The sequence below is a fragment of the Leptidea sinapis genome, chromosome 36 (assembly GCF_905404315.1).
Source record: "Leptidea sinapis chromosome 36, ilLepSina1.1, whole genome shotgun sequence".
In the NCBI taxonomy this organism is placed as follows: Eukaryota; Metazoa; Arthropoda; class Insecta; order Lepidoptera; family Pieridae; genus Leptidea; species Leptidea sinapis.
Window position 1 is genome coordinate 190,187 of NC_066300.1, and position 60,393 is coordinate 250,579.

General features: G+C 34.5%; 1 protein-coding gene and 1 long non-coding RNA gene across 3 annotated transcripts; one reads left to right on the top strand and one right to left on the bottom strand.

Moving 5' to 3' along the window:
- Positions 1–7,185: 7,185 nt before the first annotated feature.
- On the bottom strand, positions 7,186–58,028 carry LOC126975494 (neuroendocrine convertase 1-like). Of its 2 annotated transcripts, XM_050823419.1 has the most exons (15): positions 57,755–58,028; positions 26,837–26,938; positions 26,145–26,321; positions 25,560–25,706; positions 23,622–23,723; positions 23,222–23,339; positions 12,831–12,949; positions 11,843–11,922; positions 11,219–11,351; positions 10,360–10,460; positions 10,064–10,156; positions 9,862–9,981; positions 9,428–9,582; positions 8,034–8,167; positions 7,186–7,962 (listed from the first exon to the last, which is right to left on the bottom strand). In XM_050823419.1, the coding sequence occupies exons 1-15, from the start codon at positions 57,971–57,973 to the stop codon at positions 7,693–7,695; spliced, it is 2,070 nt and encodes a 689-aa protein (XP_050679376.1). In that variant the 5' UTR covers positions 57,974–58,028; the 3' UTR covers positions 7,186–7,692. The 2 variants fall into 2 exon arrangements, with proteins under 2 accessions (XP_050679376.1, XP_050679377.1); XM_050823420.1 differs by lacking the exons at positions 26,837–26,938; positions 57,755–58,028 and having other exon boundaries at positions 26,113–26,160.
- Positions 36,283–37,766, top strand: LOC126975532 (uncharacterized). The gene is made up of 3 exons (XR_007731744.1): positions 36,283–36,479; positions 37,029–37,296; positions 37,380–37,766. It is a non-coding gene; the product is annotated as an uncharacterized LOC126975532 (long non-coding RNA).
- Positions 58,029–60,393: the final 2,365 nt, after the last annotated feature.

The window sequence follows — 60,393 nt, forward strand, 5'->3', positions numbered from 1 at the left end:
CGGATGAAGACGCGCTATGATCGAAGAGCTAATCTTCCTAGTTTTGAAGAAGGAACCCTGATTTGGTTACACAATCCCATAAGGCGAAAGGTGAAGTCTCCGAAGCTTCAACCAAGTTGGGAGGGACCATACAAAGTAATCACAAGGATAAATGATGTGACTCTCAGAATCCAGCGTACCCCTCGGAGTACCCCGAAAATCGAACATGTTGATCGGGTGGCTAAGTACTACGGAAGCAACGATGATCGGGACAATCATGTCTTGGGAGTGGGCAGTCTTGCGTAGCAACGCCTCGACGTATATGACAAGAGTTGTCAAACGTACACACACGTGCAGCAACGTACATGACGAGAGTTGTCAAACTTCAAGACATTGATAATTTCAACAGCTCCGCCAGAAATACTCGTAGCACTAGCGTAAAAGTGTTTACTTGAGACGCTGTAGAACCGGGTTCGATGCACCTACCAGTGTATGGAATTTTTTGGATTTTGTAAAGTTAATGGAAATTTCTAGTAAATTCAGGATCAAATCGAACAGAAAAAAAGGGGTGGAAAATGTGTTAGCAGGATAAAAATAGTTCAAAGAATTTCCTAGTATAATTTATACTTAAAGATGTAATCGGAGAATCATTATGAAAATAGAACAGATCCGGGGGTATATTAGCCGTACTAAGCGTGGCCTACGGCAGTTCTAGTTGTGACCCGAAAGTGTAAAGCAGAAGAAGAAGAAAAGAACAAGAAGTGAAAAGTGAAAGTGTTCCAAGAAGAGACTTAGTGTTCGGTGCGGTGTGGCGCGTTGAAGGTACCGCCGCCCACAAGAGGAACAGCGGCAGACCGGCGAAGTGCAAGTTCGGAAAAAGTGAACGCAAATAAAGACTCGTTCCTATAAGCAGAGTATTATTTCCAATCCCTGACCCACTCTCGTGTCAGTAGTTCCACATTGTCTAAACTATTCATAGTTTCTTATGTGGTTATTGCAACTGTAGTTTATAATTATCAACAATAAAAATAACTAAGTGTTCAAAAAAATTACAAAGGAAAAAAAATCTCCTAAACTACGCAAAATCGTAGCACATACATAAGTGAGTGAGATGAGTATCCGATTCACCATGAGGCTTTCTTATTTTACCTTTGGACCTGGACGTCAACTTCTCGGCCAGCCTGTATAATACTTAAGTCGTAAGTAGATGATGTTTCCCCAGTAGCCAGACACTTTTGATAGTTCCAACCCCTTGTCAGACGTGGCTTTGGTAGGTAAACGGTACTAAAGGTGTGTAAAATAGCGATCTAAATACATCAAAGAATAAAGTGCGATTTTTGGTATTACCTTCAGCATATTATTAAAAATCACGTTATTCATTGACAGACACTTAACATCGTGGAACATCTTGCCAGACACCCTTGATGTTCATGAAATTATAATTTTCTTACGTCATAGTATGAAAGCTGATTTTATAATATTTAATATTTGGGTAATAAGTAGATGATGTTTCCTAATTAGCCAGACAATAAATCGTAAGAAGAGATTCGTGATTAGAATGACTTATATTATACAAATAAACTTTTTGGCGCAGACTTATATATAACTGATAGTGATGTCAATTTTGAAAACATTCTAAGAAAAGACATTCGATGCTACAACTACTAATTTATTCTGTCAATAACATCTTTAAAAAAAAAGAAAATAAAATATTCCTCAAAAATTTAATTAAAAATTTTTGTTTATGATATAACAATGATATTTTAAAGTATAGATAGGTTACAACAGTAGTAGTAGACAACATTCGGTGTTTGTAAATGATACACAAACGCAGACATGAATAATTTAACATTACAATAGCACACTCGCAAGTGAAAAAGAGATAAGTCTAATTTGCTAATTACTTCGTATTTGCATAGCAAAAACACAATCATTCACCAGATATGATTATTTACCGTACACCGTGATTAATGCCTAAAATACGATTAATTCATGAGTTCAAGTAATAAAATTTATAAGGTAGTAAAACTACATTTAAATAAGGTAAATTAGGTGTTATTGATTTAAAAAAAAATATTGATTTTAATATATTGCCATATTAATGATATAAATTATTTGTACATAAAATAATAAAAAACATACAGACATATCAAAACAAAACCGAAATGTATTGACAGTAAGAACAGAAAAAAGGTTCAATTTTACAATTTTACTAACGACGGCTCCCAAAAAGTTTTAAGTTTACAATTATTATTTCTTGTATATTATATTATTTATGAATGTATTTTTGTTGAGGGTTTATCACAATAAAATAATGGGAGAAACAGAAAATGATCCATTGATTCTTCTGCAGTTAGCAAGGGAAATACCGAAAGGGCAGTATTACTGAAAAAACTCCTACGCAAGCAGATACCACTTACTGTCTACGTCCGCTACCTACCCTAAAACTTGTTTTTGTAGTTTGATAGTTAAGCTATACGCACTTGTTTATTAAAAAATAGTAAATTTCGTATTACATTCACTGCAACGACGCCTTTTTTACATCATTTCCTAAATTGTCCTAAAATATACTACCTCAATCATCCCGCAGCAGACAGGGTAGTTGCGGTATATTCGGAGTATTATCGTATCGTTCCAAATGTGTCGTTGTCGATTTTGCGAGTAGACCTCCTGGTACGTTACATACATTCAATATTTTGTCATTATTGAAGGACGGTGGTTGTCATTTGTCACATCGATATTTTCAGAACGGAGGCGGTAAAACTAATTACTGCGGCGTAATTACTCATAAAAATCAAAAACAAACCGCACACCTAAACAGCGGTTAACTCAAAAACTGATTAAGTGATTACTGTCTCCCACTGCACGAGTTTTCTGTATTGATCGATGGATTATGTTATAAGAATCTTGTGTATTAATCGTATATTGGGCTGAAAATTTAATGTTTGTAGTTATAAGTATTGCTTATCAATTGTATTTTATTATTTGGTGTAGTATGTGAGTTTATGGATTTCGTTTTTAGTTGGCTCTTTTTTGAAGATTCTGAAGAGATTTTGTAGAGAATACAAATTTAAAAAGAACAACATTTTTAATTATTTTACAAGTAGCCGACCATGCGAGTACGTATTCGGGAATAATGTAGTCTAATCGTAAATGTGTAATGATTAGACTTAAATGATTATTATTAAAAAAAAGTTAATGAGTTAGTTAGTATGTTATGGTTAAGAAATAGACCTCTGCCGTCGCGAACTTTTCTATCGACATATAAATACAAGATACACAATTTCACAGGTTTGTTACATACATAGTTATAGGTGAGATGTGCTTGAGTCGTGAGGAGGAGAGAGGCGAGAGCGGGTTGCGGCGGGAGGACACCGATTCCAAAAATAACAATAATCGTAACTAGAATAACATTAATTAATTAGATTGTATAAAAATACGCAATTATTTTTATACTTTTTAGTGCACATTAAATCTATTGTTTTGGAATAGTGTTTTTGAAGGCGGTTGTTTTTTTGTTAATTTTTTTTTTATATTTAGTACACGTGTTTCGTAACAGTACAATTAAACAGTGTGAATAAATAAATATTATTTTGGTGTTTTTATTAAATCAATTTCATATACGACGGTGATAGTGTTTACTAATAATTTATTAGTATATCTCTATATACTGAATATAAAAGATAAAACTGATTTGAATAAACTGTTTTGAGTGCATTTATAGATTTGAGGTTAATTGTCGGCATGTATAATTTATAAATTACATCGTTACTAAAAAAAAAATTTTTTCGTTTTGTTTTATTTCTGGTATATTAACAAATTTTATGTATAAGTAAAAAAAAATCTATACTTGTTTATATTAACCTTAACCTTAACACTCAGTATGTGTTTATACTATCATTTATGTTAACTATTTGTTAAAATTTGATTTATTTTTACATAGAAGAAAAGAAGTGTAACTTCTTACGCGTGTACACACACTCTTTTTTTAAACCCAGGAGAAAAAGAGCGTTCCTATAAGTTTTACGTTCGTCTGTCTGACCCTATTTTCCGATGAATATCTGTTTCAGTCGGAGGTTTGTTTGGTTTTTAATCAAAAATTACTTTGATATTATGAAGGGGAAAGTTTGTATGTTTATTTACTGGTTTATGTTTATATTTGTTACTTCTTTACGTTCTAAAAGGATTTGGATTTAATAAGTTAAAGTAACCTTTAATGTGAGAAACTAATACTCAAATATAATATTATTATTCACATAAAATAATTAGTTAAACTGGTTATTTAAATGTTAGGTTCCTTGAATTGAATAGAATTTGTCTTTAAGACTTAGATATTTTTTTGGTATATGTAGTGTAAGTGGACTCAGTATGACAGCTTGTGTCAAATTATAAATATGGCTAATTGGACTTTAAAATTGACAAAGTATATTGACTTTCGAAAGAGATTTCAATACTTTTAATAACAAAAACGTTTTATCATATGGTAATGAGCATGAATTTTTAAATACTTAAATCTTTTAGTGGTGTATATAATATAAATCAACCTCGAGGAAGTGATTCGAGAAAATGTCACTCGACTTATTTGGTTTGTAAAATTGTTCACATCTCTCTTGCTACCAACTGGCGCCAAATCTCTTTCACTATCTCGTGTACGGGAAAACTGAAAAATATTAGCTCTTACATATTTGGATTGTACCTACTTAAGTATCGTTTATTACTAGGTAACGATACTTCCGTGATAACGTGTAAATAGCACTAATATGTTCTTGTTAGCCGTTCATACTACACAGAATACGATATTGCTAATTATTGTTCACTAGGCCTTTAATTTTTTTTTTAACAAAAAACAACCGCCTTCAAAAACACTATTCCATAACAATAAATATAATATGCACTAAAATGTATAAAAATAATTGCGTATTTTTATAAGTACAATCTAATTAATAAATCTAAATCTTGTAACGATTAATGAGAGAACCTAATCAAAATTTCACCAAACTACCTTTGAAGTATATTATCCTTTCCAATAAAAATATGAATTATCGAAATCAGTTGGCGCGATATTGAGTTATTTGTAAATTTGTTGCGCACATACGTATAGCAAATTTAAGACTTTTATGGTTTTCTCATGGTTGCCATTGTCAGATCTGGACCAAATCAAGGGACCACACGGGAAGCACCAGCTTTCAAATAAAAAAAAGGATTATCAAAATTGGTTCACCCAGTCGAAAGTTCTGAGGTAAGGAAAATTGAGAACCACCTCTTTTTTTGAAATCGGCTAAAAGAGCGACTATATTGTTTTCATTTCTGACTGTGTCCTTTCATCTGTCCCATTCTGCCAAGCGGGTCTTCTCTCGGGTCAATAATCCTATTAATATTATAAATGTGAAAGTTTGTATGTCTGGATGTATGTTTGAACTTCTTTAACGCAAAAACTACTGAATGGATTTTGATGAAACTTTGCAATAATATAGCTTATACACCAGAATAACATATAGGCTATAATTTATAAATATTGTCTGAATTATCTGTACATTTAAATAAAATTGGAGTGTCTGTTTGTAATATTGAAATAACCGTTTTTTACTAAATGTATATTATGAATATATATACGGTACATACACCAAAATATTTTTTTTTACAATTTTTGTCTGTCTGTCTGTCTGTTTGTTCCGGCTAATCCGGCGACTTTTATTGGCAGGTAGCTGATGTAATAAAGAGTAACATAGGCTACGTTTATTTTAGAAAAATAAAGCAATGTCCAAGAAACAGTGTAACTCTAAAAATAATTTATATGGCAAAACAACGTTTGCCGGGTCAGCTAGTTGTACCATATTTAATTAAAAAATATTAGTTTTTATTAAATCAATTTTGCTTTTTGCATATCAATCTTATATAAATGAAATAACCTTACCGATAATAAGTCACATCATCTTTTTTCTTGAGTCGTTATTGTATTATTTTAAAGCACACTTAGGCTTGTTGATTGACACACAGTTGACACACGACTAAGGAGAAAAGTGTGCTTACATTGTCTTTAAGCACACCTTTCCCGTTCCGCTGTCAGACTGCGAATGATATGTCCATATGTATAGAACGTCATTGCTTCGAATCAATAAAATACAGTATATTTGAGATATTAAAAGGTTACTTTCCATCAAATTTCGTGGAATAAAAAATGATTTTGTAAAATATATAAATAAAAATCCAAAAAAATTGATTATTTGAATTTTTCACATAAATTTTGAGATTATGTGTGTCCAACGATCTAATAGCATTTGAAAAACTCTCAGAGCTGTCACTGCTGGTGCTGCACAATGAAGTAGAAGTTACAACTTTGGTGAGGGTCCTACTTTTATGAATGATGAAACCGTCCATCATTCATTTTGTTTGTGAAATAGAAAACATTTATTTCACTAACCGAAAGATGTACCGACTGTGTCACCACTCACCATGAAACGTGTTCGGTTTTATGAGCTTCGATGTAATGAAATATTATGATGTGGCCATCTTAACAGCTCTAACTAAAAAACTCTTAAGTAAATGTATAAGTTCTAGGAAGAAAATTTAATATTATTGTGATGAAAATACTCCAATCACCGCTAGCAATAAAAGTTAAATTTAAAATAATTTTTAGAGAAACATAAGAAATTAAAAATGCGTCAACAAAACAGACTAAACTATAAGTTCAAAAAAGTTTCAGAAACACCGGTAACATACATAATTCTAAATAAAAACAATACCATTACTCACCGTACTATCAACACTGGTCCAACTCAAAATGCTTTATCACTTACCATAGAAACGGCGATTACTCGAAATAATGTTAGTACAATTTCGTGTTTAAGTCAACAACTCTGAATCAACTCTCAATAACTCGGATTTGTTTACGCCGAGTCCGTAGTCCGTACATTCTGCATTTTATAGTATTAAATATCATTGGTTAGTGGTTACTCTGACTGCGATGCAGTCTTGGTGCTCGATTAACAAGAGCTACCGGCGTCATCTAGCGTTGAGATGTTGAACTATTTTTTAATCTGTTTTGTTGGTCGCTTCGCTTGATAGCAAGTTTAGGAATTCGATGGAATGCATCACCACAAAAATTGAGATTTTTGAGTTAGCTCTCTTTAAATCTTGCCTAGATTGATAGATGCGAAATTAAAAAAACATAAACATATAACGCTAAATCAATAAATAAAAGACTGATTTTATAATACTATGATTTATTAAAAAGAGCCAAAGGATAATCAATAAAAAAGCATACAGCTTCTTAAAAGGACGGCAACTCTCCTGTGATTCTTCTAGTGTTGCAAGAGTGTGGGCGACCTTGGGCTCGTTTGTATTTTTCTTGTCGATTCTTCACAACAAGAGCAACTTTACAAATCGATTTTAAATGGTATTTGACTATTCAAAGTATTATATAGAAGCTATCTATTCACTTGAGTAAAAATGTTTGACTTTGTGTTTTCGTAAGAATAATCTATTGTAATATTGTATTGTAATAGTGGCCCACGAGTCGTAATACCCAATTTTAGTTTATTTATAAAAAGAAGCCGGAGGTTTTACAAAAACCTAAATAATCGAAAGCAAAACTATTATAGTATCTTACTAATTGGGAAGCACAGTCATGCAATTTATAATAATATTATTTCATTCATTCTTAGAATAACCACACGATATTAATTGTTTCATTGAAAACATAATTCTTTCGGCTTATATATTATAATCTGTAAGATATACTTTGCTGTGGTGATGCCTCAACAACTCCTCATCGATAGCGTCCACCTCTTGCGATTCATGTTGCCCTGGTACTATTGGTAAATTATTTTCACTCGATTCCAATTCCTTATCGATGACGATATCTTTTAAATTATATTTATTTGTGTACTTTCTAGATCCGTTGGACATGTACATCGGCATATCAAAGGTTCCGTGCATTATTAATTCCATAGATATCACCTCGCCTCTATTAAATTCACTTGTCTGAAAACATCATCAAATTAGTTTATTTTTTAAATACATATAAAAAGGCATTAATTGGATATTTATTTTACCCCGTCTTGCACGATAACTGTCCAGATTCCATTTGGGTTTTCGCCCCACGTTGCCACTGAAGTTAAAGGCCAGTTGGACAGGCCTGCATCAGAGTAGTCATTTGGACGTTGGCTTAATAGTTGCACCTTTGTTCCTAAAAAAAACTGTCCGTCGTAGAACTGCATGCCAGAAGTGAAACCTTCTTAGCTTCACAAACTTGAAAACATTATTGAAGTAAAATTTTTTTAGGCGCGACTACGAGTTAACTGGACAACAATGCAATCTGACCGGAAGTCCGTTACGACGAGATGGCGTCACGTATCTGTACCATCCGGTTTTTATCTTCTTCGTCCATTATAAGGACAAGAAAAGGGGTTCGAGCCCATACAGCCATATTTATTCAACAACAAGGTCATATTGATATGTGGTAATTAAAAATCTAACCTTCGAATTCTTATTTTTAATTATTTTATTTAATGGGTGAGAATTTTAAAACGTGCAAGTTTTATTAATGAATTATAAGTATATTATGATCTTAAATGAAAATAATAATCAGTTAAATGAAATGGCGGAATCATTTTACTCTTTCATCAATAAATAAGGGTAAAAGAGAAAACCAAGAACGTGATCATGATTTGACTAGTGAAAAGTGTAATTGTTTATTTTCGAATGAATATCAGTATAACTCTGTATAATTCTTTGTAAAATAAATAAATCTAACTCGTTAAAATAATACATTTATAAAGAATATTTTTCTATTGTAGGTAGAGAATGAAGTGCCAACTTTACTCAAAAGGTGAGATCGTCATCGTTTCCGAGAAAAAGAGTTAGCAAAAATGTTACAATGCTTCTAGCTCTTGAGCAATACGTGAGTGCTTAGTTGGTGGCACAGCTGTAATTAATGTATACATATAATTATAATGCTTTTATGTAAATGTTAATTATTACTAAACTTAATTATTATTAAGTTTTACTTCAATCGCGCGCAAGAATTACACGCACACACTATTTTTGGGATTGTTAAGAAATATAAAGTAAGTACATTTTCACTAGACGGATCAAATTAATCAAAAATATTTTCGACATTACATCTATCAATGATTATTGTATTATTAATTGAAATAACAATGATTCACCTATCATTGATATTAACCTTAAATATATTATTTTGGGGAGGCTTAGTGAAAAAAATATTTCCTCATTCGGATGTCGCCGTTATCAACAACAAGAAAAAAACTTTAAAAATTCAAAAGTCAAAAAAATAAGCCGACTGAAGCTCAATTTTGTGTGAACGCTCCACTGCGAGTTAACTTCATAGAATTCAATAATCGATATTAGCAACTGTACTAATCAATATTTGTTTTGAGTTTATAATATCTAAAAGAATTATTCAAAATTGTTAGTCCGTCAGTACCTTGTGGAGAAATCAAGTAAATCTCAAGTGCCCCCCTGCGTGTGTAACGCAGTGACACTACAAGTTCAACATGTTCCAGATAATTTACGTCACAACCCACTTCCACTGTCACCTCCGCAGCTCTTAATGATGAAATACTTTCACTCTTGCTCAAACTGAAAAATAAATGAATTGAATATTCATAAAACACCCATATTTATCGTCACTGAAGTTCAAACATTAAATGAAAAAATTTAAATATTCATAAATGGTTTAATTGTTCCCAATACTATGTAGATACTATGTACAATTTTGTTACAATGAGATGAGATAGAGGTGTCATGGTGGTCATGACTGTCCGCCATCAAAGAGCCGCTAATTACAAAAATATTATTTTGATTGTGATGGACGACATGACGTAACTAACGTCCCAAGTACTAGGATCGCATATTTACCGTGGAGATGCGGCGCAAATGTGTTTCTTTGGGACTGTCGTCCAGTTTAAAGCTGCAACAACAAGAGCTTCAGCGTTTAATAAACCAAATCCAAAACGAAGATCAAAAAGAAGCCCCGCCCTAAAAGTGTTAATTTGTAATATAATACAAAATACTTGTATACATACAGTAGAATATGTACATTATTACAATATTAATTCACCCATTCATTTGCCATCCTGGATTTGCCGATAATTGTGTATATTCAGATGTCCAAACAATTAGATGTTGTACATCTCGCCATGTTAGATTAGGGCTATAAAGTAGAAAAGTAGGTAAATATTAAAGTATAATATAATTAATATAAGTACATTATTACATTTTTTCATAGTAAGATAAATATCAAGGTAAAATTTTGTTTTTTTAATTTTCTACTACTCCACAGAAATACAGTAAGCAATAACAGAAGCAAGTATATTTATATCGTTTTTTGTATTTACATCATATCATATTACTTACTTAGCTTGTAGTACTAATGCTATAATACCAGCTGCCAGTGGAGCAGCGGCCGATGTACCAGTGTGGCCAAGAGTGCATGAATTGTTAACATCTGTTGTCGCCTGTGTAACAAGACAATATAGTCATCTTATTCTAGCTTGTGTAAGAGCTGCTTCAGTGGTATCATTTATGGAGATAGCGATATATTACGAAAAGGTGAAACATTTCGATTCCAGTAGTTTTATCTCATTCTAACATAGTGAAACACAACGGGAGCGACAAGGACCGGCTTATACATACCCCTCTCCTTTTCTCTCTCATTATAAATAAGATATTGTGTTATGTGTAGCCACAGTATTTTATATTACGCGCTAACGCTACTCAAACTGAGTAAAACGTTAATGTAATATTGTTACCCCAAATGTGCGTAAATTAGAGTCAGGTTAACTTGTTGTTGTTTACTGTCTGTTGCACTAATGCACGCGTGAAGAGTTTTTGGTAAAAGAACTCTTTGAAATTAATAGTATTTCATTTTTTGCAAGTTTGCTTCCGGCTTTTTATTATAGTACCCATTAAAGCTATTTACAAGATATTCAAAGTTCAAACAGCGATTAAGTTTTGAATACCGGCTGCTTCGTCTGTGTTCGCTTTTGTTCAGTTTCTTTGAAATAAGTCGCTAGTTGTTATGTATTGTTGGAGAGCTAAGAAAACGATCATCTTTATAAAGTAATCTCAAAGACAAGTTACGTAACTTTTTTTGTTTTTAAGGTATTTTAGTTGAATAAAATATTGCAATAATATATCGTCTTTCGTCTAGCATTTTCAAAATTTGGCCCAACATCGTGTTTCTGATACAAATTTAATTAAAAATGTAACATACAATTTTCTGGTCCTTATAAGCACCAGAGGAGTAGGCGGTGGCGAGAGTTGAGGAACATATTTCCCCGTACCAGGGGAACAGCCCGTGTTGGGAGGCGCTGCCGATCGATATCGTGTAGATACTCGATGAATATCTGAAAAATAATAATACATCTATTGGCAACTCCAGAAACACGGGCAAACCTTTCTTTGTTCAACGCCATTCAAGCACTTTCGATCCACAATACACGTCACTTCACAGTAGAAGGCCAGAGTAGGTAGTAGTATAATATATTACTATAAAATATCTATCTTCTCAACCGCAACTTCTTTAGTTTTTTAACTTTTACATTTTAATTTTAAGAGGAGGAAAATCTTCAAGAAGTATCCAATGTATCGAAACATTAAAGACGATATTGCTAGGGTGGCAGTTTTACCCACTAAGAACCACGTATAAAAATTTTCTTCCTATAATTTAGTAACTTCAACATCACCAATGATCGTAATAATTAGAATACAACAAACTTTTAAATAAGAAAAACCGTATAATAATATACAGGTTAGCAATATAAATGGACTGGTTTGAATGCTAAATCTACGAAATTCTTAATCTACTTAAAATAATTATTTACTATGTGGTACTTACCCATCAAGGTTACAGTTGTCGTTATGGTGGCCACCGTTCCCGTTCGCCCACACATAAATACAGCCTTTGCCATTGCGACCCTGATGAACATACAAGCAAGTGGAAACACGAACAGTGAAGCCCGACTTGAACACGTCTTAGGGATAGCCCTTAGAGATGGACGTCATCATTGAAGAGTCGTGCCGACCTTTGTAGTATTACACGCTAGGTCTCCAAGTGGTATCAGTTCGGTACTAGTAGATAGTAAGTAGTAAATTACTGGGCTAATGAGACTTTTGTATCAGGAAGACGAGCGCAATTACAATGCCGTTCATAATATTACGAATCTTAATAGTCGTGAGCGGCACTTACTGCATTTTTATGGGCAGAGCGTATCACTTACTATCAGGTAAACGTCTTGTTGGTCTCGTCTCTTTATCTCATAAAATAATAATAATAAGTAGTTATTGAAAAAATATCTAATGGGCGCTAGGCGCTAAATTTGGAGGCATTCAAATTTACATTAACTATACTTTAAATAGGAACCGTTACCTTTTTGGGAACATTGTTAGTTGGAAGTTACTATAAAATCCAAACTATTTATCGTTTAAGCATTTGTACTATTTGGTAGGTTATCTACATTTTCATTTTATTTTTACAAATGTGCAAAAGGTCGCGTTAGTCGGTTTTGGAGGGTAGAAAATAAAAACAAATAGTAGTGAAGTGCAATTTGTTTGTATACTGTGTCATCGTGTCATCTATTAATTATTGTTGTTTTTTGTTCAGATAATAAGGCAACAAGAAACGGCTACATTCTGCAATGAGTGAATTAATTTTTTTTTTTATGTTATTTATTTTTTGTGAAAAATCACAATGCCCTGAAGAATACGTTCGTTGAAAATTGTAAATGAGTTGTCTAAAATATATAAAAATAATTACCATATCGATTAGGGTATAATAATTAGAAAGAGGTGATTCGTTAATTAGGCATCGTTGTTAATTCACTTGCCTTCTCTACTCCTCTCTTCAGCGCTTCATAGGCTAGCCTTCCTGGTCCTTCGACAGTTTTACCGTCGTCATTAGGGCCCCATGAAGCACTGTAGATATCTACTTTATCAGACGCAAAACCTGCAATTAATTCGCAAATTAGAGAAATTGATGCTAACCCAAATTGTGTCAATATTATTTCTTGAAACAAGTTAAATATTATCTTTTGTAGCAGTTATCAAATGCGTTATGTGACTATCTAGACTCTAGAGTAAGATACTCTTCTGTGTTTTGCTTTCGGCCAGCACACACCAGAGTATCACAACTGCCGGTAGGCTCATTTCATCATAATAATTATTATTATTCATAATTTCCGCCTTTAAGTTATATAACAATAAAAAGTTATACTTATTTAAATTTAACAAGTATTTTTAACAAAGTAACAAAAATAACATAATCCATCGTTTTGGAACAATAAATTACAATGTACTACAACAATAATAAAGCAACGACATCAATATCGTCCATCGAACGGCGCGCAGTGCTAAAGCATTTATTTGATTGTTCTTGATGATTTATTTCAAAGTTCATTGGTTCGGACTACGGACCACTGGCCCACATCACTCCTCTGTATCTAGACAACTTTTATCGCGTCTAAAGGCATAGCTGTTGGTGTGAGTGAGATAAACAGAAATATCGTCGCTCCTAGCACTGTAGCTAGACTTCCTTCCAAGTTTTTTAATAATTATTGTTTCTTGTTTGGGGGTTTTTTTCTCAGTCAGTATTCTACAACATTCAGTAGCAGCAGGCAGACAAACCAATGGCATCTTCAAGCCTTTTTATTTCATAAATACCGTTTGCAGAACCAAAACGATCAGCTTAGTTAGGTACTTTATACTAATCACTTAAATGCTTCAAAAATTTGTGTGTGTGGTATAAAGAAACGAGGAAAGTAATGAAACAAATTTTTGTACTGTACGTGGCTCTAGATAAAATTAACCTTTTCAATACTTATGCTGTCCTGGTAGAAACGGTTACGTAAGTGACTAGCCACAAACAACGGATAGGAAAACATCAGCCGATCAACCGTGCCCGTCCGTCCGTTCTTATCACAGAAAAAGTATATTTTTATTTATTTATTTCATAACCATGGATGGCTAGCCCTTCAGTCTGAACTGAGAAAGTATGCTACGCCTGGCACTGGCAAAAAATAATCTGATATTTTTTCTTTAGTAAAATTTCATAGCTAATATAAATAAACTAACAATAATAAAATTTATGATCGTAATTATATAAAAAAGCCACAAACGAATCAATTGGTTTTTTTTGAAGTATTTTGAATACCAAGCTTCCAGCTCGGAAAAATAAAAAAATAAATAATTAACAGAAACAAGGTTGTAAATAGGAATAAATAATAAAAATATGTACATATTATTTATATTATGTTCACAGTGTGTGAAGGAATAATGAATCTGGCAAGTAATAATATATGAATACAACATCTAAAGGAACTTGCACCCTGTACCGCTAAATAAATAAAAACAAACAGGTAAAGAAGCTCACACAGTCCTTCACGAAATAATTAATAATAATAATAATTTACATTTAGTCTGTGCCCGGAGTGAGCGTGCGTAGTTCGGATAATGCGCGTAGCGAGGGAACATTTTACTAGGAGTGCAGAAAATATATAGAGCTTAATATACGAAAACTCTACAGTCTATAAAGAGTAAAGAGTTGCAAATCGCACCTATACAGAGTGAAGGGTCGCAAAGTCTAGCGTCGCTAGCTACTGCCACACCAATATATATTATATGATTTTACCATTACACCAGACACCTAGTACTTAGTAGCAGGCTACTGGTAAGTGGCTTATAACAAGTAAGTAACTAAGTAGTAACTACTTAACTAGTGTCTAGCAACCATTAAGTCACTGTGTTGGTTGGTAGTAATGTGATTGAAATCCATAAATATTTAAATATTATCACAGTACAGGCACAGGTTCTGTAATGAACAAGTTTAACGTTAATCTTCAAACTATAATAAGTAATTATGGCAAGTAGCTATTTTAATACTGTGTGGTATCTCGCAGAACAAAAGAAACTGCAGCGTAGCGGTATCAGTAACTAGCAGACCTCTTGTTGTTGTGAGGTCTCCGGTTCGATGCCCATTACCCAGGTTGGACAAAGTGCTATTGACTTTTTGTATGGGTAAATATTCTTGGTAACAGGACAGTCTGGAATTGTCCCCGTTACACGGCAATAAGCCGGCTCCACAATTCCGCTGAGGCTCGTGTACACCCAAATACCTAATTAGAATAAAACCAATAAACAGGAGTTGCCCATTCCATTTGTTTGCAATGTCAAAATGATCATGTAGATTGAAAACCTGATAAATTATTTTGCATTGTAACCAGTACAATCAATACCACCACCAATTTTGAAATGCTAGCTGAGGTTGTATTCTGATATTCTCCTATAGTTCATGTTGTCTTAGTAGCCTGAGGAATTTTGAAACCTGTAAATGATGTCGACAGACACTTTATCTGCGTTTCTTTCATCTAGCCAGCCAGCAGTTGGCGCTTGACAACTTGACAACCGTGCGATTAATTATTATCTCTATTTAGATGACGTGTCTTGTAAAATTGTGATCTTATGATATATATTTTAATGTGGTAAGATTCGAATTAAATCATGCTTTTGATTGATAAATATTTATAAAATAAGAAGAGATTCTACAAATCACAATCAAAGAGTGTCACGTGGTAAACCATGTAGTGTGAACGTAGTTTCTAATGGCCAATGGAAGAATGAAAGCAGTAGCAGCGTCATCTTGTGGCTCGCGGTGGAATTCGGAATTCAGATTGAACTCAAGAATCGGTTGTACTAAGATCGCATAAGTTCACACAGCGTCTATAGTCTATACAATATGATACACGAATGATGATACTCTTGCCGTGTGGTGTCAGTACGGTGTTTTAATATCGACATTTGTAAATTTTTCACTGGTTTAATTTTAAATTTAGATATATTATACTTTTTATATTAAATATTAAATTATTAGCAGAACGTAGTTGCTAGTTTTTCAATTTTTTTATAATAAAAATATACATTGACACACACACTATGGGAATGACGAAAAATTTACAGCACCTCTTTCTAATAACTAATAAATATTTGAGCGATATAGAATAAGAGAGATTAATTACTAGTAAGTACTTAGAATATACTATTGTATATTGTTAATTTGATAAACAATCAGTTTTATTTGTACTGTATAGTAAGTGACGATGTCAAACTTGTCTAACAATATTATATGAATAACATTGTGAAGTGTGAATACTTTATACTTAGTTGATTGTGTGTCAAATATACGCACATTATCATAATATTTGCTATTTTTATTTTATTTATTTATTTAGAGGTGAGAGGGGCTCCAACAACACATACACAACACAAATGAGAATCATTTTCTATTGGCCACTTATATTTAACACAAACACTTGTATATAATATGATACAACTGAATTATTCCGACCAATTAACACTTTTAATATAATCATTGATTTCAAGATACTTCGCTTTGTAAAAATTGAATCTGGTTCTTGGTTTTCCTTTTAAAAGCTTAAATTCAAATTCAAATTCAAAAACACTTTATTCATGTAGGTCACAAAAATGACACCTATGAATGTCAAAAAAAAATATATAAATATTGTTTCTTATTGAATTTACCGCTTCTTCGTAAAGGGTTGAGCTAATGAGAAGAAGTAGCAAGAAACTCATTGCCACTCTTTTAAGTCAAGATTTACATTTTAGTTGTTTTACAAATCATTTCAATTACAATATATGCAAAGTGACGCAAAAAAAATACTCAAAAGTCAAAAACTGAAAGGCTTACATGAGTAAGTCAAAAAAAGAAAAAAAAAAGTAAATTAATACTTATAAACACAAGAGTTATTGAGTATAGTAGATGCATCAATCCACACATACCGTAAATAAATAGAGGCATTATGTGAGCATTTCATAAAATAAAATATATAATAACTTTAACTTTAAAGGAAATAATAATAATAAAAAAACACATCAAGCAGACCTCCCGGTAACAAGATCATCCAGCCCCCACGAGTAGCACGTTCACGAGCATGACGCATGGACCAGCCATCGCCTCCCTCGACCATATTTTAGGGAAGAGAACGACCCGCCCCACGTCGCCGCCACAAACAGAGGCATTTAAGCGAACATGACGATACCTGCCACGAGAAATCTACCGAATAACAAAACAATTCAAGTTCATCTACTTATTATGCAATACTTACTAAATGCCTCTACTTACAATTTTGTTTCAAATTACATAACTCATGATAATGATTATTAAAATTGATTAAAAAACAGAAACAATATTAATATTTAAATTATATAACTATAATGACATTTATCAAACTAAGACAGACATGTAACAGCCCAGCAGCTCAGTCCCAAGGGTTCTTTAGATCCAGATATTCAGATATTGTATAGTACCCTTTTGTATACAACTTTTTCTTTAGCACTGCATTTATATTCATTTAAAGGTAAGTTCTGAATTTCAATAGGGACCTTATTATAAAAATGTATACACAGACCTCTGAATGAAGTTGTGACTTTTTGGAGTCGACTTACATGAACAGCAAGCCTATCCCTATTTCTAGTATTGACATTATGAGTGTCACTAATTTTTTTAAACGAATTTATATTTTTTTTTACATAAACAAGGTTTTCATATATGTATTGCGATGTCAAAGTCAAAACTTTTATTTCCTTAAATTTTTCCCTTAGTGACACTCTTGGTCCTAATTTATAGATGGCACGAATAGCTCGCTTCTGCAGTGTGAAAATGGTGTTAACATCGGCAGCATGTCCCCAAAGTAAAATACCGTATGTCATCAGACTATGAAAATAGCTGAAGTAGACCAACCTCGCGGTATTTTCATCCGTAAGTTGCCGAACTTTTTTAACTGCGTATGCTGCAGAACTAAGCTTTTTTGCCAAATTCATAATATGAGGACCCCACTGAAGTTTGGTATCTAAGGTAATCCCTAAAAATACGGTTGTATCTACAGGTTTCAACTCATCGTCTTTTACTACAATATTTGTGTCAACCTGTCTAACATTAGGCAGCGAAAATTTAATACATTTGGTTTTTTTTTCATTAAGGAGGTTATTCGTAGTGAACCATTCCACTACTTTGGAGATAGCATTGTTCACGTCATCAAAAGCAGTATGCTGTCTATGTAGTTTAAAAAGTAAAGAAGTATCATCTGCAAACAATACTATCTCATGTTTATTTTGTACAAAGTATGGTAAATCATTTATATATACAAGGAATAGGAATGGCCCAAGAATCGAACCCTGTGGAACGCCCATGGTAATGGGAGATCCAGCTGACCTCTTACTGTTCACTTCAACCATCTGAAACCTGTTGCTCAAATAAGACTTCAGAAGGCCAAGTGCTTCTCCCTTGATACCATAATGATGTAGTTTCCTGATTAAGATTTCATGATGAACACAGTCAAATGCCTTGGATAAATCACAGAAAATACCAACAGCATACTGACAATTACCCCAGGCTTCAAAAATTTACTGAATAAGCTCAACACCGTTGAGCGACCCCTTGAAAAACCAAATTGTTTAGTGCTCATTAAATTGTTACCATAGAAATGATTAAGCAATTGTTGTAAAATAAGCTTTTCAAATATTTTACTTAGCGTCGGTAGAATAGATATTGGTCTAAAATTTGTCGGCTCAGAAGAACTACCGGCTTTGAATAATGGAATGACTTTACTCTTACGCTTAGATGACACTTTTGAAATAAATATTTCTCAACGGAGATGAAATGTATCCTTTTTGCTTAAGCTAACATTGGATTCTTGAGTGCTTATTGCAATGTTTGAAAGAACCAGGTCCAATGTTCTATTATCAGTTTTAATAATTTTATTGTTTTGATAGAGACAACATAAACACATAAAGTCCACTAAAATATGACCGAGATTATTAGAGGAAGGTAGATTGACACTATGAGACCACGATATGAAACTCATGTTAAAATCACCAATTATTATATCATCATCAAAGGATTCAACAGCATTACTAGCTTGATTAAAGAAGCACTGTACTTGGTCTATCTTGAGGGGAGGAGGTACATATTATAGATACTCACCCTTATGATTGTGTTATTTGTGGTCATAAAACCATACCTACGGGCAATCACAACCGCCAAGCTTAGTACCTACTAAGAACCTATCTGGAAATCATTAGTTTTATCCGCAGACCACGTGCATTTGATAGTAAATATTAATAAATAGTAGTTAAAAAAACGTCTGTAAAGCTAGAAAGGTCAAGTCGGTAGAATCACTCGTTTTATATCTCAAAATTTAGTGCTCATTTAGTGCTGATAACAGATATTTGGTGCTGTGATAGGGGGACTAAAAATGAGAACACTGCTAACTTTTCATTAAGCTAGCAGTGTACCATTCGTGACTAGAAAGCTCAAGTCGGTAGAATCACTCGTTTTATATCTCAAAATTTAGTGCTAATTTAGTGCTGATAACAGATATTTGGTGCTGTGATAGGGGGACTAAAAATGAGAACACTGCTAACTTTTCATTAAGCTAGCAGTGTACTTTTCCTGACTAGTAAGGTCAAGTCGGCAGAATCACTCGTTTTATATCTCAAAATTTAGTGCTTATTTAGTGCTAATTTAGTGCTGATAACAGATATTTGGTGCTGTGATAGGGGGACTAAAAATGAGAACACTGCTAACTTTTCATTAAGCTAGCAGTGTACCATTCCTGACTAGAAAGGTCAAGTCGGCAGAATCACTCGTTTTATATCTCAAAATTTAGTGCTCATTTAGTGTTAATTTAGTGCTGATAACAGATATTTGGTGCTGTGATAGGGGGACTAAAAATGAGAACACTGCTAACTTTTCATTAAGCTAGCAGTGTACCATTCGTGAATAGAAAGGTCAAGTCGGCAGAATCACTCGTTTTATATCTCAAAATTTTGTGCTCATTTAGTGCTAATTTAGTGCTGATAACACACATTTGGTGCTGTGATAGGGGGACTAAAAATGAGAACACTGCTAACTTTTCATTAAGCTATCAGTGTACCATTCGAGACTAGAAAGGTCAAGTCGGCAGAATCACTCGTTTTATATCTCAAAATTTAGTGCTCGTTTAGTGCTAATTTAGTGCTGATAACAGATATTTGGTGCTGTGATAGGGGGACTAAAAATGAGAACACTGCTAAGTTTTCATTAAGCTAGCAGTGTACCATTCGTGACCGCGCTATGATACAGTTGGAGCGAGAGGCACATCAGCTAATAATTTAGTGCTCAATTAGTGCTACCAGTATAGCAAAGGATTTCTGCTAGTATAACGACGCTAGCAGCCTTGAGAGCTAGAGAGAGACTTTAAAACGGAAACTAATGGAATTGAAAGACGTCACTATTTAATGCTGAATTAGTGCTGTCGTTGTAGTAAAGGAGTTTTGAACAATAATATTTTTTTTTCAAAGCAATTACTGCTAGTATAACGACTCCAGCAGTCTCAAGAGCAAGAAGAAGACTCGAAAACGGAAACTAATGGAATTAAAAGACTCGCCATTTAGTGCTCAATTAGTGCTGTCAGTACAGCAAAAGATTTTAAAAAAATATTTTTCTTTTATTATTTTTTTTCAAATCAACTACTGCTAGTATAACGACGCTAGCAGCCTTAAGAGCTAGAAGGAGACTTTAGAACGGAAACTAATGGAATTGAAAGATGTCACTATTTAGCGCTGAATTAGTGCGGTCATTGTAGTAAAGGAGTTTTGAAAAATAAATTTATTTTTGTTTTTTTTTTCTAATTAACTACTGCTTGCATAACGACGCCAACAGTCTTAAGATCGAGAAAAAGACTATATGGCAATAATAACATATTTATACGTAATAACTAATCTTTTTTACACTAAGATGGCTTCATGACTTAACGCTAACAAATTTATTATGACAGTCGAATTGAAAATATTTCTGCGAAATGTAATTAAACTATGATAAAAATTTATTATACTGCATTCAACAGACAGCTTACAATTTTTTTTTAATTTTACTACCAATTAAATTATTATGAAAAAAATCCGAAAACCTTTTTACCCTACACAGATGAAAAAATTGGCCCAAAAGAATAACTTCAAACCAAAGAAATAATTTTGGTGTTTTAATGTCTTGAACCAAGGTAGCTAAATTTTGAATCGAGTGAAAATTTATTGGATCAAAGAAAATTTTCTTGGCTAAATTTTTTTTTTCAATCTGAAAACAGATAATTCTTCAAAATTATTTTCTCAGTTCAAGATTATTTTTTTATATGTTTAGAACTTCCCGCTATCCACACTCGTTGCTCACTAAAGTAAGCTCAGCAGTATACGAGTGTTGTTGAACTCCGTGAGCTGAACAAATCGACATCGATGATTTTTGAGCTCAATGTAGAGATCTTTACATGTTGTAAGCTTTACAATATTCACATGATGATCTCACATGGTGATCTTTCACCAAATAGAATTTCTAATAATTTTAGTATAAGTTACAGGAATTATTTAAGAATTATTTCAAAATTTTAAAGGCATAGTTGAACTATATAGAAGAAAACTAGCTGACCCGGCAAACGTTGTTTTGCCATATAAAGTATAATTCACGCGATAGTTTTATAAGTAATAAAATATTGCCTATATTATAGCCTGTACATCATTTTGTTCTATTATCAATAGTTTTTGCAGCGCACGCAAAAATAGGTTTTCGATTTTACACCTTGTGTTACAAAATAGCAATTTTATTACGGATCCCTAATTTTGAAAAAAAACATAGCCTATAGCCTTCCTCGATAAATGGACTACCCAACACTGAAAGAATCATTCAAATTGGACCAGTAGTACCAGAGATTAGCGCGTTCGAACAAACAAACACTGCAGCTTTATAATATTAGTATAGATTAGATTATAAATCTTTGAAATGTGGACCAGATAAGGTATTAATAATAATTATATTATTAAATTACGCAAATTAGTTTATAATTATTACATTTGTGTCTTACATTATTACTTTACGGTCGACCCTTAATGCAAAACAGATTTTAGAAAAAAAGGTGCATTATAATTGTTACTAAATACTTTGTGAATGCATTCATTTATGTACTTATTAATTTTTGAATATCTACACATGCAAACTGACAATGTTCACTGAACTTTTAAGCATTCATGTAGTTCTTACATAGAAAAAAAATTCGTTGATTGAAAAACAAATTCTTGGCTCAAGAAAATTGTCGGGCGCCAAAAAGAAAGTCTGAAATAGTACCGGCTGAAGCGAAAATTTTTGTTGAAGTTTTAGTCTTAGTGAGAGTAATTCTATCTCGAATTAGATTATCATTCTAGTTGAATGAACAAATGTTTGTATTTGATTTAGATTTTTGATTTCTTAATTTGAATAACTTTCGTCAATGAAGACCAATTATTTACGTATGTCAAGATCAATTTTTCTTAGGAAATTTTCACTTCAATCACGAAAAGGTACCTCGTCCTGAAAAACATGTATTATGGCATAAGCAATATAGTTGTTGTAGGTGAGCAGCGCTTGTGCTGTCGCAGCTTGAATATGTCACCCCAATATGGAATCCGCTGTATAAGGTATATGACCATCAGGTCGAGATGATACAAAAGAAATTCTTGCGTATCCTAAACTTTCGCTTGGGTGGACGTCGAAACCACTAGAAGAATCTCTTAAAACAATTTAATATTCTTTCATTAAGCCAGCGACAGAGTTTAATTGAATTAGTCACTCTGAGAAAAATATGTACGAGTGAAATCATATCCTCAGAATTACTTCAGTTAATCGATTTTCATATACCAGCCCGTGCTACACGCTCTAATAATTTATTTCATCTCTCAAACACCAGGACAAATACTGGTATACGTACGCCACTGCACAGAATGTTTGCTCTCCATAACTCTAGATTTAATGATGTAGATATGTTTTCGTGTTCCTCTAAATCTTACAAACTCAGAATAAAACAAATCCTGGCACAAACAGAGTAAGTTAGAAATCACGTAATTTCATCTAAATTGTAACAATGTCTACAACTGCATTATGTTAGATTTATTTATTAACTGGTTGTCTGCAACTAAGTGTAATGTAAGTGTAAATGTAAATATTAAGTGTACTTAGTGAAACTGTTTAAGGAGACATCCTTGTGTCCATATTTCTATTTTTACTTTATCTACTTTATGTTTAAGGATGTATCTGTATTTGTTTCCAAATAAATAAATACCTTAGAGGAATGATTGTGTTTGGATTTTATGGAATTTTCTTTGAAAGAAATAAATTAGGTGTCATGATGAGCACCTCTGACCTCACCTATCGCTTCGCCTTCGACACGATCCGTAATGCGACCGTCCAGCATCCTGACTCCGCCCACCTTGGCACCCCACGCCACACCTACACCGCACTTGTCATTGTTCGCTCTCATTGCTACCTGCACGTGATGACCAAAACATAATTATATACAGTACCCGGTTACATGGTCTCTGGACTCTGGACCTCACAGCACATCACATCGTCGCGGTCGCGGTCGCGGTCGCTTTGTGGCGGTGTTCAGAACAAGCATCACTAGGATATTATTTGAATTTAAGAGCGATGTATAGAATGTTCTTTAATTTCGCACAATTATATGAGTCAGACGCGTGAATGGCTGGTACTGGTGATGAGAACATGTCATATATTAGTTAACGGTCAACACACAACGGCATCGTCTTACTTCTCCAGCACATCGGGTGCCATGTGAGTTGGACCGCATCTGGTCTGGTCGCGGGTACGGGTCGCTGTCACGGTCGTTGCTGTCCCAGCTGATCTCTGCATCCTGCCAGAATAATATTGAAATGATATTAAAAATTACAGAAGTGTTCGTTCGGTGCGCCATCATCACATTATTTGCAATAGATAGCTATGTAGTTGGACTGTCATGGTAGTACCTAGCAAGTGGTGTGTGTGTCTGTCGCGATAAACATAAAATTTATATTATGTACATTATTATTATAATAAATAAACGACGGATATTAAGAATGTATATTTTTTAAACAGTGTATTCTCCTTACATTTTTTGGTTACCGCATACCGTAGGTACTCAGCTATGTACCAACCATAGAAATCTTAATAATATGGTACCAACGCAGTATATTTTAAGCACCAAGGTAACATAATTCTTTCAGAACTTACTACTTCTTATTAAATTTACGGCCAGCCCAAATAACGTGTTCTACCAGTTTCCAAGACTTGTACCGGAGCGTCTGCCCTATGCATCGATTGAAAACTCCTTTTCTAATTAATGAGTGTAAGCTTTTCATAGAGCGTTCGATGGAATTTCAAAAAAATAATTTGAGATGGATGTCTACGAAGGTCACACTAAAAGTTATGCGTAACTTAAAAAAAACAACATGTTTTAAATAAAATATTATGTTTATTGCTTTTCAAAATACTCTCCTTTACATTTTAAACATTTGCGATCGAACCATTTTTTAAAACAGGAGGACCACAGATCTGAAGGAATGTTTTCTACGTGCTGATTGAACGCTATCACTGCCTCTTCGGAATTGGTAAAAGTGAAACCTCTCATCAAATCTTTGATTTTGGGAAAAATACAGAAATCACAGGGTGCTAGGTCGGGGCTATGTGCAGGATGGGTGACGAGTTGTACTCAATTTTTCGCAAGCTAAAAATGACTTAGTTTTGTTGGCCGTGTGTGAAGCGTTGTAATGATGTAGGAGAACGCGGCTTTTTGGTCGTCTTTCGCGAACTTTTTTAACGCCAAGTTAATACGTTTTTTAAATTATGTATAAGTACTTCATTTGATATAAATATTTGCAAGCTTCATAATAATTGCATGCTGTATCTGCCTTAAAAGAATTAGCATTTAGAATTAACTTTAGATTAAATATTGTATTGTTGCTTGAATTAATGTAATTATCACTGGTGGATCGAATAAATAAATAAAACATTAGTGAAAACTCCTTAAAAAGCCGTACAGAAAAAACGATTACATTATCAACGTAGACAAAAATTTTCATAAAATGACAACTACTGGGCCAAACTATGTTAATTTTATGGGACCAAATGGCATCTTTTTTTTTATTAAATAGAAGGACAAACGAGCGTACGGGTCACCTGGTGTTAAGTGATCACCGCCGCCCACTTTCTCTTGCAACACCACAGGAATCACAAGAGCGTTGCCGGCCTTTAAGGAAGGTGTACGCGCTTTTTTTGAAGGTACCCATGTCGTATCGTCCCGGAAACACCGCACAAGGAAGCTCATTCCACAGCTTTGTAGTACGAGGGAGAAAGCTCCTTGAAAACCGCAATGTGGAGGACCGCCACACATCCAGATGGTGGGGATGATATCCTAACTTGTGGCGTGTCGTGCGAAGGTGGAATTCGGCGGCAGGAATCAGGTTCCGATTTCCGCATCGAATTAAAGAAGGATACGCATACATAAATAAAATACCGATCGAAGTGAGAACCTCCTCCTTTTTGAAGTCGGTTAATAATATAATTATAATGTATTTATTATTACTATTTTTTTCTCATCGCAACATTCTCTTCCTACTTCTTACTACTACTACTACTTACTACTTCTGAGTTTGCAGTTAAGTCATAACGCGCACTAACTTTATACAAAGTACCAGGAGAGCAAAGCACTCACGTAGTTGTCGCGTAAGTCCGTGTGATTGTGCTCGATGCCGTCGTCCAATATGGACACACGCACGCCCTGGCCGTTGAACCCCATCGCGTACACGGGGAGCACGTTCAGGTCCAACCGGGGCAACATGCGATCTGTGCGCGTGTCTTGCTGAAATATTCACAAATAATGGTAGACATAGATACTTTCATTTCATTTGGTCCATGTTATATGGGGTATAACTGTTTTCAGTGAAGTGAAATTTCTTTAGGCTTCTTTAAAACTTTTTTTTGCTCAAAATGTGAGGTATTATTAGAGTTTTCGTCAACGTTTGCGAGAAAAAAATAGGAATCAAATCTAAGAAGCTCCTAACTCCTCAGCAATACGCAAATGTTTAGTTGGACGACTTTCATTTAATGTATTTCATAAACGGCGTACAATCATAAAATAAAGTGCATTTAGTTGATTGCACCGGTCGGGCTGACGACTATTATATTATATTAGGAGAACCTTTAGCGATTTAGTTTTAATATTGGCTATAATTATCGATTATAACGCAGATATCAAATCTACGAACCTCAAGCCATACAAACTGAACACCAAACTTACAAGATACCATTGGTAGCTCCACAGTTCATCGTTGAATAGCGGCTGACTACGTCTCTGTCTAATATAGTCGGCGGTTGTATTCTCTACTCTCTTCACTCGGTATAGTCCCCGCTCAGGGTCGGGGAGAGGGGCGCGCTTCACTCGGCTCTTGGAGAACAACTGTTCGGCCCAATTTATCTAATCGAATTTGAAAAATTAATTTCTGCAACTTCTTTGTAAAAATAGTTCACAACAGCATTATAATTCCAATTATTTGCCTACAGGTACTGAAGATGTACTGTACTGAAGATGTACTGTACTGAAAATAACTAAAATAATATGCTTAATACTTATGCTAAAAAATAAAAAAAATATTCTTAAATATGAAGAGTTCAATAGTCATATAAATAATACATTTATTTACAAAATACAACTTTCTTAAATAGCTATTTACGAACATCGAATAACAAAATTCCTTAATTCATTTCATCGCGAACTACCGATAAGAGGCGATTAAATTAATTATAATATTATGTGGAAGGACGTATTACTAACGAATAGAAAACTGAACACGCACACTAGACATACCCATATAATGTATACACACAACGGCAATGACATAGTTTAAGCAAACCGCAATAGGAAACAACACGTGTATCGCAAGTCAAAGCTACCAGGGGCCCATAACCATAAACCAACAACGACTGACTCACCCTCCTATCATTCGCTAGTGTCGATGTGTGCTCGCTAGGGTTGCGACGCCGCGGCCGCTTGCTATATACTCGATATGCGTAAACATCAGGGAATCCAACGACCTGAAAGAATCAAACATAATGAAAGTTAGAGAGTTTATATTATATTCAGAAACAAGCTTATTATTAAATTACTATTACAACATATTATTATTATTCTTTAATTATTAAAGTTTATTTATTATGAAATATAGAAAAAATTTAAAATAAAAAAGGCCATAAATCACTGAGGTTTGTCCGGCATGTTAGTAAAATACTATTATAGTCTGCAATTAAAATTAATTTCTAAATACATAAATTAATAAAATACGAAAAAAATGATTATGTTACAACAGGTCGATATTAACAGTACTTATTGTATCACGGGTGAGTCGTATGAACTGCCACCGTACTGTATTTATGAGAGACCGTCTGTTTAGATATTATATTAATCAGTAAACTATACTCAACTTAATAACTAACAGTTAAGATAGCACGACACACTACAACATGCATACAAATCTTGGCTTCGACAACGAAAGGCAATTCGAGACTCAAAGTTAAAACCAATATACAGGTTGCTTATAAAGAATCAACTTATTCATAAGGCCTAATACGATTAAAGAATATAATAAATAAAGAGAGAAAATTAAGATTGTATATTCTTATGAATGTAACATGAGTATAATATATTATTTTGGTTTATATAGAATCATTTATGGACTTGCTTTGTAAGCAATTTGTAACTGGCTCAAGATGTGTACAACAATGGGATATACCTAGGCGGTGCCCTAGACACACTAATTGACAGCTTGACAATTATCAAATATCGGCCGTGTTAACGACACCTTTTAGAATCTTTTGTGACATCCCTTGAACAGCTCAAGTTCTAATTTATTAATTATAAGTGATGTTAATGTGTCACCGATTACAATTGACATATTAATAGCAACAACGGTATTTTGTTGTCACTTCTAACATAAAATTGAGTTGAGCATGTCTCTCCGTAACTCTCTATAAGCTTGTAAAATGCCAAAAGCTTTCGTTGGTTTTTTGAAAAATAAAGTCGTAAATTGTGTGTAACGTACGATTTAGAGACCGTGTTACAGCAGGATTATGTAGAATATGACTTATCAAAGAAAGTGGATTCATGTTTTTTGGCAAAGGTTTTTGTTGAATTCCTGTTTAAAAAATGATAAAAGAATTAACATTAATGGGCTCATCTGGGTACCAGTCCAAGTAGGTACACGGCGGGTCGCGCCGCGCCGGTACAAACCATCCTTTCATAACCAAAATGATCTTATAAAGAATGGGTGTGACACATTAACACTGGCCAAGACGTGTAGTCGATAGAAGTATAAAGGTGAATGAATGGTGATATTGTCTGCCTGAGATCTTGATGATATTACGTAAGTACTCAATTTTTTTTTTACGTTTGTAATATACGGAAACATTCGTGGGCGAGTGGTTTTATCAATTCGATGATTTTTTTATGTATGTACACCGATTACTCTGAGATTTATGATCCGATTAAAGTAATTCTTTTGTTTGATGCGAAATAGATGCCATTTGGTCCCATAAAATTTTATTTTATTTTAATCAAACATTGTAAAACTATCTCATTAATATAATAATTAAAAAAAATAGTTTTTCTTTCCGTATACTCCGAAGTATTTTCCGAAATACAAGAACCCAAGAACATTACACTGCATAGTAAATATGTACATGTACATAATATAATATACATAAATATTGTAATGTGTGTGTTTGCTCACTCGTCGTCGTCGTGTTATATTCCACGCACACATGTACTTCTTATGAACCGGTATCGTAACGTGTAACGTGATGAGTCACTGTTACGTGTGTACACGTCATATCGGTGTCATGTGAGTTTCCCGAGACATCTATGTACCAAGGCGTCAGGAGTAATGAGGAGTGTGCTCACATACGTGACGCCACATGTGGGGCCCCGGCCGGGGCGGGAGGGGTTCTCTCTCACGACGGAGAGGGTTGACTCGGGTTGAAGTTACTGCACGAAAATGCGCTTGTGTTGACATCCTGAGATATACTACGCTTGTTATAATGTGCCTACTTTTTACTACTACTTTACCTCAGAGTTCAGACAATATTTTTATATTTTTCAATTAGAATTATTAAATAATATTTTACGTAAGCAACACTTCCCACATAACAAAAGCTTGGCTTAGCAATACGAACATTAATTTTTGTAATTTTTTTATAAAGTAAATTAGGTAAGGGATAAAATTATTATAAATACATAAATATTTTGACTTAAATAAACTACTATGGTATTATTCGTAAAATAATTATTATAATAGGGCTTAATAATAATAATTAAATTTTTGTTTTATTGTTAATAAGTACCTACTTCGAATTGACAATAAAACCATCTTGACTTGAGATTTGTGAGTGAAACTTTTTTCACTTGGTACCTATGTATGTAGTTCTTATTTTAAAACGAATAACTCAATACCGCGCCAACCGATTTCGATGATTCTTTTTTTATTGAAAATATTGATATACTTAAAAGGTAGTTTGGTGACAGTTTGGTTGGGTCCTGATTATGGGATCCATGACAAAGTAACGGAACAAACATATAAAAAGAACATACCGACGAATTGAGAACTTCCTCCTTTTATGAAGTCGGTTTAAAATGGGTGTGTCATGATTGCAGTGTGACTGATCAGTGTGATCTGCAGAAAGAAACGCGTGTTGAAACTTGTTTGCCTTGTGTAATCGATACAAAAATAAAGGAATATTGGATCGAATTGTGACATGTGAAAAGTGAATTCTTTTCGATAACCGTAAGCGAAAAATGCAATAGCTGACCCCAGGTCAAACGCAGCAACAGTGTCCTAAAGAAAAGCTTGCCAATAAAAAGGTAATGGTAACTGTTTGGTGGTCTCAGCATTCACTATAGCCTTCTCCGATATGGTCAAGCAGTAACGGCAGATGTCTACTGTGCTGAACAATGATAACAAAACTAGCCGTGAAACAACTCCAACTTGTGAATCGATCTTCACCATTATTGCTCCATGATAACGCGAGATCTCAAACAGCTCGAGAAACCCTTTTTAACTCTATATCCATCGGACTACCATTTTTTACGTGATAAAAAGTTTTCTTCTCAAGAGGTAGTACAAAATGCTTTCACACAGTGTGTCGAATCTAGATCACCACAGTTATATCGCAAAGGTATGTATGCCTTTGCGATATAAAGATATTGTTGCCATCTAAAGGAAGGTCATTCATAAATGGCAACAATGTATAGATAATAATGGTAGTTAATACCTATACGAGCTTAATGAATAAAAATAAATGCTTTCATATAACGTTTACAAAATGCAAACGTGTATATATAAATAATATGCCTGTCAGTACAGTACAGATACTATTAAGGATTTGAGTGTTATATTTGATAGCAAACTTACATTTGTACCGCACATAGACTCTATTGTTAGCAGAGCCTCTAAAATGCTGGGATTTGTAATTCGCAATGGCAAAGTTTTTAGGAACTGTCGTACGAAGGTGATCCTATATAAAAGTCTGGTTGTCAGTATTTTGGAATACGACAGTACCGTCTGGAGACCATACTACGCTTGCCATTGTCTCAGAATCGAAAGAATCCAGAAGCGTTTCCTTTACCACTCAATTGGGATATCTAGATCACTCGCAACATACACTGAAAGACTGGCATAAAATTTTAATATACTTTAATAACTCTGGAACAACGAAGGGACATATTGGATTTACTTTTCTTATACAAAAGTATTTACAGCGTTTATGACAACTCCTTTTTTGTGTCTATGTTTAATTTTAGAGTGCCTAGATGCCCACGTAAACTAGGTACCTATTTTGGGGATCATTTCACCTGTGTCGCGATTATGCAAATTTATAAACTATTATAAATGATAAGTGTAAGTTATGGAAACTGTGATAATCATAATGTTAACACCAGGAGCAAACATTAACTTGTTATGCCTAAGACTCGGTTTACTCGAGTTAGTAAGTCTTTTGTTGGGCGATGTAATATATTATGCTTTTACAGCATGATCTCAGAAAATGTAGGTACCAAACAAATGTGTTACGAAGTTCAAACGAATTGTTAAAAAACGTTTATGTGGTAAGTAAATGTTACTATAACATATTTAATGACATTCACACCATATTGGATGTGCTTTAATTAATTATTAAATGTTATTGTTATAAGTAGGTATTAATGTATAAAGAAAGGGACATGACAGTAATAAATGGTTTATGAAATAGTAAAGAAAATAACATTATGTTCCTTCTAACAATAGTTAGATTTCGCGGATCTCTCTTTCTAAGTCCTTAGATTACACGACAGTATTAAAATCAATAAGTATTGAAACAACATGAATATTATGATTAAATCAATTTTGTTATATCCGCGAAATAAATTACGTTTACTTACTTTTTACTAATTTAAAAATTATTTATGAATATTAATATCCACAATTTCTTGAAAAATGTATTGTAACTTATTCAATATAATATTGTGATGACAGATATCATCATAATGAACACTATAACCAATACATCTGCTATGTAGGTACTTATATAACATTTTACATACATCATTTTATAGGTAGGTAACTAGCTAATATATTTTTCCCACCTCGATGATAAGCTTAGAATACGAGGGAGAAAAGTGACCGATTCTCTCCCGGCAACAAAATCGTATACGCACCACGTGAGATAAGTAGGAGTGTGTTGTTAAAACCATGACAGTACCATATATAAATAACATTAATCCACGGTGTGCTATGAGATGCTCTATTTTTATGTTACTACTAGCGCTACAGTGAACAATAAGTGAATTAAATACCCTATTATTGACTCATCACGATAACACTGGAACCATAATCTTTTTAATTATGAACTGAATTACAGAACAACATGTGTCGGTCCAGCTAGTATGTTGGCCATCTCTAGCCTAGTTTATAATAAGATATCCAGAGCTAGTTGTATGTGGTACTACTGATAATACGTTGAATAATGCTACTTAATAATTATGTAATTGCAACTTACTAGTTGAGTCAAGCATCGGCCGATATCGACTATTAATAGTTAACATTGGAAGCTATCTCTGAGATTTAAGAATTCTAAAACAACAGACCCTGACACTGATTGAATTACAAGATCGCCGCGACTACAGGTATTGTGGTAGGTATTCTTCAATTCAAGATCAGGCGCCTGAACAAACTTTAAAACATACTTGCTTAGAGTTCTGTTACCCTAGTACACTTATTTCCAATTCCAAACGTTCGCCGGTAGGAGTGCTGTGCTTATAACGTCACATTGGGATCGCATGCATGGTTTAATAATTTTTTTATTAATTTGAAGAACCTCAAACGGGATATTACGGTAGATTGAAAATTTATGTCAATTAGGAAATCCATTTATTTAAAATACTACATAAAATATTACCATGATAGTTCATTTAATAAGCGAAAAATTGGTATAAAAACATCTGTAGCGCCTCTAGTGTTCCAAAGCATAATTAGTAGTAACTCTTGGGGTTTGTTAATTATTTAAAAAAGTTCACCGTTGATTTTTCGTGCAACAAATTCTCGAGTAAAATACCTGTGTATTTTAAAAGTGTCAAGAAGTGAAAATAAATCGATCATGTAAACGTCAATTAGGTAACGCCTAAAAATATAATGACGTCTCTTCTAAAAAATCGTGCCAACTGAAACACACAGAACACTCTGCAACAACCACCAGCGCGACAATCGCCGTGCGAGGCAATTGTCACTATATTTTTGTTGTTAATATTACCAGGAGACCATAACCACGTGCTAGTTCGTCTGTGAATTCCGTATTGCGTGGCCCGTGCCACTAATAATTCGCTCTCGCTCGCACATGTAATATCACCTATCTGCCATTTCTGTTTCGCTATCAGGCCGGGGTGTTTCGTCGCCATTAAGATTCATTATTGTTATAAGCGCCACCTTTGGAGTTTGTGTAAGCCAATCAGTAGTACTATGTGTAATAAATGTTATTATAATGGTAACTATATTAAATTAAAACTATCAATACGGAATATGTATTGGTTTTATTTGGTAGCAGATGGTTGAGGAGTCATTTATAATTCGCCTGCCGAGGCGCTCTCTATTGGAACCAGGCGAAACTGAAGCTTCTGTGGCTTTCCGGTATCAGTGATAAACAATTATATTATAATAGTGATAATATTATAATTAGTGCCTATATTGTGATAGTAATATCAGAAACAGAAAAAAATTTTAACGCAGGATCAGTCACCTTTATATATCTTGTGCACGGTATTTCGTTGCTCGCAATTATTTATTTACTACTAGCTGATTCCCGCGACTTCTTCCGCGTACACACATGACCTAGCACGTATTGCTTATAAAAATCGATGTTTCTTAATATATTATTTAATTTTTTTATGGAAGACTGATTTATATTTTTTTTATGTGATCACCGCGGTTGTACACACCGGGGGACAATATCTTGCTGATTTTTATTTATATATAAATAATTAACAAGTAACAATTATTGACATTTGACACATTTCTAACAAATAACATTGATTGTATATTATATTTATTAAGAGCATTGGTAACAAGGCCAAATCAAACCAGAATACAATAAACGAATATTTAAATCATATTTAAATAGGTTTATAACAGCAAAATTACATTGACTTAAGCAAAACATAATGACGTTTACAGTACCTTTTCTATGTTATTGAGTATAAGCTTCTTTGACAATTATAGGTTGCGCGCGCACAACTACATCTAAAAATAAAAGTTTTCAGAAATTTTCTGACATTTGCGACATTAATTTTTTTTTTTTTTATATTAATTCGTTCTTTCGAACAGGCTATAGCCAGGGGCCTTACTGCCTTGTCGTTAGTATTTTCATTTCTTTGGTATTTATTATTTTCACTATTTTGTTTTACAAAAAGTCCAATCCAGTTTTCTCATTTCATCTTACATTATTTCCATTTTCCTTTTCCAATTATGTATATTCGATAGCGAATATTTATAGTAGTTTCTTTCATCAAATCCAATCCAGTCTTAAAGTCATCAGTTATTTTACCATTTCCGTTAATGTATAATTCTCTAAAGAATATTTTCCATATTTTCCTTTTAGTAAGTCCAAATCCAGTAATATAGTCTCTAATAATTTTCCCCTTTTCTTAAAGTCAAATCCAGTGTAATTTGCATAACTTTTTAGAATAATACCTACCTATTTACATTATCTGTTCAGTTCGCGAATTGCGCTATGCTATTACTAGTTGTATATGTACAAGTTATAACGTATTTACATAATTATAAACAAATTTACAACGTATGTATCTACAAATTACAATGTATTTACAGTACTACATACAAATTTATACAAGGACATATAAGTTGATGTGTCCTTTAATAGATCTATTACTGAGAGCGGGATTATATTGGGTGCACCATATATTTCCAGTAGCTCATCCATCAGCACAAGGCGCTGTATGCCAAAGGACGAACAATCAAAAAAGATGTGATCCAGAGACTGATCTTGTTGCTTATTACAATGGTCACAAAAAGGAGAGGAGACAATTTTTTTGCGATGAAGATGAAAATTCAATCGATAGTAACCAATACGCATTCGTGTTATTGTAGTATAGAACTTTCTGTGAGCGTTATTTTTAAACTTACAAAACCAGGGTGTGCTATTAACGGGATTATCTAACAAAGTATACGAATGAGCCTTATTTTCAACTTCTGTACAATTGTACCAATATCTTCCCCAAAGAAGAGTCATACGCTGTTTTAGATTACTTATTATATCTGTATATGGTATGTTAATGTCTAGATCTTTGCAATCAGGATATAGGGATAGATCGGATATATTAATGATAGTTCTAGCTAGAAAATCAGCGCTTTCGTTTCCTGCTACTCCTATATGGGACGGGACCCAAACGAAATCCACTTTAATATCGATTAAACATAGTTCGAACCACAATTCCTTTATAGCAAAAATGATGTAATTGATGTTAGCACTCATTTTGTTATTTGACAAACTTTTTAACACACTCATACTATCACTAACTATTACCCACTTCTTATTAAGTTGATTTTGTTTCTTAATATGCTTTAAAGCAAAAAGAATAGCGACGGCTTCAGCAGTAAAAATACTGGCATATCTATTAATCTTAAAGCCAATACCCTTCCTAATTTCAGGAAGGTAGATTGCAAAAGAAACATTATTATTGTTTTTTGCGCCATCCGTATAAACAAATTTACAATTAGACCATTCTGACAATAATACATGAACCTCCTCTTTTGAAGTTAAATTTGGATCTATTACAACATTAATTGCAGAATATTTACATCGAAAAGAACCTGCATGGCAGGGAAGTATATCATTATTCCGATGAATATTTAAATCTTGTAGAAATTTAAAAAATGAAGAAAAATCTTGCAAGATAAACAACTGTCTCTGAAATGAAGACGATTGATAAGCAATAAGATTCTTAAGAAGATTGTTCGTCGGCAAGCTACAGAGCTTTAAAATAAATCTTTCTTTAAGATAACTAAATCTAATACACAAAGGAGGAAGGTTGGCCTCGATTTGCATAGCAGCTATTGGGCTAGTTTTAAGTGCACCCAATATTGTACGCATACATTTATTTTGTATTTTATCCAGACTATTAACAATTTTGCTGTCTGCGGCGAAACAATGAAAGCCATATTCAAAATGACTACGAATAAGCGATTTATACAAAATTAACAATATTTTAGGGTCCGCTCCCCACGACGTTGCACACAAAGATTTTAATACATTATAAGCTTTATTCGCTTTAATTATAACACTATCTGTATATTTTTTCCAAGAAAGAGTTGGAGTAAATGTTACACCTAGAAATTTTATGTCACATGAAATAGGCAGTGGAATGCCATTGTATAAAATGGGAGGCAATATGATGCGTTTACGACCAATCACAAAGACTTTTGATTTGGTTGGATTTACATTTAAATTAAGATAAGAAAAGTATTGATATAAATTTACAAGTGCTTTATTAATAGTAGCGGCTAAATTAATCAGATCAACTCCCGATACATAGACGACTAAGTCATCTGCATACTGTAGGTTTACTATATTTGGCCCCAAAATAAGGTTCAATCGTCTTATGTACATAATAAAAATTAAAGAAGACAATATTCCCCCCTGACAAACACCTAGAGAAGAAAGTCGTGGTCCATACAAATGTTTATTAAATTTTACATATACTTTTCTGTCAGTCAAAAAGGATTGCATCCAATTTATTATTTTACCTGGTATCCCTAACATTGATAACTCGTCACAAAGCACGGCAATATTTACACTATTGAAGGCACCTGAGATGTCAAAAAATACAGACAAAAGATATTGATTATACTTGCTAAACATTGATGCGCATCAAGCTGTAACTGCGCTATACTCTCCCTAGAAGACCGACCTTTGCGAAAACCAAACTGATTATTAGGCAAAAGACAATTTTGTTCTATAAAGAACTCGAGACGTTGTTTTAGAAGCTGCTCAAATATCTTCCCAACACAAGACGTGAGAGCTATAGGTCTATAAGAGTCAGGTAACATTTTATTTTTGTCTGGCTTTAAAACTGGGATTAAACAGTCTGTTTTCCATTCTGCAGGAATAGTATTCTCCTTCCATAGGCGATTAAGATTATTTAAAAAGATGTTGAGACTGTGGCAATTAAGTTTTTTGAGTAAAATATATGGAATGGTATCAAGACCGAAAGATGTATCTCTTCTAGTAAATAAAGCGGATTTTAGTTCTTGTAAAGAAAAAGGCTCTATCAAATATTTATTACTATCATTAACAACATTTACATAGTTAGTTAACTCATTTGATACAAAGTCAGAAGTATACTTTTGTAGAAAATCTGGAATCCAACTATCATTCAACACACTGTCAGGAATGTAAGTTTTGTTAAATTTGCGCATGTATTTCCAAATTGAAGACAAAGGAGTACAACGATTAAATGAATTGCACAAGCCTATCCAGCTATTTCTTCTTTCACTTTTTAAGATAAGTTTTTTTAAAGCCCGCAATCTCTTAAACTCCACATAATTTTCATCAGTGGAGTTGTTTTTAAAATTAATGTAACCATTTTTAGCATTTAAAACTGCTTCTGTACACCTCTGATTCCACCAAGGCGACCAAGGATATTTAAAAGATTTTTGTGAACAAGAACTAGTAGCATTATTACTATTAGAACTTTTGGAAAACAGACAGCTAGGGATTGACTGCTTGGCAGCAGAAAGTAAAATATTACAAAAGGAATTAAAAGCATCTATTGAAGATAAAGTGTCAAATTTAACATCATCCAAATAAGAAACAACTAAGTTACTATACATATTCCAATTCACCTGCTTATAATTAGGGTGAGTGGGCAAATGTAGATTATTACATAATGTGTTTTGCAAACTAATACTATCACTACTTACTGCCATTTTTATTATTACAGGGAGATGATAACTACTGCCCAGAGGACTATCAATAACTGACCAGTCGCATAAAAGAGCCAAAGATGGAGTTACCAAAGTCAAGTCAAGAGCATTAGGACGCCAAGATGGAGATCCTATTGTGGTAGCTTGACCATTATTCAGAATAACAAGACCATTCTCATCTATAACCTCTAAAACATCTTTACCTCGAGGCAATGTATCAACACATCCCCACAACATGTGATGAGCATTGAAATCACCTGCAAATATCATTGGATCTGGAATGGACTTAATTAAACTGTTTAAATTGTTTTTATTAAATGGAGGATTTGAATTGGAAGGACTGTAAAAACTCACAATACTCAGTTCTTTGTTATTAATTTTAATTTTAATGCAAACATTTTGTAGAGCACTATCATAATATGTATTTATGTTAGAAAATGTGATATTATTATGAATAAAAATTGCTACACCATTGTGTTTATTACCACAATCATTCCTTATTGTGTTATAGCCTTTTATTAAAAAATACTGATGTGGTTTTAACCAAGTTTCCGAAATTATAGCAATATGGATATGATTTTCATATAAAAACCTTGTAAAAATAAGCCTATTACTAATAATACTTTGAGCGTTCCACTGCACTATATTCAATGTATCCATAATAACAATTAACTAGGTGTCTTTTTTCTAAAAGTGTTATTCAGAATTTCCTTAATACTATTTGAATTTATAGTTAACTTATCTTTATTTGTACAAATTTGTAAAACTGCTTCAACCAAGAGGTTCATAAATTTGTCAGATTTTATAAGATTGCTCAGGTGTGTGTCAATATACTTTGAGTTTAATTGAGGGAAAGCAGATTCATTGAAGAGATCTGAGTATCTAACACTACGGGACTTCACTTTGTTTTCTTCAATTTTTTGTTTTTTCAGAGGACAGGTAGATGAGATAGCTATGTGATCTCCACCACAGTTGGCACATTTTGTTAAAGTTTTTGGACACATTTTAAAATTGTGATTGTCAGAACATATGGAACAAACTTCATTGTTTCTACAAAATTTAGCAATATGGCCAAATTTCATACAGCGTAGACACTGTTTAATAGGGGGTACATATACATTAACCTCATGCCTCCAGTGATCAAGTGTTACATACTCAGGTAACAATGTTGATGCAAATGTGACTGCAACAGTTTGCGTTGGAACAAAGGAGACAACACCCTGTGGGTCCTTTACTCGCCGCATGAACCTTCTCACAGCAATAACTTTTTTACTCGATGCAATTAATTGATGAATTTTTTTGTTGGAGTAATCAGTGGGAACAGAAGTAAGAACTCCAGTGACCTCCGTTTCAGAAGCCGGAATTGAGGCAACCATCTCCAACTCGCTAAGTAACTTTTCATTTTTTAAAAATACATTCGCATTGTTAGGCAGGTCAAAGGTAACACCAACTTTAAAAGCATTAACGGACCTCAGGTGCAACACACCCGATACGCAATGCCTCCTGATTCCATTTGACAGACCCAACCTGTCCTTGTCTGATATTTTGACTTCACCCTGCTTGCGATTGAGAAATACAATAAATTCCTTCTTATTTGAATTTTCGTCGTATAACCTGTAATAATTTGTCGCTCTATAAGGGGTATACTTCTCTTTATCCTTTCTTCTTACAATGAGACGTTCAGTCACCTCCGCGTCAGATACCGAGGATTCGGATAGGGGAAGTTCGTCTGCTGGTTCTGCGTCGCTCTGGCCGTTCTTCGGCCTTTTACCTGTACGCTTCCCCATGGCGATGGGGAAGCGCACTTAACAATTTATATATACAAAAATCGAATATTTATAAACCAGGATAAACAATTTACAAGTATGAAAAATATATGCACTATGAACAATAATTTAAACAAATTTTTTTTGTATAAGCGCGCCTTCCTTCGTTCACTCGTTCCCGCCAAAAAAAAAAACCTTGCGACATTAAATATTTTTTTTGGTTTCTTCGTTCATTTTTAGGACAGGCAAAGGGTTCAAGCCAATACAGTCGTCTTCGTTAATATTCAATCATTTATTTCACGATTTTTCCAATATAGTTATTTCTACAAAAGTAGAATAGCACGACGAATAAATAACTTAAGGATTTGTTTTGTTACGCGAAAGAAGTATAACTTCTTGCGTGCATACATAAGTATACACACACTTTTTTTATTTTTGATAGTGGAATTCAGTGGAAACTGCCCATTTTTTTTACTAAATCAGTGAAATTAATATTTTTATACTAAGGAACTTCTTTCCTATCCAGTGTCCCACGACACCTCAGGGTTTTTTTTATATAAAACAAATTGATAGGTGGCGGGCAAGGATCTTACTGGGGCTTCGTGGTGAGAACTGAGAGTCAACCATTTACCATGTGTATACGTACTTAATATATATATTAAAATCTATTTTCTGTGATGCGCAAATGCACAAATGAAACCTCTGTCGTTTTATTTAAATAGATATAATTGTCCGATTTCTGTAGGGTAAGATTGATACAGATTGGTAAGATTGATACAGATTGATAGGCCAAAGTACTTACTGTAAGTTTTTCGTATAGTAAAAAAAAACCTTATATTTTAAGAATTTTGTCAGTCATATGCATATCACATTTTATAAACTTAGTAAAAATATGTAGCTCCTAACTTAATAAAAGCTACGTCTCAATCATCATACTTACCAGACGATTAAAAAATAACTAATATAGTATAATTTATCCATATTAGTCTGACTAGAATACTATAACTACCAAATGTAAGAATATTTTTTTAGAATATTATATTTGAAAATTAATGAGCGTAGCTGAGTGGAGCTCCCACCGGGTGACTCCAATTGATTTCTGTGTTAAATTGTTTCTCGGCCATTTCTGGACCGATTTTAGAAATTTTTGAACTCATAGAAGGCTTTCGAAATTTTCTAGGCAATAGGCTTTCGACATTAATCGAGACAGAATTTTGAAGTTCGACTTGATTCCACTGTTATAATTAAAAACAAACATGATTTACAATTTATTCTAAATTAGCACGCGCTATTTATATTATTTTATTTAAAAATTAAGCCTTTGATTGATCAAATCTTGTTTGATTAATTTTGTTTTGTTTTTGTACACATACTTAGTTTTCCTCGCTTCGCTCAAATACACGCCGCAGCGAAGCGGTACGACGACGAGCGACTGCGGCATCCTAGTAAGAAAATTTTGAAAATGATATAAAATTGACTTTGTCATTATATTATGACATAATAAACATAATAATTATAACATTCATTGTATATTATATGCAATGATTCCACTTTTTAACAAGTGTAAGTTAAGAACAGCGTAAGCAGATGTTTCTCGTAACGGTAACAATGTTGTCCAATTTTATTTTTATCTTATCTTCTCTTCTAATATAGCTAATTTTAGGAACTTCTGAAAAACACTGCTTAGAACTTCTATGCGCCTAGTAGTTACGACGCTGTAGCGGCATTGCCGTGCCTGAAATTTTCAGGTGTCGGCATGGGCCATGGAGTATCGTATAATATTAGAGTAGGGATAATATATAACGCGTATACAACGGTATCGTACATTCGTGTAGTTCTTGTATTTGTTATAGTGCCATCTAGTGTGTGTTCTTAGTATCCTGACCATTACAGAATTACTCGGAACTGCTCAGCTCTTGTCACAGATCCTTTCACTTTGCTTTATCATAAGATGAATTCATCCACCAACTGCCATCAGATGGCATCTTACTATAAATTATGTAAACTTTGATTCAGTGATAAAAACCGTAAAAAATATAATAAAAACAATTTAAATCTAAACTGATCTAAAATTCTGCATACTATTTTGTTCAGTTCCGTTTATGGAGATTCCTGTTGTTGCAGTTAACTGGTAACGTATCTATTAGGGATAATGTAAGTAAATGTGGCTCACCAAAATCAATCCGTCCAACTAGGTATCAGCAAGGAATCCAAACTATGGAGCGATGTTTCTTCGAACAAACTTCTTAAACTTTATTCATAGAGCACACTTACATAACTACATTTTTACTCCAAAAAATTTTAAGGATCGTTTTTATTATTTAGTTGTTAAGTTTAAAATTTCTCAGGTCCACTAAAACCATAGAGTAGGAAAGTATACAAATCCTTATTTTGCAGTTACTATAGAATATGACCAGAAGTAACTAGTAAGTTGAAAAAAGCGCGGGAAACGTTGAATCGATTGGTCGTTTTTTCTTTCGCTGAATTTTAATTTTTGATTTTATCAGTATTATTATAGTTCATTAGTGTAAATTATATTTATATTTAGTGTTAATATAATAGTTTAGTGTTTAGCTAGAGTCCAGGTAAGTTTTTATGTATAATATCATAATATGAACAAGCCGCCTGACTTGACCGCCCCGGGGGCTGAGATAGTTCCCCCGGCGGCTAATTTTATTACTATATCGACAACTAATGAGTCGGAAATGGACACGGATAGTTCTATTTCCAAGCGTACAAGTCGCAAAAGATCTCATTTACATAAAATTTGCAAAACCTGTAATATGAAAAAGAGGAAGCACGCTCAGGCGGTGGGTGGTAAGACTGGATGTCGTTGTAGAGGCAGTGAAATTAGTGATACTTCAATAGAAGTTACTAATAAACTTTTAGAAACATCTAATATCACTAGTGAAAATAATCCAATAATTCCAACAATACCCTCTATTGGTTCAGATCCCAAAGCTTACACTTCTATTGGAAGGATAAAGTACAACGAAAATGACATAGCTCCATTTATTGTGCACGTACAAAGAGAAATAAATTCACCAAATGACAGTACCACTCTACACCCTGTTTCATTTGGCAGGTTCCTCAAAAAAAAATATTCGAAATATTATTAATGGTTCATTGAATAAAATAGGTAGGAACAGAATGTCTTTATATTTCTCAAGTTTTACTGATGCTAACACCTTCATTGATAATTCCAACTTAGAAAAGATGAACTTGAAAGCATTTATTCCATCATTCCAAATAATGCGCATGGGCCTCGTACGAGGAGTGCCCTCGGAGTGGTCAATTGAGGATGTTATTGAAAATGTGTCAGTGCCTAGTGGTTGTGGTAAGGTTCTCAAGGTAAGACGAATAAATTATGAGACTATAGTGGAGGGTTCTCCTGTCTGAAAACCTACTCAAAATGTTGTTCTGACATTCGATGGCCAGGTCCTGTCGGAACGTATATTCGTTTGTTTTAATTCCTTATCAGTAGAGCTATACACATGCCCAGTTCGATTCAGGCAGCCAAACCGAGTACACCTGTGCTCCGTTATCTGTCCTTATTGGAATATTTTATTACCTGCGTCTTGCACTACCTGCTCAGGCCACCTGTGGTCACGGGCGAGTCATTGTTATCGCACTCTATTGTTCGGGATTCCTAGAGTCCTGCACCTGCTCGGTCCCTTCGCGGAACGTCGAGCGTTTATTATCAAGTGTTTTGTTTGTAATAGTGATACCGCACGTTAATTGTGTGTTGCAGTTCTGGTGATAGTGTCGGCTCTCCGGAGGTCGGTCCTGATTGCACCGAAGCAGCCGTCGGCGCAGGATAATAGCTAAGTCTTAGTAGTAGTCTTGTTATTATAACTCTACTTTTGTTATTTTCAGCGATTTGCAGTAACTCGTGAAACGGCCCATCAGGGCACGCCCCCGTCGCGTCTTATTAATAAATACTTATTCATATATTTATTATAGTTCGTCGTTAACGACTCGCGTATTGTTGTTTTTATTATAATTGTATCTATATTCAATGTACCAATAAACTAAATAATATGGCTAAACAAGCCGAAAAAGTAAGTAGCCTCGGGAGCTACATCTATCTGAATTACCCTGAGGTATATGCCGCATACGAAAAGGGGCAGCTCGACACAACGGGCGGCTCCAAATTGGTACTCCAACCGGAAAGGAGATACGGTATCTTCATGTCCGACCCGGAGTCAGACATGGAACTAGAGGTGCCGCGTGATAGCGGTCGGGCCGCCTCCGTAGACCGCGCGTCCACCTCCGCACCAGCGGAATGTGGAGATGATGACGGCTTCTTAGAAGTCGTCAACCGTAAAAAGAAAAAGCGCGGATACGTGTCGCCTTCTTCTTCGCCGGCGTCACCGACGCCACCGGCAAAGCGGCCCGCTGCCGCTTCCTCTCCCACTCCCGCTGCCAAGCCAGTTGTTACAACCAAGGTAGCCCCGGTCACGCCTACTGTGCTTGTCGCCGCCCCTGCGCCTGTGGCGGCCCCTCCGCCTTACAGGCCACCGTTGGCCTTCTGCCCGGCGGCACCGCGGCCGAGGCCTGCCGTGCCCGCACCACGTCAAAACGGCGCCGCTACCAATATAGCGTTTATGTGCAATCTCGCCCGACAAATAAACATCGTGGAGCTGCAGGCCCTCGCCCGCAAGATCAGGGAAGTTCAGAGCGACGCTCAAGCCGTTCTTGAACTAATGTGTGAGAACATCGACATGTTCACAGCGTTGTCCGACTTTCTGTATCGTAAATAACATTCGCGATGGCTAACTGCGGACGGCTTAGACCTCACACGCTCCGTATAGCGTACTTTAACGCTTACGGACTCAAACTGCAACTAGACTTGGTCAGGGATTTCGTTATCGAACATCAGACCTTTTCTTGATTCAAGAGACGCTCCTAAAACCGAATGTTCGCGATCCGCGAGTCGCAAATTACAATCTAGTTAGGAATGATCGTGCCACGCAGCGCAGTGGTAGCACCCTCATATACTTCAGGAGGTTCCTTCACTGTATTCCTATCGACTCTCCAGCGCTCACCAACATTGAGGCGTCCGCCATCAGAGTCAGTATGGCGAATCACCAGCCGATCACTGTGATATCAGCTTACTTACCACCTAGTAAATTAATTCTAGAATCAGATATCAATTCTTTACTCGGCCACGGGGCTGCTGTTATTGTAGGTGGCGATCTTAAAGCCAAACACGCCATATCCCTTCTCCACCTTGGTGGGATAAAGAATGTACTGAAATAGTTAAATTAAGAAAAGAGGCTGAGAAACGGAACAATAGACACATTTCAGACGAGAACTTTAGCGCCGTGTCTAATGCTATATCAAGTGCACGCAAACTACTAAAAGAAAAAAAAATGCAGGGATGGAAAAAAATTTGCCTATCCATTTCTTCCTCATGTTAATCCATGTATTGTTTGGCAAAATATAAGACGATTTAGAAATGGTATCAGTGATAATTGTATTATATCATTAGCTCCAAATTCAAGCGAAACATTTCTGGATCGTCTAGCTCCCCCTTCAGTTCTGGAACACAACCTTTTTTGTAGTAATTTTGCTTCGTACATCTTCCAAAACCAATGTATCATTAATTCTACCTTCACTATGCAAGAACTACAAAGTGCTTTTACTTCGATCAAAGACTCTGCCCCAGGTGAAGATGGTATTCCATATTCTTTTTTAGCAAACCTTAGTCAAGCTTCTCTTCAGTATTACTTGGATTTAATTAATAAAATAATTATATCGGGCAATGTTCCGCCTTCTTGGAAATCGCAAATTATTATTCCCATTCTTAAACCAGACAAGTCACCGAGTCTAGCATCATCATATCGCCCAATAGCATTATCACCTGTAATCGCAAAAGTTGCTGAGAATTTGGTAAAAAATCGTCTTGAATAGTTCATTGAAAATCGTGGAATACTACCCGAATCACAGTTTGGATTCAGGAAAGGTAGGAGCACTTTGGATAGTGTGGGTACTTTTACGACAGATATACGATTAGCTTTTACACGTAATGAATCAGCTATTGCAGTCTTTATAAACTTGCAATCAGCTTATGATAATGTCAATCTGCATATTCTTCAATATAAAATGAATAAACTTTCTATTCCGGATATTCTAACAAACTTTATTATAAACCTTCTGTCAGGTAGAACAATAAAACTTGACCAACAATGGGATCAAAGTAGACTTGTGTGGAAAGGACTTCCACAATGATCTGTACTCAGTCCGATACTTTTTAACCTATATACTCATGACTTGGAATCTTCACTTCCGAACTCTATTAACATGCTTCAATATGCTGATGATTTAGTAATATATGACATGGGTAACACATTTAGTTCATTATGTAGCCGAATATCAAATTCCTTAGATTGCTTAAAACTTTGGATGGATGAAAATGGTCTCAGCATTTCACCTCTTAAAATTTCGGTAGTAATCTTCACGCGTCAACGTTTACATCCTCCAATTGCCATATTTTACGATTATTTTTTTTAATACCACCTAATAACCATGTCAAGTTTTTGGAAGTCGTTTAAATTCAAAACTGACAGGAATGGCTCATTGTGAATACGTAGTTACTAAATGTGAAAAGCTTCTTAATTTAATAAGATGCCTCTCTGGTGTTTGGTGGGGTGCACATCCGTTTTCGCTGAAGCTACTTTACAATGCTACAGTACGGAGTATCCTTGATTACGGAACATTCTTGTTAGAGCCCTGTAATTTAGCAGGTCTAAGAAAACTAGATTCTATCCAATAATAACTGGAGCCATGAAATCTAGTCCTTTGAATGCATTACAAGTAGAGTGTAACCCCCGCTTTATTTAAGGCGCCAGTTTTTGTCTGATCGTCTATTTTTTCGTGTTTTGCAATTTTCAAATAGCCCCTTGATAACCAAATTAAATTTTCTCACGGATCTCATTGAATCATCAAGTTATTGGAATAACAAGCCACTACCTTGTTTGGTAAAAAGTTATTTGAGGTATAAATCGATTCACTACCCGATACATCGATCTCCAAAGCTTGATTTATTTAAATGTAAATATGAAGCCTTTTCTACCATTCCGACTGTTCATTATCTTGCAAATATTGAAAAATATAATGCCAATAATTATTTTAATTCTGTTGTTAAAGAAAACTGGCCAGGATGCCATCATATTTATACCGATGCGTCAAAACACAAGTCAGAAGATTTTGTAGGAGTAGGAGTTTATCATGCCCAATATAATATTGTCCAAAAAATAAAATGCCCATCTAACACGTCAGTTTTTACTGCTGAATGTCTTGGCATCGCCAAAGCATTAGAATATGTTTTACTTTGTAAACTTAATAATAGTTTAATTTTATGTGCTTTTTTGCGATTTCCCTTCAAATCAAAATCATTTTTTCCTATTATAGCAGACATTAGAAGTAATCTAAACGAGTGTTCAACAAAAGGTCTTTCAGTCACTTTTGTCTGGATACCTAGCCACTGTGGCATAATAGGCAACGAAACAGCCGACATACTTGCAAATGATCACATGGCCTCCTGGGGTAAAGTCTGGGCAGAAAGTGGCCAATTTAAAGGCAAGAATTATTGCGAAATTCAACAAATAATTTCCAACAAGTCATGGTTCTCTGTCATCATTACCACCATATTGATAAGAATGCGCCTTGGACACACCACTTGTCCGGCCCACCTTGCAAGGTTTCATATTATAGATAGTCCACAGTGTGAATGCGGACACGACTTTGGGGATCTGGATCACTTATTCTTTTCCTGTCCTAAATATGATCGAACTTCCTTTTTAGATAGTTTGATATGCATCCGTGTACCTTTCCCCACTTCTATAAAAACCCTCCTGAGTTCTGTTGATCCTATATTGTATAATATACTTTCTAGATATATTTATAGCAATAATATTAAATTGTAAATAATGTATTCATCTATATTTTTGTTTATATTTATTTACCTTAACATTTATCTTAACCATATCAAATATCAAAATTCTCGTGTTGTACATTTTTGTAACGTGATTCGTTTCCCTACCTTAAAATAAATAAAAACACTTTGAAGTAGAACATACAAGAAAATTTGCAATGTGAATCGATGAAAGAAAACTTGAAGCTGTCGGATGCATGGAATGTGCGAGCCAAAGACTCCAAAAAGGAGTGAAATAAAAAAAAAACTACTAAGTTCTCAAAAATGAAGTCAAGGCCAAAATGACAGTTAAATAATCAAAGAGTACAAGACGTACCTAGTATTCGTGACTAACGATGTATGTCTCGTGCGCGGTCGGCGGTCAGCGGTGCGAGACAACGGAACTACAAATAGTTTACTATTACTATAGTTATTAGTTAGTCTCAGTTTACTGTATAGCATCGATAAACATAAAGTTAACTTCACTTTATGTTAACACTAGCTGTTGTACCCCACAGAACAAAAAAGAAAAGCAGTTCTCCAGGATACTTATACCTAGCTTGCTTCCTGAGGGTTCCACACTATAATGTTACACAAGTACCAAACTATCTCTTATGTGTTTCTGAATGCTTCGTGTATTCTTCAAATTTGCACAAACGTAGTTCTTGTCTTATATTTCCCATAATGTAGGGAAAAATATCCCATATTTACGAGGGTTAAAATCTTATCAAAGTAATTGAATATTATTCAAATTCTGTTGTGACAGGGCCATCACGTCAACGGCCGCGTGGCTGGGAGTTACAATAAAATGAGTTTTTATATAATTATTTAAGCCTCTTAGTAATAAGATCAAACTATACTTAGAGTTGAAAGATTTGACATTCTATTTACATATTTTATTCATAAAACTTAACACAATTGACTTTCAAATTTCAATCACAAATAATAATACTTCATATATATTTACAGTGTTGCCGCGTGACGCGTCGTTACAGTGTTATAAATAGCACAGTCTAGCAACACTGCCCACGCTAATTTAAGAGTAAGAAAGCAATAGTAAGGCCAGCTAACTAGATTACACTAGACACAGCTACCGTGTTGCTCTCACTCTATATTATTATATTCTTAGAAAATAACTATATTTTATTCTTAAGACTGATTGTTACTGAAATATTATTTAATTAAATGCAGAGGCGTATTTTGATTTGAAGAACGACTCTTTTTAATTTCCTGTTAATATTTTTTTAACAAAGTTGCCCGCTTTTCTTAGTAATATTATCACGGTTTGAAAAATATTATGCCGATGTTACCTTGGTACCTTATGAGAATTGCTATAGCCAATAATAATATATGTATAATTATTAACGACAACTATAAATTGAATATTTAGTCGGTTAGATTTGTAAAGTGAAATTTTTATTACATCGTCTCAAACTTTTTCGTCTGTGTGTTGCATGTCGCGTGACGGTTGGGCGGCGCCTATAGTTCGCAGCAGCTGACCGTGTAGTGTATAGACTATTACTCATTTATGCCAGTGCTCCGCGCTAGTTTCTTTGTTTTTGTCAGTGTATAATGTAAATGTTGTTTGTCATTGTTTAATGTAATCCTTTTCAATCAATATTTTTAACCAGAATTAAGACACAGAGTTCAATAAAAATATTAGTTGGAGACTTAGTCTACTTTTATTATTGCCCATTATCATTCCAATTTTCCAAGTATAAAATATTATATTTGAAATACTTTGTTACTTAGGAAGAGTTATTAGTTTTTGGCCATTCTTTCGATTGGCATCATAAAAGTAAGGGTGTATTTTTTTTTACATTTAAGTCGGTTCGATTCCCAGACGAGGCAAGTAATTTTTAGGAAATATTTGAATGCAGAATTACTAACTTTTAAAAATAACATAAAGTCTTCTTTCAGTAAAATAGCCTATCTTCGATATTTAAGGTACTTTTCCTTCATGTCCCATAACTTTGGGACACCCTGTATTAAGATATCGCTCGAGCGCAGCCCTATATTACCTCATAAGTTCGCTAGTACTACAGAGTGTATCATTCATTTTGTGTCTTTGTGTGTTTTCATCCGGGCTTTATCCTGCCACGATGGTCCGGCGGCTGCAATATTCCTAAACCGATACCTCTTAGGAACCTTCAAGCATACAGCCTACTCTCATTCGAAAGCATCTCTTGACCTCTGGTATCGTGGTGGACGGTGGTATATATCCCTGGGCGGCTTTTTTAACTTTCCATCAGCGGCATCAGCAACTTGTCCGTTTGTCTGTAATTTATTTTTAAATCTCTTCAACCCTACAATAGGTGACTAATATAGTGACTAATATAATAATAGCCTAATAGGTATCGTTAAATATCTGTCTCTATTCCGTGCTATCACCTACCTCATGATCAAAATGTTCATTGATGGATGACATAAACAAAATAATACATATATAACTAAATATCCTATAAATGACCCACGATCTCACTTGAACAATCGTGAGTTTAATCTAAAAGAAAAACATCGATAATTGCCGCCTATACGAGGCGAAACAAATTGAAACAAATAGATCACAGTAATGGGTAGCCATTCGTCACAATCAGTGTCTATCAAGGAGGACAGGACTCCGGGGGGAGAGAACGACGACGGGACCGTCACGCGTCACGGTACACAACAATTGAGAGGTGAGGCGAGTTAGTCACAACAGATCAAAAGAATAGTTCTATTAAGAGATCTCATCAAAGCGTCAGAATATTAAGTCAATCGAGTTGATCTGGACTAGTATGGGAACGCATTGTGTACTAATGCAGTCACCCCGAAATAGAAAGTACAAGTGGAAGAACCTTGCTGCCATTAGTGTGGGTAACAAGCCCTTGCTTGCACATACGTGATGACACCTTGGCTCATACGGCAAATAAAGCCGATCTTCTGGGCACTCTGCTAGCCTCGACTCTTATCTACAGTGAACAGACACCGCTGACCCTCCCTGCAATGAGCGGTTCGGTGAGCTATGCTTTCTCTGAACGTTAAGAAGGCGAGCGGCTCGGGTGGTATTTCCTCCATTGCGCTCTGAACGTGAGCCTCTGATTTTATTTCTGAGCTAACGCGATATTTCCGCCACACATACGCAAAAGCATAGACTCCAACTCATGGAAGACAGACAGCCTTTATCCACCCAATCCCCGAAAATTGGCAACCATTCGGATCTGGCTAAGGACAGACCTTCTCTTGAACTCTTCGACGGGACATCATGTGCTCTTGGCATATCTAGAAAAACGTCAGTTAAAACATGACATTGGTCGATTGGCTGGCCATATTCTGATATACCTTACACACAGAGGGGCGCCCGCCATTGGTAGATTGAGGCTTTGCAGGCCATTTGAATAAAGTGAAGATATATGACACAAGGCGCTAATCTCAAAACTTTCATCATATGCATCGCATGCATATGAATGCGCATGTCATGGCTGCCTGAATGCTATCTCCAACTGTTTTTCCTGGGCATGACAGTGCTGCAGATATCATATATCCAGTGGCCATGCAGGTTTCTCATAGGAAATCGTGTAATCGCACTTCGACAACACTCTATACCGCTCTACTAAGCGCAGGTCCGGCCACATATGCTAAACTTATATCATCTCTGGTTCGATACACTCTAGTATCAGCTCTAAGCTTTTGACCACGTGCAACGCAGAGCTGATCAAACTGTTGAGGATTCAGTGCTCTATGAATGGCTCGGCCACTTGTCGTTGCGAAGCGACATTGTATTACAAAAATTTAAATACAACGCCTCACTGTTTTTTAACAGCAAAGTGTTGCAAACAAACATAAGCTATATTTATTTTTACATAATTGCAAATTGAATAGTGATCTCTATTTTTTATATGGTCAACAACAGCACATATTACTTTGTGATAATCTAATGTCAGTGGGATAATATATCTTTGGTGCTAACCATTCCACAGGTAAAATAAACGTTATAATCAATCTTATAATTTCTTAATTTATTTTGCTGTCCTTTACTTATTCGATGCATAGTAGATTGATACCAGTCCGCTATTGATCAAATCTGGTCATATTGACATGGTTGGAGTGTTATTTAAATCAAAGCCAATGCCGTCAGAGCACTCTCGAGTGCTGATATCTTATCACCAACAATGTTTCCAAAAGTCGCCGCGCCATTGCGAATTGCGTCATCATATAGATAATTAATTGAAAGCTTTATGAAAACTCAATAGTCTAATTTTTCGATTGCAGCTTAGATTTGTTTTTTTTATGTGTGACCAACAGTTTTCTCGGACAGACTCATTTATCCTTGACGGAATGCGCGAAATGAGATGCAGGATTAACACGCGTATCATAATATCTAATTAATTAGTAAAACAGAGTAGCTTTGAAGTCGTTGATCATCTTTTCTTTCTTTCTTCCAAGTGACGAAAAAAAAGTTTGAAAGATTTTCTGCTTTTTTGTTTTGCTTTCTATTATAGCCTGTTTTAATTCTTCAACGATTTTTAGCTTCCTGTTAAGAAAATTGAAAATTTTCAAAAATTGGGGAAGTTATTGGTTTTACCCCATTTTTCGAAAATCAAGTTACATCAGATCTCGAAGTGTTAGGTCCTAGGAAGCTTCCCTGGCTATTCCCGCGCTGGTAGAATGATTTAGATGATATGATGGTAGAAGTATTTTTATAGAATAACTTTTAACTTCCTGCTGAGAAAATTAAAAATAGTTAGATAGTTGTTTAAAAAATTATTGATTTCCAAATTATTGATTTTACCCAGCTTTTCAAAAATCAAAATTCATATCGACGTTTTTAGGTCCTAGGAAGCGTTTCTACGTGTGTGTGTGTTGCCATTCGAAAGAACTTGACCAAAATGAGTTTTTTTTATATAATTTGGACCGGCTTTTGAGAATCACAAAATAACAAAGAAAAACATGTGGTTTTTTTTAAATAGTTCTTAGACAGCTTTACCGCGGGAAAATTGTTTTATTCATTCAAAATGATTGCGGTGTACAAATTTATAAAATAGGGTTTTTTTTATATATATGTATATTCATAAATACAATTTGAAGCGTTTAGGTTTGGAATTAGTTGGAAGTTGCAGGAATGGCCTTTAGGGTTAACCGTTTTCCTTATTTTTTTTTCTGTTTAATCTTAAAACGATGATTATTTCGATCGATAATAATAATCGACCTTTTCGGACAGTGGACAGATCTTCATCGTGGCACGTCCTTGTCCTTTTGCCTGTTACCTGTTATCAGGTGTAAGTAATCGCTAAACCTGAAGATCCTGGTAGGCAAATGGGAGAGACAATTGAAAAGATTTTATTGCCGTTGAAAATATGTAAGGTTCCGAATTAAACCACGGTTACCACGGTACAAATAAAGGTACACAGCAACTTAATAAAATGTTCTTCAAAATGTTAACTTCATTCTAACTCCATCGGTCAGGGCAAACTCCAAACAGAGGTTTGCCCTCAAGGCTTGGACTCTTCCAAGGGCAGGTATTAACTTTCTTCATGGGAAAATTCTTTACTGTCAATGTCATGGACTGTTTTAAAGTAGAAGTTTTATATTGTGGCAAAAATGTTGTTGTATCATATTATATAATAATATATGTGTTCCGTATCTAACCGTTCTATTACTATAATCATGTATTAGTTTAATACGACGAAGTTAAAGTTATAGGTAACTACTTGCTCATTGTAAAAATAGCATCATACTAGTGAATTATCAAAAATTGTTTTGTAACTAAATCAAAATTATAATTTGTAAAGCTTGTAATTTAGACGAGCTTCGGCAAAATAATTTAAAAGAGAAAGAGAACGTGGACGGCGCGGCATTTACCACAAATTGTTAATTAGAAAAATTAATTAAGGAATCATATTTAAGTAATGTTACAACAAAAATATCCGTGATTAATTATTATTGGTTGTTCAAATGGTTGTGTGCTAGTATCAGATGCAGATGTAGGTTTGGTCATACAATACAGGCGAAATTATGACAGACAGGAGACAAAACATCCTACTAGGGTTCACACCCCTCACGGTCATAGCAATATATGAAGCCATCCATAAACTACGTCACACGAATTTCATGGCTTTAGACCCTTCCCCCGTCATCGTCACAACTGGTCACAACTGGTCACAAAGTCAAAGTCAAATAAACTTTATTCAATTAGGCTTAAACTAAGCGCTTTGAAATCGTCACTACAAATACTTCTTTTAAATTAATGAATCTACCAAAATGTTCGGAAAAAGTAGGACTCGTGACAAGACCATACCTACAAGAAACTCAACGGCCACTCTTATTTAAGGTAGTAGCGATTCACCGCTTCTGACTCCCGAGGTCTGGCTCACTTGTTCTTGATGCCTACTAAAAAGAAATTGGTGGCACACTGGCGGTTTTGATGTATTTTCGATCGAATTATTATATATAATATTATAATGATACATCAAAACCCCCAGTTTGACACCAAACTACTACTCTGAGCCAGAACCGGTGAATCCCTACTACTTTTAACTGCAACCAAATTTTATATAAAATAGAAGAGCTATGAAATTCTCTCTTGGCAATTAAATCTATAACAATTTACATTTACTATATTTAGAGCAAAATTAATCGCCAGCTCTTGGTATACCTAGAAGGTCACCAGTTGATCAACGACCGACAGTACGGCTTTCGCCATGGTCGGTCATATAGATGGGCGGCGGCAATCGAAAGCAGGGGGGAAGGCCTGGCAGGTAGCCTGGATATAGCGAAGGCCTTTGATCGAGTATGGCATAAGGCGCTCCTCTCAAAACTTCCATCATTTGGCTCCCGGAAGCTTATGCAGGTGGACCTCCAGCTTCCTCACTGGGTGCAGCATACAAGTCGATGTCGATGCTTATTGCTCGAACGTGTAGCCCGTATACGCTGGAGTGCCCCAAGACTGTGTGCTATCTCCTGCACTGTTTCTTCTGCATAGTAATGTATATTGGAGGTGTCCAACATATGACAGACGACAGCACTGGTGATACCGTATACATGGCCATGCAATCGTCGACCAGTGCCGGGAGAAATTTGTGTGTTCTATCGAGTCCTCTCTTGAGAAGGTCGCGGAATAGGGTTAATTGAACATTATCCAATTTAACCCCCAGAAGACTCAATTTTGCGCGTTTACCTCTAAAAAAACCCCATTTGTCGTCTCACCGCTCTTCAACAACACTTTCCTTAAAGCTTCACCAAGTATCCAGTAGCCGGAATACTGGGTCTCGAGCTCCCAAGCGATTGCCAATCGTTTTGTGTCTTCTACCGAATTTATTACGAGGAGTGTTCCGAAGACCTGTTTCACCTGATTCATGCTGCTGAATTCCACCTTCGCACGACACGCCACAAGTTAGGATGTCATCCCCACCATCTGGATGTATGGCGGTCGTCCACAGTGCGGTTTTCAAGGAGCCTTCTTCCACGTACTATAAAGCTGTGGAATGAGCTTCCTTGTGCGGTGTTTCCGGGACGATATGACATGAGTACCTTAAAGGCAGGCAACGCTCCTGTGAATCCTCTGGTATTGCAAGAGAATGTGGGCGGCGGTGATCACTTAACACAGGTTGACCCGTACGATCGTTTGTCGTCCTCTCTATAAAAAAATAATTCATTGTTTTTTTCGAACACTGAGTTATTCATTTATTTATGAAAATATTTATCGAAATCAGAAGTAGCTAGTTTATGCATTTTTGTATTTAAATCTATGATATATTGTAATCATGCGCTTTGTTTGAATTTTATAATTTTTTTTGTAATTTCTGTGTACAGATCGTTATTGTTTTCATTCAAATAATAATAAAAATTGCTTTAAATTTCTGAAATAAATCAAATATTTATTTTTATTATGGATGTTCGGTACTAATTTTATGTATTTTTAACCGACTTCAAAAAGAAGGAGGTTATCAATTCGATCGGTATTTTATGTATGTACACCGATTACTCTGAGATTTATGATCCGATTTACGTAATTCTTCTTTTGTTCGATGCGAAATAGATGCCATTTGGTCCCATAAATTTACATAGTTTGGCCCAGTAGTTTTCACTTTATGAAACATTTATATGAAAATTTTTGTCTACCTGGATGACATAATTGTTTTCTGTGTAGGCTTTTGTTTTGCAGTTTACACTCGGGTTGATTATATATTATTATTAGCTGACACTAAAATGTTAAAAAATAAAAAATAAACTACGTTTAAATAAACCGACTTCAAAAACTGAAAAGTATCAAATACTTAACTAAAAATTTAATTTAATACACCTCTTATGCAAACCTTTACATTTAATATTAATAAAATACTATTATTTGTATGTGCTACATATTGATAGCTTTGAAGTCGGTGCCAAGCCAAAAAGGTGTAATACAGGTACCTACACTTGCCACGCGTGACTTTGAGCGGGATAACTTCGTCTAGAACCAAGCGGACATACACGCGTGGCCAGACAACCTAAATAATTACAGTAAGTAATCTGTTTATAATATTTTAAGTTTTATTTTGTTTTGGGCTTGGCACTGACTTAAAACCTATCAATAGGTAGCACATATAAATAATAGTATTTTATTAATATTAAAGGTAAAGGTTTGCATAAGAGGTGTATTAAATTAAATTTTTAGTTAAGTATTTGATACTTTTCAGTTATTGAAGTCGGTTTTTTCAAACGTAGTTTATTTTTTATAATAATCAATAATTTACTTTACATTTAGAATTCAGGAGGCATTATGATAGGTCAGAATGTAAATCATGCAGTTAAATAGGATATTCCTGGTCTACTTTCAAAATGCAACCGGATGATTTTGAATAAAATCATCCGGAACATCAAAATTCAAAAACCTCCTGTAGGACGGAATGGAGACAGTCAATCCGAAAAGGTTATTAGCACCAATATAAGTAAAAAACACAATGGTTTCTCTTTGTCGTATTCTCGCATATACTTATATTTAGCCTTTTCATAACGATTGCTATATTGAGATATACATTCTCAAATGCGTGATCTAATAAAAGCAATATTTAGTTCAAACATAGCATCTTATCTTAACCCAGGTGCTGTATATAATAATGTGCTGGGTGTAGACCATATGTCGGACAAACATAAAGCTCGGGGTCATAAATTCCTTTTTTTCTAAGATATACAAAATCATTAATATTTGGAAAATTATGTTTTGAAGTTTGAAATTGTTCTTCCTTCAAATATTTGACGAGTTTGTCTAAACTGCAAGGTAACAATTTTAAGGAATCAACGAATTTCAATTTTGTGGACTAAAACTAAAACTTGTGGAGTAAGTTATGGTGTGGACTGTATATTGTTTTACTTATCAATTTATCTATTCAAATATAATCAATTAATGGTAGTTCAACAACAAATCATTTTATTATATTATACGAAACCTATACTCACATTGTTGTAGTAGAAAGTGCATCCACTGCAATAGTTGCTGGTCCAAGTGGGTGAGGAAAATCAGTTTTCCTAAATTATTAAAAAAAAAATGGAATGATGTCAGTGACGCAATTTCTACCGGAATCATCTGGTGCTCAGATGAATCTTGTAAATAGAGCATCGAGAGAAGAAAGTTGCCGCCGTCCGCGTCTCTAACAAATTATATGTTTGTTTCACTATTAAAAATAAACTTTATATATTAAGAGGCGTAGAATATCTTTCTGGGTTTTATTTTATTAAAATGTTACACTTCTAATCAACTATGCTATTTGGAATAATATATTTTTTATTGTAAGTATAATTTAGACTTGTATTTTGATCAGTATTACGGTAGTGGATTAGTTTCTGGCAAAAATGATAATATTCTTCTCGGTTTAGATCGTCATTGACTCCGATGAAATTACAAGTTTGTAATAATGTTTTAGTATTTAGAGGCTGAGTCCTTTATATGTTTAAGAATTCGTCAATAATTATATCGCGTCAAGTAAAAAGTTCAAAATAATATCCTCATCCAAAACTGAACAAATCGTTTGAAAATTTCGTAAACTGAATGATAATGTAATATTGTCAGATTGTTTTAATTGTTTCATTTATTTTAATCGTATTAGTATGGCGGCCTCTGATGGCGGGCCGCGGGCTACTTCAATAAACATTTTTAAAATTGTTTGAAGTGATCGAGAACGTACAAAAACAAAAATATCGAGAAAAGTAAAACAGACACACACAGCTACTGTTGATATTAGTAAAAAATGAACCAGATAACAGTTGAGGACCGTTCTATGGAAGAGTTGATGCAAATGTTATTTCCTAATTATATTTTGTTTGTTTTATTATTTATCGTCCGTGTATAGTCGAAAAAAAAAATATATTACATACATATTGTTATTTATTTATATGTGACGAGATTTCCATTTTTTGGCCGATAAAGGGCAGTTAATTTTAAATTGCATTCTCTATGTTGTTTAGGTATAGCGAAATAATTTTATACATATAACATGTACACAATGTATTCAAGTTTGATTAAACCAATACAATTTATTTAATAATCGATTTAGATTTAAATTTAAAGTGAATTCAAAGTAGAAATTATTCATAAAATGTTCTTAAGTGAACATATTATTATTATTATACTACCATAACTTAATTCCAGATTCATTATGTACCTAATTAATATTTCACGGGTTTTGTTGAACATTGTCATCCGGAATATTAATATATTTTACCAAGGAATAATAAATGAGGAGGTAGTTACCGGTCCATCGTACTCGTAGCCAAGGTCGGTCGCCACCAGCTGCGCCACCTCCTCACCACCGTGCACTTCGACCATCCACTCGTCAATATAGTCATTACGACCCTCTACTCCGTTATGCACACCATGATACCCTGGTATTCTACCATAACTCACAGTACGCGAAACACACATAAAATGAATTAAAAATACGATAACAGATATCTTTGTAGGTATTTCCATTTTAATTAGTGTAAGTATTAATTGTTCATTATGAGATAAACAATAAAACAATTTTCACTTTCCAGGATAAATGTGGAAAGCCGGCGGACGCGATCAAGCGTGTCGTTTGAATGACATTTTCAGTAAGCACAAGTTATACGAAGCCTAGCTATAGCGCAACTTAACTTTACCGAACTGATTCCCTTTGAAATAAATCGTGGATGTTTTGTGTATGTATGTAATAACAGTACATTGTCCAAACATTTTCTAAGATATTTATAATTTTCAATGTAAGTAAATAGTATCTGTGCACAACCACTTCACTTATAGCACTCCCAAATTATATAAGTTTTACAAAATATGTAAAGTGACAAAACATTATTGACGTGAGAACACCTGCCTACTATATGAGTTGCTTATCATTAGTTGTAATTACTTCATACTGAAAAAATTATCACTTTTAATGAATTACTTACCTATATTGAAGTTGAGTTTAAATGAAATTACTTGTTGAATTTTAATTAAGTTATAACATAATATTTTCATGAAATAAAATGTACAATAACATAAGTACCTAACCATCAAAAGATCTGAGTTGTCATGCGTCTGTAAATATATTTTATGCGAACAAACAACGAACAATGAAGCTTTTTTATAAGATTTTTTGGCAGACTCATTGCACACATTAGGTATAAGATGTGATTCCAGATGGCTTCACATCTATTGATACCTGAAATAAGAATTTTATTTCTTAAGTGACTCACTCAAAGACGTTATTAGAAGTCCTACAAAACAGAAATTAAAAAAGTAGGAAATTGGAAACTTTCTTCTACCAATCCTTCACATCAAATATGCATATAATATTATGTGAACCTGTGGTGTGATGTGTACCGTACAAACTACAAACCTGTTAAAAAATTCTTACCATAAGCATTTGAAATACAATTTCGTAATTGTTTCACTTTTTAAAGGTTATGAGATATCTTTAGTATAGTTAGCTATAACTAAAGCCGTGTGGCCATAAACACTACATCTAGTTAAATTAAATGAACTTCTCCTGTATGTACGCTTGTTTCATATTGTCTCTTAGTCTAGTCGCTAGTGGAAAATTGGTAAAAAATCTCTAGCAGATTTCTTTATGTACACACTAACATTTTTAAAACCAATTTATTTAAATATTGACATACTTTTACAAATATTATCTTGCCCGAAACTAGGCATAGCCTGAACAATATGGGTACAAGACAATGTTATATTTAATACAATATACTTACTTAAACATACGTACAAATAAATAAAAACATCCATAACTAGGAAACAAACATCCATATTCATCATAATAAATGATTGCACCTACCGGGATTCGAACCCGGGACCTCTGGGTCAGTAGTCAGGGTCACTAACCATTCGGCTTTATGGGTCGTTGAATTATAAAGGTGACATCTGGTGTAAATATCCTTAACTTCTTTGAATTTGAGAAGAGAAACAACTCACGATCAAACGATCTCAGAAACATAGTTAACGGTTTAAAGTGTCAATAGGTGGCACTGTAAAGCAAAACATTGTTCAATCGATTGGGAAGACCAATAAGCTGGCCGTCTCCAAAATAGAAACTTGGAGGCGATAACGCCGCGTATACTGGCCTTTCAGAAATTTGTACTCGCCTGCAGATTCTCATGTTATATCGAAAATCACTGTAGAAAGCTTAATAGTAATATTTAAATTTCCACCAAACACGTGCGAATTATTTTTGTTTCTTAATTTTCTCAAAAATAGCTCGTTTAAGATAGGAATTACATTATGTTCCTGCAATAAAAATGTCAATATGACGATTGGCGAGACTCATTTCCGGTTTTGCGTTCCCCGCACGTTTACGTAAGAATAAATAGTAGCACATTATACCACCACAGAGTGTCAGTAGTACGAACTACAGGCGACCCTGAAACGCTAAAAATACTTCATGTATATAATTTAATATTCATAACCCAGAGATGCCAGCTTTGTGATGGACACTGCTTAACGACACTATTTTTTGAAGTAAAAATTCTTTGCGCATCACAGTATATATATATATATATATATATATATATATATATATAATATTATTCAGTATGAATTGCATATAATATATATCGGCGCAAATACTACAACACGAATTGAAAACACGTGCACGTGCACCGAGCCTCATAAATACGCCCGTATTTCAAAACACGTGGATTAGCACGTGCGCCGGGTCCTATAAATATAGCCGCACGGTCGACACTTGACTCAGTCGTGCTCGGGCTGTCGTACGGTACGGTCCTCTCTGGGGCGTCGTAACGCTGCCCGTTGAATAAACGAAAGTGATAAAATACCTACTCGTGTAGTTTTCTTTAGAAGAACCAATAGAGAGCTCGACTGCCTTCGTGTGCTGAGTCTGCTAGCGACTCGCACCGGCGCTC

What these genes read in the sequence shown, in the direction of transcription:
- LOC126975494 (XM_050823419.1), bottom strand. Translation starts at nt 57,973, where the DNA reads ATGGAAATACCTACAAAGATATCTGTTATCGTATTTTTAATTCATTTT. An exon ending in GGAGCTACCAATGGTATCTT is followed by an intron (nt 25,707 to 26,144) that starts GTAAGTTTGGTG and finishes TGAATATTTCAG; the next exon opens with CAAGACACGCGCACAGATCG. An exon ending in CAGTTATCGTGCAAGACGGG is followed by an intron (nt 7,963 to 8,033) that starts GTAAAATAAATA and finishes TGATGTTTTCAG; the next exon opens with ACAAGTGAATTTAATAGAGG.